The following is a 66,506-nucleotide window of genomic DNA, read 5'->3' as shown; positions in this document are numbered from 1 at the left end:
CCGTGTTCCTGGGAAGTCAGGGCCTGCTCCAGCATATGGAAAAGAGCCCACGAAACCACTTGGATTTTGAGGGACAGGCTGCATGCAGAATTCCTGTGAAGTTTGCTGGGGGAGAATGTGTTTGTGTTCATGAATTAATCTCCAGGTCTGAAGTGCTGAATCTCAAGAAGCATTTCTTTCTGTATCACCAATGCAGTTCTTGTTCTCTTTGTTCCCCACAACCACTCTTTCAGAGGAGTCACAAAACTTGGGATGAAAGAACCCTAGATGTAGTTAAGGCTCCAAGCCACCAGATTGAAGGAATCTTTGAAATCTATAAAAAATCAGGAAGGCAGAGGACACCAGGAAGTTGCAGCCTTGCATGGCCTCGATGGGAAAGTAGGAGGGGGCTGAGTGGCAGGAGTTCCTTCAGTGAGGTCTTGTCAAGGTTGTCCCCTTGAAGAGCAGTTGCCGCCTTTCTGTCTTTGCCTTTATTATTCTTCTGAATTGAACCTCTACCCAGGGCAGCAGGTAGAATTCCTCTTTCCTTGTTTGTGCTTTTCAAACTTGATATCTTTAATGCTTTGTTCAGAATCTTTAAAAGTCCTTGCCAAGCAGAGCAAGCATTAGCTGCTGCTGCTCACTGCATTAATAGGTAAATACTTCTCTTTGGCTCATCCTATTGTCTTCACCAGGCAGTGAGGTGCTGTGAACTTGGATGTGGGTATAATCTGAACACACTCTAGTGGGGGAAATGTCTATTATTGAATACAGCAGGCATTTGAGGAGGAGGGAAGTGAGGACTTGGAGCACCACTTCCAGTTCCCTTTCTGGGATCCATGGTCTCTGTTGTATTTTCTGTATTGTGTTCAGCATTTCCCAAGCGCCCACAGTGTTCCCTGATCTGTACAGAACAGGGAGAAAGACAGTCTCTGCTTTTTAAAAGCTCACATCACTCCTCCCTCCCACTGAATCTCTTTATTTTTCCCTGAATGTACTTGTCATTTTTAGAAGTTTAATCTCATATTCCAAACCTGTAACTCCTCAGTAGCCTTGATCTCATCATCCTAATTTGTATCATCTGTCAGACCCTAAATTCGGTTTCTCTGCCTGATTGCAGAGATTCCCTAAGAGCCACAGGTCTACCTTGCTTAGCCTTACTCCTCCCTTCATACCACATAGGGGTCAAGCTGACCTTGAAAGCTGGTCACAGTCTAGACTCAAGAAATCATCCCCTTGTGGGGCACCCAAGCTTCACCCCCATTCATGCCTTATCAGCCCTTGATGGCTGTCCTTTGGGCATGATGACAAACACCTTGTATGTTTTGTTTTTCCTGCAAGGCAGACAGACTTGACTTTATACAGGTCACTTTTTTTTATTTCTTGACATTAGTGCTTTCCACTTCAAATCTTGACTTTGACTCTCAGTTTAAACCCAAAAGCATTTAATGTGAGGCTCCTTTTCCTTCAAGTTTCATTATTGAGATGATTTTCTGATTGGGGATATTTATTGATCTTAATGGGTTAGGTCTCACCAGAAATAGTTCTCTATTCTCAGAAGAACTGGGGATCTTTATTAGCTCATCAGTCTTAAATTTGTCAGGGACCCACCTTGTTTTACTGATTGTCCATTTTTCCAGTGATCAAGGACTCAAGTTTGAAAAGGATCATATTTTTGCAGGGCAGAAGGACTGTACGTCGAACTTAAGTCTTTTCTCCAGGTCCAGTATTCTTTCCACTATATGAACTTCTTTGGGCAATGCATCAGTTTTCTTGTATTCAAAATGACTAGCTCCCTTTCTTGGCCTTACCTTCTAGGGAAAAAAAAGTTGGAACTACTTCCTTTCCTGGTTGAACTTTTGGGTTTATATTATCCAGGGGGTCTCCCTGCCAGACATCTCTGCCCCATTAACTAAGTTCCTTGTGTTTTATAACATAATGATCTATATAATACTTCTGACCTTACTCCAGGTAACAATCAACCTGTTCCTTTATAACTCAAAAGGTTGACCTTTGTTTTGTAAGCTTGGTATGTTATTTATTTCCAGAACCTCCTAGATTCATAGTCAGATCCCCACTTTTGCCAGAGCAAAAACCAAAACTATCAGAAGCACTTTTATCTCAATATCCTGATCTTCCATGGTCTCTCTAAAGCTGACATTGAATTTCATTTTCTTCTGCTCCAGCCCCCGTCCTTTTAGAAGCTTTACAGAAATTCCTTTTTTGTGGATCTTTGATTCATATTCACTTACATAAAATTATTCCATGAATGATAGTGATGGGAGAGCCTTGGTTTAGAGACTGTTTCATAGAAAGTAAACTTTCAGTCCTACCTATCTTCCTTACAGGGGCCCGCAGCAAGTTGAAATAGCTGTCCCGATAGGCTAACATCTCTTCTAATTCACCTTTATACCTTCTGGAGATTTTGCCAAGTGAAAAAATCATGCAAAAGATAGAAAATAATATTCTTCATCTCTTCCCCCCCTTCCTATTTTCTCAGTGGGAGGAAATAGATCACCAAACCCTAGTTCCTTCCATTAACATATATATATTTTTAGCAAAATTGTTTTTTCACAATTTTTTCTACTGCTTTAAGACTTCAGAAAAGAAATGTGGAAGGAAAAAACTGTATTAGTCCTTCCTTCTCCAGCATCCTTCTCTTCAGTAAGACTGCTGAATTAATCTAATTGTTAAAACAGTTTATTTCTTATGGTGACCTAACTCCTTCTTCCTGTAACTTGTTGCACCCATCTTGCCCTCCAGAACTAATACACAAGGAATGGGTTCTTGTTTAAATGCAGCCTGGGCTCTCCTTGCTGAAAACTAATGGGGCTCACTGTTTTTTGGCATTCTTGAGAATGTTGTAATTGCCCCAGACTTTAGTTCACCTTCTTTTTTTAGAGGAAGGGGTAAAAGAGTGGAGTGCAGCTCCTAAGCAGCCTTGATAGAAATCTCACCTAATTAACTCCTTGAATAGATGCTGAAATTCTCCCTCTTTGCTTTGTCTCTTATCTCATTTTTTTTTTTAGTTTTTTCGAGGTTAAGTGGCTTGCCCAAGGCCACACAGCTAGGCACAATTACCCCGTTTATCTCCTCATTTTTGCTCTTGGCCTTTATGATCCCTTTTTATAAAATTTTAACTACTCTATTTGATTAATTTATGAAATATTTCCTCCCACAACCATTTGTGGGCAGTTAGAATATTAGTCCTGGAGTTCAAAGAGTTATCCTGTTGAGTTCAAATCTGGCTTCAGACATTAGCTGTGTGACCCTGGGCAAGTCCTATAACCCTGATTCCCTCGATTTCCTCATCTATAAAATGAGCTGGAAAAGGAAATGGCAAACAAGGCCTGTGGTCCAAATGGAGTAACAGAGTCAGATGTGATTGAACAACACCACAATAGCTATCCTGAAATTCTCACCATTCTACAGATGGGAAAAACAGTTTTAGTAGGTTTTTCTTAGCTTCTGATCAACCAACTTTGGAACCTATAGATACATGTCTGTCTTTCTCACATTAGAGATATTTTAATATTTGCTTGTACTTTCTTGATAAAATTGACCAGTACTCTGGGAGCTTGTTAAGTGATAACACTGAGTCTAGAACCTGGTCTTCTGATTTCCAGCCCCATGATATCTCCCCATTAATCTCTTCTCTTATTCCACTCCCCTACTCAAAAAGTAATGCCTTAGCCACCAGGCTTCATAGCCCTCTGATCTGGACTCCGCCCATTTACTTTCAGATCATCCAGCCATTTTCACCTTATTGCTTGTACATTGAGGCTGTTGCCTCAGCTAATTTTGTCAAGTCTTTATGTTCATCCAATTGTGGGGTGTTCTCTAACCCCTAGTTAAGTCTTCCTTGGATCCCTCTTCCTTTCGTGATCTTTGCCACTTGGCAAGCTGGCCTTCATCTGCATAATGGGCATAAATGTAGCTCTGAAGTATGGAAGAGTAGCATTATGCAAAAACAAGTTCAAAACTTGATTTTATCACTTAATTATCTGTGAGCTGGCTGGGCACCAGCTGCTTGCTTCTCAGAAAAATCTGGATTTCCTCTATCTAAAATGAGGAAGGGGCTTAGACCAGGTGTGTGTTTTCTAACTCTTAAATCCTATGATTAGGGCAATTGGTACATTTTGAGGTTCTCTTTACTCCAGGCTTCCCAAGTTGCCTGCAATTTCAGAATCAGTTTAGATATTTCTAGTTAAAGTGGAGCCATTTTTGCAAAGGATGACATTCAGGCACTGTCATCCATCAACTTTGTTGACCTCACAATCACATTCTTGGTGGTAAGTTTTGACTGAGAGAAAGGTGTGGTAGGCCCAGGATGAATAGTGGGTGGAGAAAAAAGCACCTTCCTTTTTCTTTTCCTATACCTGACTCTGGCAGTCTTAGATCTCTCAGTCTTGATAATAGTCTAACTGTTCTTTTTGCATCGTGCTCTCCTTTGTTTAAAGTATGTCTTTGTCTGCTTGATGAGGTCAAGCCAATAGGTATTGATTACCTAATCTCATTTGTACGGCATTAGGTATTCTGAATCCTGTCCTCCAAGTTCAGTACTCAATGACTTTGACCCAGAATGGTTTGGCCCTGTGGGATATAGGTGTCCTTAGCCACCAAGACAAACAGGTGAACTTCACCTCCCTCAAGTCAAGACAAAAAAATCCCATCAGGTCTGTGGTCCATGCCTATCTGTGAGGGCAGGTACTAGACACTGGGACTCTTTCCTCATTGAATTTGTGATTCACTTGGAAGGGCGTGCCTGACCTTATCACTATTCCAGATACTTCCATCAAATAGATTAAAGTCCTCCATCATCTGATTCTTAACATACCACGCATGCTTAATTACCTGTTGTTCCTCTTCACAGCTTGGTCCCTATTCCTGATCTCCTTTCCCATTCTGCTCAAATGCCACTACTTATAAGAATTTTTTCCAGATTATCCCCAGTTTAGTGCCTTTCCACCCTAAAATATCGTATCTATCTTCTGTTTATAACTTTTTATGTATTTACTGTTTTTGCCACAATGGAATGTAAGTTTTGGGGGGTAGGGATTCTTTGTTTCACTGACTAACTCCTCACTTTTCACATGCTAGAAACTCAAATGCTTATCCATAAGTATTTGTTGTTTTGAGGGAGTGAAATAAGTGCCAAGATCCAGGGATGGCATAATGAAGTCACTTCAATTGGAGGAAAGGCAGGAGATGAATAATCACAAGTCTTTGGACTCCACTCTTTCCCAGGAGTCATCCTAGATTGATTCCTCATTCTCTCACACCACCCCCATATCCATGCTGTTGCCACAGCCTTCTCATCATTCTTGTATATGCCCCCTTCTCTAGGACCCTGCCACCACACTGGGGCAGATCCTCATCACCTCATGCTTGGATAATCGCCAAAGTCAGTTAGTGGCTTTGACCGCCCCACAACTCTTCCCCAATCCAATCCATCCTCTATTCAGCCATCAAGTGGTTTTGCTAAAAGGTAGGTCCACCCATGTCACCACCCCACTCCTCCCATTTAAAAACTAGTTATTAAACCCTTTCTCATCCAGGATCAAACACAAAATGCTCTGGTTGACATTCCAAGCTCTTCATAACCTCTCCCTCTCTTACCTTCCAGTTGTACTCCTTTATCCAGGGTCACCCTCCTGGCAGTGCCACAGAGAACACTCCATCTCTCCCCCTCTGGGCATTGTCTCTAGCTCTTTCCCAAGCCTGGAATGTTCTCCCTCTAAATCCACCTACTGCCTTCTCTAGCTTTCTTTAAGTCCCAACAGTAAAATCTCATCTTTGACAGGAAGCCTTTCCCAACCCTCTTAATTCTAGTGCCTTCCCTTTACTAATGATTTCCTATTTATCCTGTATATAGCTTGTTTGTATATACTTGTTTGCATATTGTCTTCCCCTATTAGATTGTGAGCTCCTGGAGGGCAGAGACTGTCTTTTGCCTTTTTGTATCTCCGGGACCTGGCACTATAATAAATGGTTATTGATTGATTGTTTGGAAGAGATTGCATATGAATTAGCCAGAAGGAAAGAAAGGGCTTCTATGGAGGGGCTAGAGTAAGCTAAATACAAGTGATACAGAGTTGTTTGTCAAGAATTCAATCCTATAAAACATTAAGCGCTTAATTGAAATGCTGGTGGGAAAAGATAGCCCTACTGGCAAGGAGCAAAACTGAGCAGTGTGATGTGTGAGTGTGTATAGTGCTTTAAAGTCTACAAAGACTTTACGGAATGCATCAGTCCTCTCATTTAAGCCTCATAACATTGAGGTAGCTACTTTGCTGGTGTGAGAATTATTTAGGGCAAAGTCAAATTAAATTTTGACCTTTAATCATAACAAATTTTACATCTTTTTAAAAAGCTTAATATGCAATATGTCCTTTTGCTCCAATCACTTGTTTTACATTATTTGGCATTGAGTTCATAAGATATTGGAAACTACATTTGCCGTGTTGGATATCATGAACCTTTCTTTGAACAGTCCTTTTGAGGGTTTTTTTTTGGAAATCTAACTTTGATCATAGCTCAAAAGTTTTCTTTTTTTGTTTTTTTGCAAGGCAGTGGGGTTAAGTGACTTGCCCAAGGTCACACAGCTAGGTGTCTGAGGTTACATGTGAACTCATGTCCTCCTGACTCAGGCTGGTGCCCTATCCACTGCGCCACCTAGCTGCCCCTAGCTTATAGGTTTTCGATGAGATTTAAATCAATTGGGTTCTCTCAAGCTACAATGCATGGTCTTGGAAAAATGTCTTAATATTTGGTGATGTGTAGCATGGAACAATGCCATGTTACAGTATTCCATCTTCATTTGGGAATTTCTGTAATTTCAGAACAATTATGCTCCTCACTATCACAGTTTGTTGAATTTTACTAATCCCTCAATGAAGTTAAGATTTCTAGGTTAATTGTAAGTTTAAAAAAAATCATTTTTTGGAAGGTAGATATCTTACTTACTATCTTACTCTTCTTAACTAAACTTCCCATCTTTTCACATATATCCCTTTAACAGGAACTCATCAGGATTGCCAAATATGATTATTTTTGCAAAAGCTCTCTTCATATCCAATTCAGTTTTCTGGATATGTACATATCCATATGTGTATATATACATATATATTATTAATATATACATATATTTGTATTTTTATCTTGTTTGTACATTTTGCATGTTGTCTCCCTGCAATTAGATTGTGAGCTCCTGGAGGGCAGCAAATGTTTTTTGCCTTTATACCCCTAGTGCTTAGCAAAGTGCCTGTCAAATAATAGGCACTTAATAAATGCTTGTTGATTTGTAGGTGACCCTGAACTATAATTCTGTCATTGGTTTTGGTATAGCCTTGAATGAAAAAAAAAAGGTTAAAAATTACCTTTTTTCTTTCTAGTTTTTTTAATGGGACTTATCAATTTTCCATAAACTTAAGCCTATGATATACTAGCAGAGGCATCAGTTAACAACCCCACCAGCTGCCAGATCCCTCTGAAGATCTTGGCTTATTTTCTGAGGATGACTTTGGACCATTTTGAAGCAATATAGTTTGTCAGTTTGTGGCGTGGTTTTTTCCATCTTTGACCACTCTTTCTGTTTCACTTTGATACAATTTCTCCAATCACAGTAAACCTGAATGATCTTTAAATACTTGACTTTGTGGAAGCTAGTTAATGAAAATGTCAAAGCCCTATTGATCCCTGCTGCATCTGAGATCAGGTTAGACACCTAGCAGTCTGCAATTCTTTTCCTTTTTGTAAATCTTCTACATATGTGAAAATTTTCCTAGATAGATCAAGATGAGTTAATTAAGGTAATAAAATTTCATAAATTCAATAGAAAAAACCTCAACTTTGCCAAACCAATAGGCATTACAATATCTCTAAGAGTCATTGAAGTATGCTCTTTAAAAGCTATGACTTTTGTTTGTCTTTTTGCAGTAACGTCCATTTTTTTAAACCACAATTAAAAATACAACAACAAAATAGCAATGAAAGCTGTATGATGCTAACCCAGATCATACAACTAAGGAAAGGTAGGAAAATCAGATTAATCCCATTTCTTCTGGTCACGGTCAGAGCTCATACCAAATAATCCTCATTGTTGGGAAAATGTCTTGCCTAGTTTCCAACTAGTGTTAATGATAGAATCCAGCCTAAGTCTCTGATTCCAGTCCATCTCTCTACAACAACATACTGCAATCTTTTTAAGACTATGGAAAAGAGAGATGGTAGAATATATTATTAGTAGGTGTGCAGACTCAAGGCTGTCTATCAAGGACTCTAGGTATTGCAGGAAAATTTGGGAGACGAGAATACTGGAGAATGTTTCATGAAGGTGCTAGCACTTCAACTGAGAGGAGAAGGATTTTAGGAGGCAAAGAAGAAATACTTTCCAAATATGAAGGACAAACCTATACGTATACCACAAAGATGTGAAAAAATAAGTCAAGTTGATTATAAGAATGGGAATAATCATTTTATTAATATTTACTATTTGTGGGGCACAATGAAGAGTACTGGACTTAGAATCAGGAACCCCTGATTTCAAATCCAGCCCCTTAGATACTTAATTGTGTGATCCTGGGCAAGTAAATCACTTTACTTTTTCTGCCTCAGTTTCCTCAACTGTAAAAATGGAGATAATAACATTTGCCTTGCAGAGTTATTTGTAAAAAGCACTTCTCACAGGGACACATAAATGTGTATTTCTTTTCCTCCCTCAGGGCAGTGGAGATACAAAAATGAAATTATAAAAACCTCAAGAACATAGGGTTAAAACAAACATAACAAAAATAAAACTTGGATGTGAAGTTTTATTCTCTGGGATTTATCAGACAAAACCTTTGGTAAATGGAGACCATGGTCACCAAGAAACTTGATAAATGGGAAAAATCATTAACCTCCTTACTGGTCTGTACATAGGAATTTGCACAATACCTCTAATTAAAACATCCTCAAAGATCGCTTCCAAAATTCTTGTCTCTTCCTGGGAGGGTGGTTTCCTTACATCCTGAGCATTGTTCTCCTGGATTTATAATTAACATAGAAGTTTGGGGCTGCTAGGTGGCACAGTGGATAGAGCGCCAGCCCTGGAGTCAGGAGTACCTGAGTTCAAATCCAGCCTCAGACACTTAATAATTACCTAGCTGTGTGGCCTTGGGCAAGCCACTTAACCCCATTGCCTTGCAAAAACTGAAAAAAAAAACATAGAAGTTTAATTTCTAAATAGTGAGAAAAGGAGATGTGATACAGGCTTAGTATACTCTAAAGGGAATTAATCTGTCACAACATGGTTGTGAGAAATTGTTTTCACACTATCCCCCATTTTGATCACAGCTAATATGTCAGCTATAGATCAAATAAAGAGATGTAGACCTAGGGTAGCTATAAGACTGGGCTGGTGGGCAGCTAGGTGATGCAGTAGATACAGCACCCTCCCTGGAGTCAGGAGGACCTGAGTTCAAATCCAGCCTCAGACACTTAATAATTGCCCAGCTGTGTGGCCACTTAACCCCATTGCCTTGCAAAAAAACAAAAAAATGGGCAGGCAACAATATAAGGCTAATCTACAAAGGGGGGGGAATAAGGATTGAATGACACAAAAGAGAAAGATTGCAGAGATCAAAAGAAAAATTATATAACCCTTATATTATTTGTAAGGGTTATATAATTATATAATTATATAACCCTTACAAATAATATAAAAGGAAAGAAAAATAGCAAACAATAACAAATTTCTGATCCATTTCTTCTGGAGACGTCTAATGCAGTTCTTTTGGATCTCTAGAGTCTGTCAATGAACAGACTTCTCCAAGTACAATCAATTTACTTATTGGAAAAAAACTCTGGAACTTCATAGATCATGACAACTTGCATTCAGTTACAAATAGAAATCAACCTAGTTTTGTTTTTGACATTATCTTCTTAGTTTTAAGTCATTTATATTAAATCTTCCCATTTAGAGGATACTATTTCCACCTAAATTTTCTCTTTAAAAGATTTTAAAATAGGGGTGGCTAGGTGGCACAGTGAATAGAGCACTGGCCTTGGACTCAGGAGTACCTGGGTTCAAATCCAACCTCAGACACTTAATAATTACCTAGCCTTGTGGCCTTGGGCAAGCCACTTAACCCCATTGCCTTGAAAAATCTTAAAAAAAAAATATTTTAAAATAGAGCACAGAAACACATGGCTGACAACAGATACCAAATTCTATAATAACCTAGCTGGCTATTAGAACATAGATAAATGTAGACCAAATGATGTAATTTCAATACTTAATTTTAATATTAATCTTGATTTATGGCAATTTACCATAAAGACCAGGGACTTCAGAAAAGGAAAATTTATTTATTTGGATGTCCATTACCAAGAAGAGGTCTTGTAGGTAGCTAAATGCCTTAAACCAGATTTCAAAATCTGCTAGGTGAGACATTTTTCAAATGTCACATTTGAGAAATCAAATCAGAAAGATTCCAACCTCACATCACACTGAAAAGCCACCCTTTCAACTCTTTTCCAACGAACCTGTCACCTGCAATGTCCAACCCCCATTGGGTTTTCTGGCTTCTGTAGAAGCCCACCTATGTTTGATACCTGGATTTCAGAATCAATTTTCAGTCCCATGAAGTCTTTAATAGCAGTTTCCTATAATCAGACAGAGAGCTAGCTCTAAACTTTATAATCCAAAACAAGGCTGTCCAATCTTTTAAAAGCTTTTATTGAAACAATAGATTATATATATTTTGATTTGCCATTTTAGAGAGAGCTTTAAGGCTTCCTTTTCTAAAGTAAAACCATAGGCAGGCCGCATACAATCACACTGGGCCACATTTTGGACATCCCTGATCTAATAAAATATCAGAAAATGCCACATACTGATTATAATCTTATAGTGGTAACAATAAGAAAAAAAACATAAAATTTTGTCCATGTTGCACAAATACTTTTACAAGAGATTTGTAATGTAAAAATACAATGATCTCAAACTACATATTTCATAAAAACATTTTCTCTCAGTATGTTCACTTATTGTCCATGTTCAAATAAACACAAACAATAAACCATTGCTTCCAGAGTCCTTTTTAAAACATCTTCAACTGATTCTTAAACAATTTGCATATATTTCTACAGATGTTCTGAATTTCAAATGCAATAATGTTATATACAATAGTAATATTTAGGTATCATTACAGAAATGAAGAGAGAAAATGAGTAAGTAAAAATTTTTTAAGTATAGTGACTAATATATTAATAGGTTAAAGATATTGTTTATGTTTGATTAATACAGAAATACTACTACCATATTTTAAAACACAAAACTACTGTTACAGAGTCATACCAAAAATCATAGTAAACCATATACCAAATAATATATCAGATGATAATCCTTCAAGGAGTTTAAGTATAAAATGAAACTAGAAAAGTCTATGGGGGAAGAACTGGGAGGAGAGTTGATTAGGACCCAATCACAGAGGAACTAAGACAACAGGTCATCCCTCAAGTTTTAAAGCAAGGGTTTTAATGTAAACAGATCTGAGCCCTAAAGAAATTTACTCTTGGCAACAGCCAAAAGGATAAACTCATGCTGGAAGAGACTGAATACAGGAATTGAAGCCTAAAACCATCTCCATGGTTCTGCTGAGAGTTAGTGAGCTGAAATTAATGGACTAAAAGATAAGTTATTGATCAGCATAAGAAAAGGTTGAAAAGGTAAATTGGAGCTGGTTTACAGAGAGCCTTGAATGCCAGCATCAAGAACTTCTATTTATTTGTGTGACAGACAGACTGCAGAAAAGAAAGACTGGTCAGAAGACCAATTAGGATGTTAGAATAGTAATAACCATGAGAAGATGAGATACCCTGAACTGGTTGGTGGTAGTTAGGAGTGGAGTGGAGTGGAGAACATAGAGGTGAGAGATATCCAAAGATGAAAAATGATCCAGTCCCTGCCCTCAGTTAGCTTGCAAACGAATACTAAATGAGTGGGAGACCCTAAAAAGGGTAGCAAGAAGGTTGTGTAGTTTTGGTTTGAGTGGCTAAGGCTAAACTCAGTATTCTTGATTTAAAACCTTCTCTTTCCCTCATGTCCCAACCAATCTACACATCTACTCTGTCCTCTTCATTCTCTCCCTTCTCTACCTGGAGAAGGAGAGAAGGATGCAGCCTTCCAAGAATGCTCTTTGGAGGCTGGAACCAGGTTGATCAATGGGTGAACAGCACCCTCTGGTGTATTCAGTGAAAACTACAGCTCTGGGGAGGCAAAGGGGTGCTGAGGAAAGATAGTCAAGTTTGAGGAATACCCCCCACCCCATGTTCTGGGTATTCTCAAGAAGAGAATTCTACAACCTCTGGAAGAGGGATGATCCTAAACTGCAGGTTTCTCTGTTGTGGGAGTCCCCACAGGTCCTGACCCCAGTGGTCAGTCACACAAGACCTAGCCACTTGGGCTCTTCTCCGCTTCAATTTTAGAGCTGAAAAGAATGTATTACCTAATTCATGGGTTCTTGATCTTTTGGGCATGTCATAGACCCCTTTGGTAGTCTTGTTGAAGCTGTTGGATCCCTTGTCCAAATAATGTTTTTAAATGTATAGAATAAAATGCATTTTGTCAAAATATGAATTTAATCAAGTTCACGGGCCCTACATTAACTAGTCCAACCCACACATTTTACAGATAAGAAAACTAAATCCTAGGGGCGGCTAGGTGGTGCAGTGGATAGAGCACCGGCCCTGGAGTCAGGAGTACCTGGGTTCAAATCCAACCTCAGACATTTAATAATTACCTAGCTGTGTGACCTTGGGCAAGCCACTTAATCCCCACTGCCTTGCAAAAACTAAAAAAAAAAACAAACAAAAAAAAAAACACCCTAAATCCTAGAATGGTTACATAATTCATAATTAGCAGAGGGAGGATTTGAACCAGACTTTTAGAATAGATTTTGTTTTTTTCCTCTACAACAGTTGTGGTAGGGGAGGGTTGAATGGGAACCCCAGGGAACCCACACTCCCATGGGGCTGTCACAGCTGAGGGTGGAGAGCAGGAAGCCGTTCTCACCTTGGGCGGAAGGAGGAACAGGTGGTGAAGGGTCAGGGGAAGACGGGGCTTCCTGTACTACTACTCACTTGCTCTGTTGCTAGCTGGCACTCTTCCTGGCTCTGCTCATCCCAAGTTTATCCCCCACAAATGGCCCAGCCCCCTGAGGGCATCTCCTATGAACTGCAAGGTGAGTTCTTCCTTTTCCCCACAGGCTAGACCCCTAGCAGGATGACCTCAGAGATCAGGGGGAAGACCATGTGCCAAGTCTTCCCAGATACCCCTTCCCCACATCCCTTCTCATTACAAGTTCCTTCACTGGCTAGGGGCAGACCTTGGGAAATCGGCTCAAGATACCCTGAATTGTCTCCCCTTCAGACTCTTTGATCCTCCTGCTTGTCCTTCCCCAATCCAAAGGATCCTCAAGCTCAGTCTCCAGCCCCTTTAGAGACCCCAGAACCAGGAAGCCCTGGTGCTTTTCCCTCCCAGCAACTCCTGCCCCTGTCTGGGTAGAACCCAGACTGCAGTGACCTCCAGAGGCCTGGGCTAGGGTGACCTGTAGTGACCTCAGTGGGAGGCCAAGAGGACACCAGACATCTACGGCTGGTCCCACAGATGAGATCACCAGGTTTCTGTGGCCAAAGGAAATCAAACTACTGCTGATTATCCAGATGTATGAGAGAGAAGGTGCTGAAGAGCGAGACCGAGAGCGAGTGCTGGTAGGGTTTGCTAGAAAGGTTGGAGGGTTGGGGGGGGTGGCTTTGCAAGGACGGGAGAAGTGGGGGTCAAGGGGTGCAGTAGATTGGGCCAAGTGAGGGAAAGGGATAAGGGCAGTGAATGAATGAAGCAGCTATGACTGGGGTCTGGGGTGCTATGGTCACATGAGGTCCGCACTTCTAGGAGACTGCTGACAAATTTGGTCCCTCTCTTTCTACCCCACCCTCTCAGGCACTGCTACCCTGGAGAGCCTACTTACTTCACACCTCTCTCCCCCTTCGGGTGAGTCCCTACCCTTCTTCACCAACCCCAACCTCCAAATTCTAGCTTCTGTCCCCTAGGCTCTAGGCTGGCCAGGGTAAGAGGGGATTTCCGTAAACAAATATTCTCTGAACGACTGACAAGATGACTGATTCTTTGCTGCTGTTGTGGTCTGTGTACTGAACTTGGTCATGGGCACAGGGATGGTGAGCCTAAGTTTGTGTTTTATCGGAGGAGGCAGTGGCCAAGAGACAGGAGGAAACTGCAGCTAGTGCTGGGAAGTGGTTGACTCAGTTCTTGAGCCATCACTGTTGGCACCTTCAGTGTGCTCAGCCTAGCCAGGAAACCCCTGGAGAGACAGAGGGACCAAGCTGAGCTGAGCCAATATTCCCCACCCCCCACCCCCCATAGGTGGACTGCACATTCAGTTACCTAGAAGTGAAGGAGATGATTCTTCAGGAGATTCCCCCCCAGGTGAGACTCTGCTTCCAGAACACCCCAACCACAATTCCCTGATTAGGCTGCTGCTCTTAACTCCCCATCCTTTTTTTAAAAAATTTCCAATTAACAGAAATTTCCCTTTTTTCTCCCTCCTCCCCTCCCCCCAAAAGAAAAAATGTAAAAAAGTATATGTAAAAAAAAAATCTATAGTTGAAACAAATCCCCACATTTTCCCCAATCAGAATTCTAAGACTCATTCTGCACCCTGATTCCATCTCTATCTGGAGGCATCATTCCTGGTCCTCTGAAATCCTGCTTAGTTATTGTATTGATCATGGTTCCTAAGTCTTTTAAGAATGTTTCTCTTTATTCTGTTGTTAATGTTTAAGCTGTTCTCCTGGTGCTGCTCACGTCCCTCTCTATAAGCTTGTCGGTCTGTCCTTCTCAAGTTCTCTGAACAGAATGTTTCATCATTCTTACCGTATGTAACTTCGGCTTTTCGGGCTTGTCCATTTCTAACATGGAGCTACCCATGAGGGACCTTTTGATTCTTCGCCTCTCACTGATTCCATTAGCAGAGTTTTCATTCTGGGAAAAAAAATAGTTCAGGATGGTAGAAAAGAGCAACAGAGTGATTGGCATAGCCTCTCCTATTTTAAAGATGCAGGCAGTCAATTAAAGGAGACTTCCCTCACGCAAGTAGTAGAGGATGTAGTGGGCTCCATGTTGGGCAAATGGCATGCTCAAAGAATCCTTCCATGGTAGAACTGGGCTTGTTCAGGAAACTCGAGTTGCACATTATAATAATATTCTATTACATCCATATGGCATAATTTGTTCAGCCATTCCACGACTGATGAACTACCTTCCTCCCCTTCGATTCTAGTTCATTGCCACCATGGAATGGGCTACTTTAAATATTTTTGTATATAAGGTTCATTTCTCTTTTCTTGACATGGTTGGAGTATTGACCTGACTGGATTAAAGGACGCTCTCAATTTAGTAATTTATGGGGCATCCGCTATAAATCGATTTCCAGAATGACTGGACCAGTTGATTGATTCAATGCGTATGTCAACCCACCTGTTTCCCCCAGCTCCTCCAACAATGGTCATTTCCCCAGCTTTGCTAGCTTTGTCAATCTGATCATTGAGGTAGAATTTCAGAATTTGCTTTTTTGTACTTCTCGAAATGATAAGTGATTTTGATCATTTTTTTTTAATCTGGCTATTGATAGTCTGGGTTATCTTTTTTCTGCCTATTCCTCTCCTTTGACCCTTTAATCAGAGTGGGGAGGGCATCAGCTTTTCTGAACCTCAGGTGATGATCGAGCTGGAGTTGCTACCCAAGCTGACAATGAAACTTCCTGCTCTTGGGGCCCTGGAACAGTTGGCCTTACACATGGCCATGTCTATCCGGAAGGTGTTCCCAGACACTTCACCCAGGTGAGGGCATTCTGGGAGCAGGGCCCTCTCCTTTCCCTCCCCCACCCCTACCCACCTAGAACTGGGCACCCCCAATGGGCACCCCCTTAGGCAGGGACTTCCCTCTCTAAGCCAGAGGTGGTGGTCTGTTTCTCCCTTCCTTCTCCCACCCTCAGAAAACTATTCCGGAAGTCTCCCTCAGCCCTGTTGGCCCGACTGGAGAAGCGAAGTAGCTCCCTGGAAGAGGTGACACTCGGCAGCCTTGGTCCCTGTGGTGAGGAGGTTGGGGAGGGATGGGGGGCTGGACTGACTTTTTGGATCTCAATATCCCATCAGTTCTCCATTGCTTCCAAGTTGACAAGGCACTTTCCTCACTTTCAAAGGGCAACTAAGCTGTGCAGTTGATTGAGAGCTTGGAATCAGGAAGATTCATCTTCCTGAGTTCATATCTGACCTTGGACATTTATTCTAGCTGTGTGACCCTGGACAAGTCACTTTACCCTGTTTGCTTCAGTTTCTTCATCTGTAAAATGAGCTGGAGAAGGAAATGCAAATTATTCCAGTTTCTCTATCAAGAAAACCCCAAATGGGGTCTCTAAGAGTCAGACCCAACCGAACAACAAAATTCCTCACAATTGTATGAAGTTAGATGGAACAAATATTACCCTCATTTTAAAATGGGGAACTAAGACACAGAGCTGCCCAGGGAAGTGATTTGCCCAGAGTTATACAGCTATCAAGTGGCAGAGTTGGAATATAAATTCAAATCTTGGGACCTCTCTTCTCTCTTTCCTTCCCTTCTCTCCTTTTCTTTTCCCCATGATGCCTTGGGAGGGAAAAGGGAATTGGAGTCTCCAAACTTGAGCCTTCAACAAACATTTATAAGGTGCTTTTCAACCTATTAAATCATCAGCTATGTAAAAGCAAAAAAACCCTGCCCTTTTTATTTTTTAATATTCCTGACAAGGACAAAATTTTCAACATAATTAGGGTCTTAATAAATCCTTAAATTTGTTAAATTGAATAAGTGCATTAAATGAGAGGTAGAAGTAGAATGAACCAAATGTAGAGGCTTTTGTCCCAAATTTGTCCCTCCTTCCTTGTCTCTCTCTGGTGCTTGCCTCCCTCTGAATCCTCACAATGTGGACATTTTCCTTGACTCTAGGAGGATTCTCTGAGACCTATGCTGCTCTGTGTGACTATAATGGGTTCCCATTCCGAGAGGAGATCCAGTGGGTGAGACTAGGACCCAGCAAACATTTATTAAGAGCCTACTGTGTACAGATGCCTGGGCTAGGCACAATTTATAGCTAAGAGACTGTCCCTGTTTATGGGCTTTGGAGTCTAGTAATTTCTAAATGGGTCTTGGGGGGCAAGGATGAGGGTGGAGAAGGGGTATAATGATTTATGAGAAGTTTGGTATCAGGGGCAAGGATGACATTCAATCCCCATGAGTCAGTGAAAGTTGGGGAGGGAGGTACCCCAGGAAGGGTACCCTGAAGGTGACCCTGTGTACTTAATGAGCCCAGGATGTGGACAACATTTACCATAGCCAGGACTGTCGGAATTTCAGCCTAAGAGATTTCAGCCATCTACACAGCCGGTAAGAGCCAGGCACAGACTTAAAAGGGGGGAAGCTGAAAAGAAGCAAAAAGAATAGGAGGAACCCACTTCCACTAGCCTTCTTAATATCATGGGATTAGGGACGGCTAGGTGGCATAGTGGACAAAGCACCGGCCCTGGAGTCAGGAGTACCTGGGTTCAAATCCGGTCTCAGACACTTAATAATTACCTAGCTGTGTGGCCTTGGGCAAGCCACTTCACCCCGTTTGCCTTACAAAAAACAAAACTTAATATCATGGGATTTAGATCTAGATGGATCTTAGAGATTATCCAGTCCTCCTTCTACAGATGAGGAAAATGACCTAGAGAAGGAACATGACTTTGCCCAAGGTTCTTCAGGTCATAAGTAGTAAAGTGAAATTTGAATGCAGGTCTTCTGGCTCCAAGAGCAGCTTGATGCAATGGATAGGAAAAGGGGGAGGGGAATGGTGTAATCAGGAAGACTCATCTTGAGTGCAAATCTAGCCTTATTCACTTACCAGATGTGTGATCTTGAGTAAGTCATTTTACCCTATTTGCCTCAGTTTCCTCATCTGTAAAATGAACTGGAGAAGAAAATGGCAAGGTGTTCTGTCTTTGCAATGAAAACCCCAAATGGGGTCATTAAGAGTCAGACAGAACTGAACAACACTTCTGGCTCCAAATCCATACTTGCTCTTTTGGCACCCCCCCTCATCTTTGGGGCTATTTCCCATTGGGAATGGTAGTTAGGAAATCTGGGTGGGATGACCTGGACTTTCCCTGCCATTTGTGACTTGCAGGGTGGAGGGAGTTCAGGTTTTGTCCCATCTCAGAACTTGGTACTGACTGGACACCCCCCCCACCTCCCCAGGGATGTTGCCCTAAGCGTAGCTGCCTTGTCATACAACCTCTGGTTCAGCTGCCTCTCCTGCTCTGACCTCAAGCTGGTGAGGAGGGACCTGGGAGTGGAGGGAGGGAAACAGGACCAGGAGAGAATAATCATTTATGAAGCTCCTCCTGTGTGCAGTGGAAGTGTGTGTGTTGGGGGGGGGGGTATGTAGAGAAGCGGGTGGCAGAATGCAGGGTCTATCAGTGGGCCTCTGAACTCACCACCTTTTGCCCTATTTGCCCACTCTCGCTCTCCCCAGAGCCTAGAGGTGTCTGAGCAGATCCTCTATATGCTGAGCAAGTCGTCTCGCCTGGAGGAGCTGGTACTGGACCACTGTGGTCTGAAGGGGTGAGGAGGGGGGGAAAGGGAGGCGAGGGATGGAAGGAGGGGTTGCGTGCCCCCTCCCGAGGCTGGAAGTCCCAGCGTGCCCTCTCTCTTGCCCACCCAGGGACTTTGCACAGCGCTTGGCTCAGTCCCTGGCGGAGCATCCCCGTTCGGCCCTCGCTGCGCTTAGCCTGGCCGGGAACCCTCTGGAGGACCGAGGTACCAGCGGGAAGCCTGGCCCTTACCCTTTCACTCCTGTGCCCACCCTTACCCGATCTCAGCTCCACGCTCTAGTGGGCCTGGAGCCTGACTGCACCCCAAGCCTGGCTGGGGTCCTCCCCCTTCCCCAGCCCCTCCTTTGACCCCTCCTGCCCTGCCTCACTGGGGGAGCCTGACCCTTAGGGGTTGAGTGCGAAGGTCCAGGCTGATGCCAGCTGGCTAGGGGGCCCTGCGACCTCCCCCATTGCTCGAGCCTAGGTTTCTTCTGGATCTAACTGGTTATCTCGGCATATTCTCTCTCATTGTTGCCTTTGTATCCCCCAACGCTAGTTCCTAGCTTATTGTAAGCGTTTAATAAATGCTCATGGATTGACCTCTGACCCACTATGCTAGGCGTTGGGGGAGGCAGAGTTTGGGTAAGATCACCATAGTTCCTGACCCTTAGGGAGTTCTGGCGAGCCTTGGGAGAAGATGGGTCGATCTTAACCTGAATGATGTCCTGGGCTGGGGCTCCAGCAGCTCCAAGATGCCTGTAGAGACCTGGGTGGGTACTTAAACTGATGCTCATGCCCTCACCACCACCACTAAGGAGCCACAGTCTTTCCTCCCTCCTTCCAATTCCCAGGAGTGACAGCACTCAGCCGCCACCTGGAAAAGCGTCCCAAGGCTCTGAAAAGGCTCAATCTCTCCCGGACAGGGTTGACCGCCAGAGGTGGAGGTGTGACCCGAGTTGAGGGGGGCAGGGTTGGGTAAGGGGGCAGAGCCGGGAAGCAGGGGGAAGGGAGAGGGGGGAATACAGCCCAGAGTCTCTCTGAGTGGAGAGGCAGTAGGGCTGGAGGTAAATCCCGCCTCCTGATCTCCCTCCCGACCCTCCTGCTTGGCTCTTCTCTTCCAGGGATGAGTGCCCTGGGGCAGGCCCTCCTCAGCAATTCTGCCTTTGCTTCCTCCCTAACTCACTTGGATTTGTCTGGGAATCCTGGGGCTCTAGGGATCACAGAGGATGAAGGAGTGAGTAACCCTGACCTCTAACCCTAGGAGTCCCTGAGTCCGGACCCCACAGAAGCATTGACAGTGGGGTCAGTCTATAGCATAGATCTTATAGAAACTTGAAGGAAACTTTTACCTTCTCCCATTTTTACAGATGAAGAAACTGAGTCCTGGAGAGGGAAAGTGACTTGACCAAAGGCAGGACTAGAACTAGAGTTAAGGTTTCTTCAGGGTCTTTGCTTCTGGATTAGACTATCAGAGCCTAGTAGGGGGGGTCAGAATGGTGGTCTGGGGATGGTTCCTGCTGAACAATTGTGTCCTCCCAGGGCCTCTACAGCTTCCTGAGTCATCCCAATGCTGTGACACATCTAAACCTCTCAGGGACTGACTGTGCCCTGGACACTGTAAGGAAAAAAACCCCACTGTTTGGGGCTGGGGGACAACACGGGGCTGGAAGGAAGTGTGGGGGAGGGTGAAGGAAGTGTGCCCTAAGATGCTGCTGGAAGAACCCTGGACGAGAGTGTAGGTGGACCGTGGTAAAGGGAGCTCTGGACACCATCCGGGCAGCTCTGGACAGCAGGCCCTCAGAACAGAGGGACTGAGGAAACTAGATTCTGCTCATGCCATCAGATGGAGGCCTCTGTTGGCTCTCAATCACCCTGGTCTCCTTTCCTCCCTCCCCAGTTGTTCCGGGCACTGAATCGAGGTTGCTGTGCCAACCTTGTTCATCTCGATGCTTCCAACAACATCTTCTCCCACGTGTAAGAGGAGTCCTCCTATACTAACTGGGTTCCCCGCAGGACCCCAGGAAGGACAGGGTCCATTTTAATTTGTGGATGAAGAGGGAGGGGGCTGTTTGACTTCTCAGCTTAGTTAGGCTCCCCTGAACCAGGCAGTTCAGGAAGAGAGGGAGGACTGTTCCTGGGTCAGGCAAAGGATAAGATAGAACAAGTTAGTATCCACAGCTTAGGCGAAGGGCCATCCCTGATCCCCACCTTCCCTCTTCCCCAGAAGGAGCCGGGCAGTGTCATCCTCACTACAATCTTTCTTCAGCCGGGCAAAGTCACTTCACCATGTGGGTTTGGCAGGAACCAAGCTACCTTCAGAGGCTCTAAGGTGAGTAATGCTCTCCTCTTTTCACCTCCTTGTCCTGGAGCAAAGGGCAAGCATCCATCCCTCCAAGGAAAGCGTCGGTCTATTGTCCATGAGGGACAGACATGGTGGATGGCTCCTGATGAGTATGACTAGGGCCAAAGGGATCCAAGAATCATGGATTTATATTTAAAAGGGACCTGAGAGATCATCTGATCCCACTCACCTACCCCCATTTTACAGATGAGGAAATCAAGCCCATGTAGGGGAAGGGATTTTGCCTAAGGTCATGCAAGTAATAAGTGACAAATACATATTCGAACTCAGGTCCTCTGGCTTCTATTTGCCATGTGATAAAAGAGTAGACTTGAGATCATCTGTCCTGGGATCAAATCCTTTATGCAACACATAATATAGAAGTCATTCCCCTCATGTGAGCCTCAGTTTCTTCATCTGTAAAATGGGAAGTTGTATTTAGAACTGCTTCCCTACTTTCATAGGAGTCTTCTTCAAGGCCTGGCCCTCAATACTCAACTCACCGATATCCACTTGGACCTCAACACATGTGAGGTGAGACCCCTGGCCCTAAACCCCATGTAGTGTCCCTGTGCTTCTAGCCCAGAGAGCATGAAACTGAGAGGTGAGGATGCTGTGGTTGTCTATTATGGGGCTGCCAGGGCCATAACTAGCTAAAACTGCCTGGGGGAAATTAGACCCAAATGAATTTGGCCCAGAGGATGTTCTCACTTTAGGGGATACAGAATGTCTGGAGAGAACAAGCTATACCCCCAGAGTTATCAGTTCTGTGCCTGAGGGGATTAGGGGAAATGATAGGTCCCAGGAGAGAAGTTTCATGTCAACAGGACTTCGATGATGGCAGCTGGCAGTGGTTGCACTGACACCTCCAAAAGGTATCTAGATAGAGGGTATATACAGGAAAGAAGCCCCCCCCAACACCATATTAAAGTGGGCAAAGCCCCATTCATTTCATGCTAGCTACAACTTTGCTTGTTAGGTCACTAGGGAGGTGAGGTATGGGTAAGGGAAATTCTCGACATCTTCAAGGTGGCTTGAGCAAGTCTAAGGGATGGAAAAGAGACCCTGACAGTGCTCTATATGCCTCCCTCCCAAAAAAACAGCTTCGTTCAGCTGGTGCTCAAGTGATTCAAGACCTCATCTTTGACATCAATTCAGTGAGGGCCCTGGATTTGTCAGACAATGGTGAGAATTACAGAAATGGGGACAGGAAGAATTCCCTTTACCACAAGACCTAGGAAATTTGCCCTCTGGCCAACTGCTGAATCTCCATTCCAGGCCAAGCTGTTGACCCATAACTGCCCCCAGGCTTTGTGCCCAGAACTTCCTAAATCCTTCTCCCTACCCACTTCACCCTGTCCACTGAGAGAGAGAGAGAGAGACCGAACCTTGTCTCAGGGTGGAGGAGTGGAGGGGTGAGAGGGTGGAGGGAAATGTTGAAACAGCTGCCTTCTAACTGCTCCAGGGAAAGAGTCTGCTCAGCTCTGGAACTCAGAATTGCATTAGCATGGGAGAAAAGAACAGCACATGGCTCCCCTCCTCCCCTCTCCCCAGGCCTTGTCAGCTGAGCTGTGATTGTCTGTTCCCCAGGTTTTGACACAGACATGGTAACCTTGGTGTTGGCCATCGGGAGGAGCAAGTCCATCCGACATGTGGCTCTGGGGAAGAACTTCAACATTAAGTCAAAGTAAGGTGCACCCCCTCAATCCCACACCCTTATAAAGGATTGTGTTGACCCTTAAGCCTCATTGACTTCCCAGTTTTGTCATTTCATGCCAATATTCAGAGCTTTCTCTATTTTAAAAAATTTCCTGAGGATGGCGTCCCAAACTGGAATCCCAAGTTCTTCCTAGACTTTCTCAATGGCCTAGTGTTTAAGGGTCCGATTCAACGGTTTTCCCTGTCCCTCTCCTGCCAAACCAAGATTTCCTGACTCCTTTCCTCCGCCACTATCACTTTATCTGGGTGTCTTTCCCTGTTCTCTCTGTCTTACCCCTCTGTGTCTTTTGTAGTTTGGAGGATGTAGACCCAGAAGATAAAAAAGGTAGTGCGGTTTATTTATAAGAGAAAAGAGATTATAAAGTCAGAAAAAAATACAGAAAGCTTAGATTGTTTGACATGTTGAAAAAAAAGGAGTCTATCCAGTCCCAGATTTAATAGAGCCTAAGCTTTCTAATCTAAGATATAACCACAGTTGTCCAGACCTAGCTTGAGTTGTGATGTGGTCTCTGGATCCTTCTGAAATCCAGAATAGCATCCCACACAACAGTCTTGAGTCCAAAGGATTCAGGTTGTTCTGTTCTCCAGTTCAGGCTCACTCTCAGCCAATCAGGAAGCCTTCTCTCCTAATAGCACAGTAGGTTGCGGGTACTCTGCCCATATGAGCAAAATCACTTCCCTCCCCCTTCAAGAATAAAGACTGGATTCATTGAGTCTATTTAAAAAAAAAGACTCCCATCTGATAGTTTTCAATTTTTATACTTCCACAGTTTGATATCAACCCACCATCATTTCCTTCTGTTGTTTCCTTTCATAAGCCTCAGTGGTTTCTTTCTCACATGATCGGGTTCAATTAATGAGCTGTAACCCCAGCTCCACAACAGACATACATGAACCCCACACCGACAGCATGTCCCCTAGATCTGAAGCCCCTCATGTTCCCAGGGTTTACTCTGGTGACCTTAGGGCCTCCCCCCACCACTCTCTTTTCCCTTCACAGGGAGTCCCTCGGGGATGTGCTACACCGAATTGTCCAACTCACCCAGGATGATGACTGTGTGCGTATGAAGGGAAGGGGCAGAAGTAATTAAGTGGTATATTGTCCTACCAGAACATGAAGCCCCTGCCATTGGCATCATTTTGGAGATACCCCCAACCTCTGTCAATAACTCCCCCCCCCCATTCCCACAAACCCAGCCCCTACAGTCTCTCTCTGTGGCCGAGTCAAAGCTGAAACTGGGCACCAGTGTTCTGCTGAATGCTCTGGGTAGCAACCCTAGCCTGACATCATTGGACATCAGCGGCAACGCTATGGGGGACACAGGTGCCAAGATGCTGGCTAAGGCCCTGCAGATCAACACCCAGCTCAGGTGAGGGGGGCAGGAGGGGAAGATGGGCATAGGCAAGGTGGCAAGAGGGCTGGAAACAAGAAGTTAGAGCAGGGGGTGCAGGGGGGAGCTGGGCTGAGGCCAGTGGAGATGTCTCTGTATTGCCCTTGCTACCCTGAACCCTAGGACTGTGATCTGGGACCGAAACAACACCACAGCTCAGGGGTTCCTGGATGTGGCTCATGCCTTAGAGGGGAACCACACACTGAAGAACATGCCCCTGCCTCTGAATGACCTGACCCAAGCCTACCGCAGCAACCCAGAGCGCACCTCGGATGCAATCCACCAGGTCTGGAGTGGGGTGGGAAGGAGATGGGATTGTGCGAAGATGGCATGGGAGAGGCAGGGCCCTCAGGCCCTCTGTGATGACCCTACCACCTTCCCCCAGATCCAGGCTTGCCTCTTGAGGAATAATCACACACACAGGACCCTGCCCGACCATGCTTTCCGCTTGCAGCAGGGAATTGTCACCCGATCTTCTGAACAGGTCTAACCCAACATCCTGTAGCCCTTTTCCCTTCCCTGGTGGCTCTCCTGTACCATGGGGAAGGGACTCAACTGAGCTAGGCTGGTCTTGGAATGAATAGATCAGTCCAGACCTTGGTGTCTTGAGGCAGGGAGAACAGAGAGACCCCTGACCCTCCTGCCTATTGCCTCCAAACTTCCTGTCCCAGACCCTCCTTTATCTTGTTTTCCTGTTCCTGGAGCCCCCTTCTCTTGATTCTCAGCAACAACAGGGCACCCAGGGTCAGGACACCAAGGTCCTTGGGGGTAAGTGAAGATTTGGGGGGGCTTAGGGAGCAGGTGTCAGAGACGCATCTTCCCCCACTCCCAGATGGTGAACGAAATGTGCCTGACAGTACAAGAGCACATGGAGCTGCTGGGCTGTTGGCCCAGCCCTCGGGGTGAGGCTGCCCTGCGCCAGGCTGAGGAAGCTATCCGTGATGCTAATTTCTCCATCAGTGTGAGTTCACCCACGCCAGTCCCTCTGGTATCCAATCCATGCTTTAAGCTATTGATGGTCTACTTAGCCTGGCAGCAGCCTCTCTCTTACATAATAATAACAATGACAATAATAATCATAGTAATCGTATTGATGCATCGGTTTAAGGTTTGCAGAGAACTTCATGTATATTAACATATTTGACCCTCAAAACAATACTATGAGGTAGGTGCTAGCAGTGAGACTGAGAGAGCTTTTTTTTTTGGTGGGGGGGGTTGAAAGGCAACAGGGTTTAGTGGCTTGCCCAAGGTCACACAGCTAAGTATTAAATGTCTGAGACCGGATCTGAACTCAGGTCCTCCTGACTCCAGGGTTGGGGCTCTATCTACTGTGCCACCTAACTTCCCCTTGAGAGAGCTTTTAATGAGCTGCCTAGTCAAACAGCTAGTATGTGTCCAGTGTAAGATTTAAATTCGTGCCTTCTTGGCCTTAAGTCCAGCTACTCTAATCACTGTGCCATCTCCCTGTCTGCCTGCCTGTCTGCCAATCCCCCATCTTATTGCAACTATATCACTAAAGGTATCAGCTGAAAGCACTTCCCACCCAAGCCAGAGTGTCAGAGTCTAGGGCCATCCTGGGCTGGAGTCAGCCTTCCTCCACAGACCCTGGATCCTCCATTTCACCTTCACTCCAGATCCTGCCTGTTCTATATGAGTCTGGAAACTCCCCATACCACAACAGCCAGCTGCAGCAGAAACTTGAGATCCTCCTGGAGGAGGTGGGCCAGGCCTGTCACCAGGAAATCCAGGTGACCTTACCTTTCCCCTTTGCCAACCATTCTCCAAAGACTGAATGCATAGGGCTTCCCTCCCTCCAGAGCTCATTCATAACCCTACCTGGACATAGGTCTTCCAAGGGTATTGCCTGGGGTCTCATCTTATCTCTATCTGACTTACCACAAAAGCATGGGAGGTGAAAGTCACTGACTTTCACCATAGGCTGCTGAATCCTAAGAGAATGAAGTAAGTAATGAGGGATGTCCTTATTTTAAGACTAGAGTTGGGTCAGGAAAGTGTCCTTTATTGCTCCCTCTCTGAAGTTCAGTGTCTAAGGTTTCCCTCTGCCCTCTGAAAATGCCTCATGCCTTCAAAAACCAACCGGTTTCTCCATTTTTTCATATCCTCTGACCCTAATGCCCCTTTTTCATGTAACTTCTAACCTCTCTACTTGTCCTCAGTCTTTTGTGCAAACCACACTGGACACAGTTCAGAGCCTATGCCCGAGGGTGATGCAGAAGGCTGGTCGACGGGAGCAGCTGAGTAGTGCCATCTCAGGCCAGGTCAGCCGGCAGGACCACCTGGGCCTCAGCCTACTCTTGGAGCAGCTTCTCAATGATGCCTTCAGCAAACTCAAGTAGTATTTTCCCCCATGGGATTCTGGGAAGGGAAGAAAAGGGAATGGGACAGGAGGAAGGGAATAATGCAGCAGTGGAAGTCTGGACCTCAGATCCATTTCCCACCTTTGCCAGTGAGATCCGACTGTCTATCACCGCAGCTGCTGCAGAGAGAATCATTGCCCAGGTAGTGGAAGACCTCAGTGCTGCCCAGAATCGACTGGTAAGCCTAGGGGAGGGAGAAGAAGCCTTGGTAAGAGAAGGAACTGGCAGTGAGGCACCTAACCAAGAAAGAGAGGACTCAGGGTTAGAGGGGAGGATCTGATGTTCTGTCTACAGAACATCCCTTTCATCCCTATGATCAAATTGATTGTTTGAGGTCACCAGGTGAGATCTACATGGAGTCAAAGACCTCTACTTCTTCCTCTTTCCTGGTCCTCCTTTCCATTGAGTAGTGCCTCCTTGAAGAGTAGATATTTTCAGAACACAACCACCCACCAGAACCTAAGAATTGATAACTGCTTCCGTGGACTTGGGGCAACACTTCAGAGCAGCACTGTCTTCCTGATTTTAGGTGGAAAGCTTGTCCCAGCACACACCAGAAGCACCCCCTTCCCCACTTCTTGCAGACGGTGCTGAAGCAGGGGCCAGGAAGAGTGGGACACTACTACAAAGGGGAGATAGAAGCCCTGGAGAGGGGGAGACCGAAGGCCTCTCTACTCTGGGGGAGGTAAGTGGCTTCTCACACTAGCTCCCCTTCCCCACTGATGATAGGAGCCCCGAGGGTCTGGATTCTCTAAGGAGAGGAGTACATGCTTCATATCTCACCTCTCAGTTCACCTCATTTGAACAGTAATCTGGAATCACAAGACTAGGACCTAGTGCCTCAAATTCCCACTGGTGAATTCTTAAATTATCCAAATTCTCAAGACAGTCTGACCTCCGAGTCACTGGGCTTCAAAACTAACAAGGTCCTACTTTGGCACTTACTCCTTTTGTCCCCTGGGCCTCCTGGACCCAGGAGGATAGCCAGGCCAGCCAACAGGATGTCCAAAGTGACTCCACCTTTTTAACTCTTTGTCCACGCCCCCGCTTTCCACCCACTTCTACAAGATTTTGAGCCCAGAGTTCCCCTATCTCCAGAGCACAGTGACTGCCCTGAAAATAGCATCTACTTTCTGACTTTATTTGCCCTATCTGTCAAATGAGGCATTGGATCAGATCTGGGAGTCTTAACTCTTCTTGTGCCAGTGACCCCCTGTTTTTAAATGAGCAAAAGAAGAATCAGAAAATTGCAAAGAAAACCAATTCTATTGAAGTTCAGCTATCAAAAATATTCTTTAAAACAAATACAGAGTGCATGTTAAGGGTCCCCAGACAGGAGGCCATCTGGGGTGTCTTCCTTTTCTAAGTGTCTATCAGCCCCTGACTGAACTGCGAATTCCAAATTCCCAGAGTTCTCCTCTTAGAGTTGCTCCATTCTTCAGGGAGGCATGACCTGAGCCTCTAGACCTTCTGCCCACTTCCTCCCCTGGAGACCTTCTGTGCTGAGGCAGATGGACTGAGGCCCGGTCCTGTCCTTCTTCCCCACCCCCAGGACAAGGTGGCCCAGTGGAGAAGAAATAAACACAATCAGAGCATCCGGCCCACCCCTGCTGTCCGAAGTAAGACCTGGGCCCCGACCCTCTGGCCCTCGGGGACTTTGGAGGGGAATGGAGTACGAAGGAGTTTTTCCAGGGCATCATCCTCAGGGCAAACCTGGCAGAAAGAGTTTTGTGCCTGGGGCCGAAGGGGCACTGCTCAGACCCAGACTCTCAGTCCCTGGGGGCCTTGGCCCCTACAACCCCTGAGTCATGAGCGAGCCAGCCACGGGGGAGAGCCAGGGGCTACCAGGGCCGTTCCAGGGCCCCTCTCCCCACCCTGCTCAGACCCCGGCGCCGGGACTGACTGGCCTGGAAGGTGAAGGGCGGCATCCGGTCGGGAGGGCCCAAGCTCAGCCTCCTCCGCCGCTCCCAACCTCGCCCGGCGGGGAAGCCGGGCCGGGGGCTGCTGGTCGGGCCTGGCTCCGGGGGGCTGCTGGTCGGGCCTGGCTCCGGGGGGCTGCTGGTCGGGCCTGGCTCCGGGGGGCTGCTGGTCCGGCCTGGCTCCGGGGGGCTGCTGGTCGGGCCTGGCTCCGGGGGGCTGCTGGTCGGGCCTGGCTCGGGGGGCTGCTGGTAGGGCCTGGCTCCGGGGGCTGCTGGTCGGGCCTGGCTCCGGGGGGCTGCTGGTCGGGCCTGGCTCCGGGGGGCTGCTGGTCCGGCCTGGCTCCGGGGGGCCCAGGCCCGAGCCGCTTCAGCACCCGGGCCAGCGCCCGGGCCCGCCCGGGAGGAGGGGGCCGGGGGCGGGGCTCCCCTGCGCCCGGGGCGGGGCTCCCCTCCCCCGCCCGCTCCCTGCCCGCCCTCAGTCTCTCCCCCTCCCCGCAGGTCCCTCGGAGGAGCCGGAGTCGGAGCCGGAGCCCGAGCTGGCGGCGCAGGGCGAGGATGCGGAGCCGGGCGGGCCGCGGGCGGGGCCGGCCCCCAGCCCCGGCGCCCCCGGCCCGGCCCCGCCGCCCCCGGCCCCGCCGCCCCCGGCCCCGCAGCCCCGCATGGACCTGCCGCTGGCCGGCCAGCCGCTGGACCACCCCACCCGGGCCCGGCCCAGGCCCCGCCGCCGCCACCGCCAGCCGCCCGCCAAGGTCCAGGTGAGCCGGGCCCTGCGGCCCGGGGATGCGGCCGGGAGGGGGGGGCCGCCGCTCGCCCCGGCCAGCCGGGGGGTCTCAGGGTGCTGCGGGGCCCGGAATCAGCTGGGGGTGGGGGGAGGGGCCGGGGTCTGCGGGCACCTCCCCGGGCATGTCACCTCGGCTGTGGCCCCGGGCGGACGCGTGCTGAGGCTGTGCGGGGCCCCTGGACGTGCGGCCGGGCCTGTGTCCGAGGCAGGGGGGCCGGGGCCGGGACCCACGTCCTCCAGCCTGGCTGCTCCCGCTTCAGTGTGTGTCAGGGTGGGGGTGTGGGGGTGACTGGGGGGGTGGAGGGTAGAGGGTTCCCTTGTATCTGGCTGTCTTCTCTGTGTTCCCGGCAGGAGACGTGTGTGCGCATGTATGTGGAGATGCGGGGGGGAAAGGGTGGAGATGGGAGATGAGTGAAGGCTCTAAGAAAGGTCTCGGTTGGGGGGTCCAAAGTTTCCTCATCCCGCCTCTGACGTCCCCTCCGGCCTCCCCTAGCCTCCTTGCAAAGCTGAGCCACCTGGACTAAGATCCCCAATCTGGCGCTTCCCTGGCCCAGCCCCCTCCAGCTTCTCTGGGGCTCCACATCTAGCCTCCCCCTCATCTTCCCACAGTGGCACAGCTCAAGGCCAGGCAGGTAGGGGGAACAAGAAGGCAGGAGCTACAGCACATGGGTTGACTTAGCGCCTGTATGCAAGGAGGAGGGCCTAGGGAGCAAGAAAGGAATTCTGGTAACTGAGGAAGTGTTCCTGGAGACGGTGAGATGTGTGCATGGAGGCATCTGGCCACACTTGGAAGACCTGGCAGCTTACCCTAGGCCGGGAGGGAGAAGGCAGGCAGGCAGGAAGCTCAACACACAAAACAAATGATGTGGCCGCCTGGAGACGCTAGAGGATCTGCCTATCTGCTGGGATTCTGGACCTGGACAGTAAAAGAAAGGACAGAGAACCTGGGAGCCAGAGCTCTGAAATCTAGCCAGTCAGCCTCCCTCATCCCCCCAAAAGGTCACTGCGTGGGTGGGAGTTTGAGGTGGGAAGGAGGAAAAGGAGCCAGCCTTGGGCCTACTTGCTTCCATGAAACTGCCTCTAGGGTCCCGAGGTTCCTATCCAAGACCCCTTTCTCTTCTAACTCCCTGCCTCCACCCAAACACTGCTAGAAACCATTCCTCCCGTGACCCCAAAGCACCAGTGGCCCCGCTGTAGTCTCCACTTTTTGGACTACATAGGAGTTCAGACAGAGATGAAGGGTGAGGTTGGTTCCTCGCCCCCAGCTAGACTGCTAGCCCGGCCCGTGGCACTGACAAGGACAGGGCCCCCTCATCTTTCTCTCCAAGGTTCCCATGCCCTGGACTTCTTGCCCTCTGTGCCTGCCTTTTCCCTCCCTCCCCCCCTGCCTGGCCTGGAGCTCTGCGAAGTTGAGGGGGAGGCTTGCTACTGGGGCCAAGAAGAATCGAAGAGGTGGGGAGGAGACTGAGGCTGCCGAGGAACTGGGGGATCTTCCTCCACCACGTGGGTCAGCCATGTCATGATGCCAAGTAGGGGGGTTCTGCAGCAAGCAGAAGGAAGGGGAAAGTGGTAGGAAAGAGAAGGCTCCCTGGCCAGTCTGACGCAGCAGGAGAAGAGAAGAGGGAGTGGGGGGGAGGGGGCTGAAGGATAGAGGGGAAGGAACGCTGCAGGGAGCTAGCTGCTCAGAGCAAAGGCTAGCGCTCCAACTGGGTGCTGGGGAGGTAGGAATGGTGGGTGACTGTGTGAGCATGAATGTACCTTTGGTTGTGTTTCATTTTCTGCGGGTTTATGTGAATGGTGATGCGAATGTGACCATCTATGGGAATATATGACTAGGGCTAACTTTATGTGACTCTGTGTGTGTGTGTGTGTGTGTGTGTCTGTGAAGAGCTATGTGTGACAATGTTCTCGTGCCTGTATGTACCTGGTTCCATTTGTTCGACTGTGTTTATGATTGTTTGTGATGTAGGCAAACATGGACATCTCTCATAGTCCCTCTCTTAACCATCCATCATCCTACCCCACCCCACCCCCTTGGGATGCGTGCCTAGCCTTGTCCTACCCGAGACTAGGCAAGAGGAGATTGAACCAGGAACCAGGACTCCTGGGTGCTCAGGAGGTGGGAAAGGTGGGCACTAGTCATGTCAGTCCCTGCCAGGGGCTCTCCCTGCTTCTGCTCCAGCTTTCCTGGCCCAGGAATTTGGCCTGGGAAGGAAAGAGCCTTAGTTCCTGAGGTGTCCTATGCCCCCAGGTTCCTCCCGTTGTGCCTGAGGAGGAGAATGGGCTCAACGCCCGAGTGGATGAAGGTGTTGAGGAATTCTTCTCCAAGAGACTGATTCACCAAGAGAGACTGTAAGTGACCTAGGAAGGGGAGTGGCCAGGGCTGCCAGGGGAGTCAGGAATGCCTGGCTAGAAGGGACCGTGACTATGAGGAGCCAGCTTGAGTGTCCAAGGCTAAAAAAACTTGAAGCTGAATGTGTTTAGGGCAGGGAGTACGGGGGGCGGGGGGTTGCCTTTACTCAGGAGTGAGTGGGGCTTGGAGGGTTTAGGCCTGGACAGTGATTAACTCCAGAACTGACCTTGGTTAGTCACCCCCAGATCTTGGATTTGAACAACAGACTCTAATCACATTGAACAAGTCTGACCATGTCACGCCCCACTCAGTCAACTCCAGAGGCTCCCCGTTGCCTGCAGAACCATTCTCCTGTACAGTTTCTTAAAGCCTTTCACAACCTGCCTCCTTTGCAGACTTCTTACTCCTTTCAGCCTACTACCTCTCCCCTAGTCCCTGATGCAGTAACACTAGCCTCCTTGTTTCTTAATCTTTCTTTGAATCTCCATCTTTTAGCATAATAGCTCATACGGTAGGAGACTAATAAATGCTTATTTTCCAGAGGCCAGGATTAATGGGGATTGCAAGTGGCTATTTCTGGGAGTAGCCGGGAATGTCAGTCTGTCAGTCAATAACTCATTCCCACTATAGTTGGAAGTTTCTATAGCTAGAAATGGTCATGATTAAGAGGAAATAGCCGAGTTAATTAGCATTGGGAAAGGCCTATGTCTGGGAATGAGGGGCACCAGAAGTAGCCAAGTAGGAATGTCCGGGCAGGCATGGGAGCAACCAAGCCAAGAGTAGCCAGACTGGAGTAACGAGTCAAGTGGACAGTCTCGTAGTCAGGGGTAGGAGTGGCCAGAGGGTAAGGACCCTGGGAACGCTCTTCTGTGATCCCACTCCATTCTTCTTGACTTTTGGCCCCATAGGTGGCCCCCTCAGGATGCAGTCCCAGAACCTGGGACCCCGGTCAGCTCCCGAACACTCCGGAAAAAACTGGGCACCCTTTTTGCCTTCAAGAAGCCCCGGTCTACCCGAGGTTCTAGGGCTGAACCTGACACCAGTCCTGGAGCTCTTCCCCGACCCCGAAAAGCTGCATTCACTGACCTTCTCCGCCCACCCAGCCGGCCCGGCCGAACAGAAGAACCTGGAGTTGAAGGGGGTTTGGAGGGAATACCCAGTTCCTCCCCAGATCCTGCCCGTAGGAGCCGCCCTCGTTATGCCAGAGAAGGCAAAGCTCACTCTATGATCCTATTTTCTGCAGATGAGGAAGAGGCCCTAGGTGGGCGCCAGGAGAAGGTGAAAGCCCCCCCCCCCTTTCTCATTTCTCCAACCCCAGAGCTGGATGCATGGTTTCTGTTTTCACCATCTGGGTGAAGCATCCTTGTGCCCCACGCGGAGGCCCTGGGTGAGGGATGGGGGCTGCGCTGGAGCTGTACCCCTTCTAAAGCTACCCTGACTCTCCCAACTTCCACAGCGTCGACCCTTGGAGCGAGGAGACACAGAGGTGCCTCCATCCTTTGAACAACGAGTACATGTCATGCTTCAGCGAATCGGGGTGGGGAGGGGAGGTGGAGGAGGCGACAGTAAAAGGAAGCAGGTGAGATGGAAGAGACGGTGGGATGGCCAACACCGACGAGGGTGGGAAGGGGCAAATACCCCAATCTACATGATCAGAGGAAGTGGTCTGTGGGTGACCGGGCAGCCTGGGGAGTATCCTGTGGGGGTAAACGTGGCCCTTGGAGTGAGTGGGAGGAGGGCAGGAGAGGGGACCTCTTCGATTCACTATCCCCATTCTCCCCCAGAGCAAAGATGGGGAGATAAAGAAAGCCGGCTCAGATGGTGAGTGGGGATCTCTGCTTGGAGTAGGAGGGCCTGGGAGTCAAAGCCCCTCTTCCCAGCTGGGCCAGCAGTCTTCCCTCCTCACCCCTACCCCCACCCCAAGTGCAGGGTGGCAGAATTGGGGTGGAGCCCTGGGACACAGGTAGGGAGACAAAAGACCGTAGAGCTGCCCAACCCTCATTTTCCAGGAGACATCATGGACAGCTCGGCTGAGTCGCCACCCCTCTCCCTCAAGTCCCGAACACACTCAGTGTCGGCAGGTAAGTGGTGAGCAGTGGACCTCTCTGGAGAATGTGCAGGCCTCTTTCTCTGTCCCTCTCCAAACCATCTTCCCTGGAACCTCAGATGAATACAAAGCCCTGCCCCACTCAAGACCAGAGGTCAGGGGGGTGCTCTCTGTCTTTCTGGAAAAGTTGGAAGCCATAATTGGCTGAGAATTGAGGCCATTCCTGACTTCTGCACCTCGCTCCCCCCCACTCTCCCTACTCAGACTCAACATGCCGTCCAGGACCAGGAAACCGGGGGCCAGAGCCGGTGGCCTGGAAGGCCCTGGGCCGGCAGCTGAATGCAGAGCTCAGAGGGAAGGGCTGGGACCGGCCAGGACCCCGAACCCCTTCCCCTAACCTGCTTCAACCTGAGCCCAGCTTCTCAAGCCCCTGTCCCAGTCCCATCCCGTCTCCTGGGCTGTCTCCCCGAAGAGCCAGCAATGCTGGGAATGGCCAGCTCACCCAGGACCCTGCCCTGGGAACCAGGAGCGAAGGTATGGCTCAAAAGCTCTTTTCACAATAGCCAGGCAGACTAGGAAGCCAAGGTCAGAAAAGGTTCTCTGCCCTCAAGGTCGCAGTTGAGATGGAAAGTCAGTTGTTGGATATTTAATAATATATTTAGAGAATGGCACATGGCAGGATGGGTTCTGTCAGTTCGACCCCAGAACAGACCAAATATGGAGACCACAGAAACAAAGCAGACCTCTGAGAGGCAACCTTGAACTTGGGCACCTTTCAGCATCGGGGTTTTGGGGGTTTTGGGGTCTTGACTGCCTACACTTTTGTGTATGACTGGAGGAGTGGTCAAGGGGATGGACTCTGGGGACAACTGCAAAATGGGGAGAAATAATAGAGCCTCTGGTGGAGCCATGGTTGGTACAATACCTTGTTCTAGAGATGACTTGTCATGGACAAGTCTGTCATAGACAGACGAACGGGAACTGGGCAGCTGGAGACTCCAGAGAGGAGCCAGGACAGCTAGAAATAGGGCTCGTGGCTGGAGACAGTGGTGGGACCGACTTGGAGTCTCCATCCTGGAAGGCTTTGTACTCTCCTGGGGATCTGGGCATGGGGGGGGGGTGATTGTGGGCAGTGGAGAGCCACTGACAACTGAGAAGATCAATCCTGAAAATGAGCCATGAAGTGCCGGACTAGGGCGGGGAGACACCAGCGATGCAATCTGGTCAAGATGCGAGCCTGGAGTGGCCAGGGCCATGGGAGAGGCCAGGGTAGAGAAACAGCTTGGGGTGTCCTAGAGCGTGGTGGTGGTGACAACAGCAGGGAGGCAGCACCTGAAGGCAGAGCCTTTGGGGTGTCTCATTTGATCCTCCCCACAACCTCCAGACAATCATCTGAAGCCCCGAGCTGTCTTGGCCACCAGGAGAGCTGTATCTGTGCACGAAGAACAACTCCAGGCCCCGGCAGGTAAGGGAAGGGATGCTTCAAGTAAGGTACTAGGGACTGAGGAGGGCGGGCCTGGGAAGAGCCTGGGACCACCTCCCAACACCAAGAGCTCCCCACCTCCCTCCTTCATCCCAGCAGCTACATCTCCCATCAGAGATCTGCCCCTGAGGCTACACCGCTCTCCAGTCCTCAAACGTCGTCCCCGGGTTGAAGACCCCTCATTATCACCAAGCCTGGGTAAAGAGGCAGGGACTGGGGAGGTGGGCAAGAAGCCTCAAATGGAAGATTAGAGATGGGGCATGGGGTGGGGGGTCAACAGAGCTGGGGTTAGGCATGATGTGTGCCTCCATCTACAGGGTCAGCCATGAGCACAGAGCCCCGGCTGCTGCTACCAGAGGATAAGCTGCCCCCAGAGGTGCCTGCCGGCCTGGAGTCCATCCCTTTGACCACCCCTCCCCTAGCCACAGACCAAAGAGTGGGCAGCCAAGCCCCTGATACCCCCAGTCCCTGACCTAATCCTTCACCCTCACCCCTTTGGCCGCATGAGATTATTTTATTAAAAAACTCAAACCTCACTCTACTTATGGCCTCACTAGGGTGGGGGGGGGGAATGGACCACCTTCCCCTATCCCAAGGTCCTTCTCTGCACCAAAAGGAGACAAAGACTATAGTTCTGCTTTTTTTTTTTTAATTAATGTGGGCCTTCCCAAGGTAATAGGGAGGGGGGAGAGGGGGAGAGGAGTGTTGGCAGCAGCTCTGAGCTCACGCCTCCATTATGTCGGTCTCTGTCAGTACTTGTCTGGCCCAGTCCAGGAGTGATGGGCCGAGTCTGTGAGGGATGGGGACAAAGGCAGGGTTAGGGGTGACAGGCTTTGAAGAGGATCCCCTCCATGGAAGCCTGGTGGACACTGACCTGGTGGCTACAACCTGGGAACAGAGGCGGACACAGGGTTCTGGGTAGTTGTACTGGAAGGGGGTGTCATCCAGGTGTCTCTTTGGAGGGACCTAGGAGAAAAGGAAGGAGGTGGGAGGAAGGGCCCCCTTCAGTCCTTCTCCCACTGGCTCCAATACAGAAGGTCTCTCTTCCCCCTCCTCTTACCCTGACCAAGGCTGGGCCTCTTCCTGGGTTGGACTCTGGAACCTGGGCCACACCCTTGACCCTCTTGGTCACAAATTCCAGGACAGGCTTCCTGCTTCCTGGGCGGTCCTTATTTCCCCTAGCCCTAGTCCTAGGCAGACCCCCAAGGGGCTGCTGGTGGCCACTCATCCCAGGCCTTTCCCTTTTGTCCCCTGAGATACTGAATGCTGCCTGGGGGGGAGAGGGAAGAGATGGAAGATGCTGCTCCTGTGGTGGCTCCTGGGGGAACGCGGTCTGGATGCAAGGGGAGGGCAGTGGTGAAAGGTCCATGGGCTCCCTGTACTCAGAAGAGGAGGGGGATTCCTGGCTGTTGGTGAAGTTATCCTTTGGCTGACGTGGGATTTCCTCAGTCGGGAAAGGCAAACAGTCCAGGGCTTCTGGCAGTGGGAAAGAGGGAAGGGAACCAGAGATGTCACTAAACTCTGGGAGGAGGTAAAGGCAGAGTCTTTCAGGCCAAGCAGTGCTGACCCTGCCCCTACCCCTGCCCCCTGGGACCCTTCCCACCCTACCCCTGCTTCTTATCTACCGACATAGGAAGAAGAGGAAGAGGAAGAAGAACGTTCCAAGGACAGGGCTGGGAGTAAATGCCAGGGGTCTGTCGGGGTCCTCTCCAAATTCGGAAGCTCAGGGCTGTTTTCAGAAACTGGGTCGGGGGAGACAAGGAAAGAAAAAATGACACAGGGTGAGTGACCCTTGTCTCCGTCCACAGAGCCAAGTGCACAGCCCCGCTTCTCTACAGGGGCTCCGGACCTGCCCTCAGGTTCCGAAGGATGTCCTCTTCTTCTGCGCTAATCTGCAGCCTCAGGCCTGGGACAGTGAACACTTCTCCCTGGGTGGGCGGAAAAGGAGCCTGAGACTTGGGTCTGGACCTTGGAGCCCTGACTTCCTTCCTCTATAAGGGTACTGGTTGGAGCTGGTCTCCGCGGTCCCTTCCAACATCCCGTCTTGGGGACAAGAGATCCCTTTACCACAGCCTCTCGCTGGGCCAGGGTCCCCCATCATGCAGACGCAGACACGCATACACCCACACTAGACTGACCTGGGCCTTGCTTCGAGAGGCTTCCCATCGAGTGGGGGGCAGAGAGCCCCTCAGAGGACTGTCCAGCTGCAGGCAGCTCTGGGCCTGGCAGCTCAGCAGGCTCCGGCGGTCTTCGCACATCTCTTCCAGCAGCTGCGACAAGGAGGAGCTCTGATCTGGGGGAGGAGGGGGCCTGAGCCGGGCTGGGAGGGGTCTTCTCCCTTCGGCCTGTCCAGCCCCCGCGGGGCTCCCTGGGGTACCTTGGTTAAGGGGGGCCCTCTTGCCTTCCTGGTGCCTGTAAGGATGGTCCTGTGGGTTAGGCCGAGCCCCTCCCGCCCCGCCCCCCGCCCCTGCCCCCCTGCCCCCTTGCCCCCCGCCCCTGCCCCCCGCCACATACTTGCGGTACTCCTGCAGTTTTCTCACGACAGCGGGGTCCCGGTTACTGAAGCACAACCATAGGGTTACTAGGGGGGAGCGGGCAGAGGGGGGGAGGAGGGGAGGGCAAGGCGCTGGGGGCACACGGGAGGGGAGGGGGCGCCAACCCGAAAGTGTCTCCAACAGAGGCCGGACTGGGGTGGAAAGACCGGCCGGGGGGCGGGGCGGGGGCCGGGTGGGGGCGGGGGTCTCACCAGCTGGTCACCCCCTCTCTGGGGAGCTCGGTGGGCAGCAGGACGAAGCGCTGCACCCAGAAGCAGAACTCCTCGCGGCCCCGGGCAGGCTGCGGAGAGAGTGGGCAGGGGTGAAGCCGCCCCTTCCCGGGGGGCCCCGCCCAGGACCCCCGCCCTCGCCCGGGCCCCCCTCACCTCCGGGGACCCCGCCGCCGCCTCTTGGACCGCCACCCTGAAGTCCTGCAGCAGGAGCAGCCGGCCCGTGGCCCTGCGGAACCCAAAGGGCCTCTCGTCCCTGGGGAGGTGGGCTGCGTGAGACCCCGGCCCGGCCCCGCCCCGCCCCGGACCACGCCCCCGCCCCCGCCCCGCCCCCCGCACCAGGCGGCCGCTCGCAGGGCCTCGGGGGCCACCAGGCAGCGCACGCTGTGGCTCCCGTCCGTCACCAGCAGGACCGCGGCCGCCTCCCCCGGCGCCGGCCGCCCCCCGGGCTCAGCCTCCTGGATCACCTGCGGGGCGCCGCGGTCACCGGGGCCCGCCCAGCCCCGCCCCGGCCCCGCCCCCAGCCCCGCCCGCCCAATGGCGCTCCTCCCTCCCGCCCCGGCCCGCCCCCAGCCCCGCCCGCCCAATGGCGCTCCTCCCTCCCGGCGCGCCCCGCCCCGGCCCCACCACGCCTTCTGCCCTCCCTCCCCCGGGCGCCCCCTCCTTACTTCCAGCAGCTGCCCGAGCCCCGCGCCCTTCCCCTCCGCTCCCGAGCCCTCCCCGGGGTCCAGCGCGAGGAGCAGGTCCCGGATCCAGGGCTGCAGCACCGGCTTCCACGACGTCGCCATGGCGGCCGGCTCGGGCAGCCCGCGCCCGGGGGAGGGGGAGGGACGCGCGCTATTTCCCGCCGCCCGGACTGACCCCTGTCCCCGGAAGAGGAAGCCCTGGGTGGAGTCGAGAAGTGCCCCCCCTTAGAGGAGGTCCGGGCTCGGGCCCCGCCCCCTGAGGCTGGCACGAGGCCGTGTGCGCGTGCGCGGCGCCGCGCCTGCGATTGGTTCTTAGTGTCCGGGTCCAGACGCCTTCTCCCCGCGGCCCCTCCCCCCCGCAGCTCCCGCGCCCCCCAAAACTCTGGGGGATCCGGCCCCTGCCGGGGCCCTCCTGCACCCGGGAGACTTCCTTCCCTGCCCTCCCTCGCCCCCGTGAATACATGTTTCCTGACTCCTTCCCGAACGGCTTATTCTTAGTTTCCTTCTTTCAATGACAAGTAAGAACAATTAACATTTCTAACACTCTGAGCTGCAGACCCCCCGCCCCCGCCCCTTGCGAAGACCAGTGAGAGCGGACAGGGGTGCGCGCCCTGTGCCCAGCAGGCCGTGACGGCAGCTTGGCCCGCTCAGAGCGCCGCAGGTCTGTGGGGAGGCGGGGCCCGGGCCCGGCAGCCGCCGCGGCCCTGCGCCCCCGCGCCCCGCGCCCCGCGCCCCCGCGCCCTGCGCCCCGCGGCCCTGTAGCCGCTGCCCGCGCCCTGCGCCCCGCGCCCTGCGGCCCGCGCCCCGCGCCCTGCGGCCTGCGCCCTGCGCCCCGCGCCCCGCGCCCCGCGGCCCTGCGCCCCGCGCCCTGCGCCCCGCGGCCCTGTAGCCGCTGCCCGCGCCCTGCGCCCCGCGCCCCGCGCCCCCGCGCCCCGCGCCCCGCGGCCCTGTAGCCGCTGCCCGCGCCCTGCGCCCCGCGGCCCTGTAGCCGCTGCCCGCGCCCTGCGCCCCGCGCCCCGCGCCCCGCGCCCCGCGCCCTGCGGCCCTGTAGCCGCTGCCCGCGCCCTGCGCCCCGCGCCCCGCGCCCTGCGCCCCGCGGCCCTGTAGCCGCTGCCCGCGCCCTGCGCCCCGCGCCCCGCGCCCCGCGCCCCGCGCCCCGCGCCCTGCGGCCCTGTAGCCGCTGCCCGCGCCCTGCGCCCCGCGCCCCGCGCCCTGCGCCCCGCGGCCCTGTAGCCGCTGCCCGCGCCCTGCGCCCCGCGCCCCGCGGCCCGCGCCCTGCGCCCCGCGGCCCCGCGCCCCGCGCCCCGCGGCCCTGCGCCCCGCGCCCCGCGGCCCTGCGCCCCGTGCCCCGCGGCACCTTGTAGCACGCGTGTGGCTTCATCACAAGCTCATGCCACAGCGGGCCCAGCCGTGCCCCGGCCGGGCGCGTCCCCTCACTTTGCACTTCATTTCCACCACAAATAGAACTTATATTTTTGTACAAATGAGTGCTGTTTCCCTTTTCTTTGATCTCAGCAGGACAGAGGCCACTAGAGGGTAAAGTGGAGTGTGGGGGCCCGAAGACAGTCCCCAGGCCAGCCACCAAGTCCTGTTTGCCTCCATTTCCTCCTCTGTAAAACGGGCCGGAGAAGGAAATGGCAAACCAGCATCTTTGCCAAGAACATGCCAAATGGGATCACAAAGAGTTGCGTGTGACCGACCCACCCCTGTGGGCTGCAGTTCTGTATTTTTTTCAGGCCAATGCTCCCCTCCCATCAAACCTGTGCTAGTATCATTGCATTGTCCTCATTCTGTAAATGAACAAAGTGACTCACACAAAGTCCCAATAGAAGCATTATATAGATACATCTGCACCAAGCAGGCAGCGTGCATGCTAGGATCTGGGGACACAAAGAAAAATGAATATTTGTAGCATATATACATATATATATACATACATACATATATACATACATAGACTCACAGAATAGAATCAGCTCCAGAGTTCTAATCCAAGTGTCTCTCCAAAAAATGAAAAATGGTTGTCTCCATTTTTGTCTGGGGGGGGGGGGGTTCCTGAGTGTTGGTATACTTTACTTCCTTTCCCTCCTTATGGAGAAAGTGGCAGGAAAGGGCTCTTGGACCTGGGTATATAAGGTTAAAGGGGTTTGGGAGATGTAGGACACACCTGGCTTCAGCAGAGAACTGAGATGACCTGGAGGAAGAAGCATCCCTGCCCACTAGGGCCAGATTCACTCTGTGATCCAAGATGAGGGAGAACTCACATAGTTCTTTCTTCCCTTTGTAACTTCCCACCACCACTAAACAGTAAACTACTAAAGAAATGCTCTTCATATGAAACAAATGAGACTATATAAAGTGCTTGGAAAAACAAAGCTATATAAATGCTGGCTATTATTAATATTATTAACTGAACTCCTTAAATGTGACTAATTTTTGGGTTTTTTTTAAAGCAGCAAGGCAGCTAGATGGCACAGTGGACAGGGCACCAGCCCTGGAGTCAGGAGTACCTGAGTTCAAATCCAACCTCAGACACTTAATAATTACCTAGCTGTGTGGCCTTGGGCAAACCACTTAATCCCATGGCTTTGCAAAAAAAAAACCTAAAAAAACCCCAGCACCAGTAAAGTCATCACCAACCTGGAAATTAGAAGAACTGGGATGAGGTGGTCAATTAAGGGGAGCCTTAATAAATGCGTTGAGTTGTATCAGTTTAGGATTATTTCCAAAAATTAAGACTACATTCAAAATTCAATTTGCCGCTGCTGAAGATGAAGTGACCAAGGCTCCAAAGGATGGTACAAAAAAGAATTTTGCAATATCAGTGGCATCTGGAAGATGGGGGTAATCAATGCCCTCAGCCCTCTCCCCATGTAGTGTACTGAAGGAACCTTTCCTTTGCATCTAGGTGGTGCCATAGTATCTTAAGTTCAAACGAGACCTCATACATTTGGTAATGATCAGGTTAGTGATATATGTAGCTTATACAATATCAGATCTGAAGTCAGGAAGTCAGAGTTCAAATCTGACCTCGGACACTTGCTGTGTAACCCTGGGAAAGTCACTTAAGCTTTTCCTACACTTTCCTCATCTGTAAAATGAGCTGGAGAAGGAAATGGCAGAACCACTCCAGTATCTCTGTTGGACACAACTGAAAAGATTGATCACCACATAAACTTTAAGACCCTGGGCAAATCACTTAACCTCCCTCTGTCTCAGGTTCCTCATCTATAAAATGCAGATAATAGCTCCTCTTTCCCAGACTTGTGAGGATCAAATGAGATAATTGAAAAGCATCTGGCAATTACTGATAATAATTTGGAATCAAAAGGCTCCAGCTGTGCAACCCTGCAACTTCTTCTCTCCAATTTCCCCATCTATCATAAGAAGGAATTTCTCAGAGATCTCTTCCAGCTCTAAATCTTATTTCCCAAATGCTTTGAAGGGAACAGCCCTAGATATAGAATTGCTATTTTCCTTCCTAAAACTTTTATTGTGAATAAAATGGACCATTTTTCTAGGTGAGGCAGGTCCAATATTTCCCCCTTCTACTCTTCCTCCTCCTCACCCTACTGCAAAAAATATTTCTGTTTGATGAGAGTAGATGATTGTTCCATTGGTGCTGGTAGCCAGATTCCAAACCGATGGCACTGTCACAGAGTGATGGCAACAGGATCACAAACCAAGAGCTGTACCTAGCCATATTGCTAAAAGATCTATAAGACTCAGAAACAAAGAGCAGAAATACTGTTTAAAAACAAAAAAGCTCTTGTCTCATGACTTAAAGCCGCATTTTCCCAAACTCCTCTAACCTTTTTTTCCCCCATGACATCTGACACAGGCCATAAATGAGGGGCTGCTAAGGAGATATGGAGTGCTCTGGGAAAGTTGTGGAGCAAAGTAAAACCTGTTTTTATCTCCCTTAACAATAAGCATCTTAATACATGCATAATTTAATAATGTTGAAGAGAAATATTGCTAGCATCAAAAATGTACCACAAGACCCCTGTTTGCATGGAGCAGCTTCTAAGAGAAGCGAGTGGTTTTAATCATCGTTTGGAAAGACCAGCCCAGGGAGTGGACTTGGCATGATACAAAAGTGTAAGGCCTGGTCCCTGCCTACCTGAATAACCGAGAGCTTCACTGTCCTCCCTGCTAGCAACTCTGGCTACAGAAGTGCCCGGCAGCCTAATCTGTAGAGGGCTGAAAAGCCACCCTGCTTTGAGGAAAAGATTGGCTATCAATGGAGAGAGGATGCAACCCTGTTTGTTTAGAAGACAGCTGACCCATCCTGGAGTCAGGAGGACCTGAGTTCTGATGTGTTCTCAGAGGCTTGACACTTACTGTGTGACCCTAGGCAAGTGACCTTGATTCAGTGTCTCCTCGGATGACTCCAGTGAAGCTGGTGACTTAGCACAGCGCCCCTCCCTCAAATTCAACTTCTTGTAAAGGCATCTCCTCCCTGATATCATAGCCTTTTTATTTTTATTTAAGACAATGGGGTCAAGTGGCTTGCCCAAGGCCACACGGCTAGGTCATTATTAAGTGTCCGGGCCAGATTTGAACCCAGGTGCTCCTGACTCCAGGGCCAGGGCTCTATCCACTGCCCCACCCAGCTGCCCGTCATGGCCTTCTTCAAGAACAAAGGCCAAACATCTCGGAAGCGGAATAGACTGCAGATGTCCTCTGTTCACCCGTCCATGCCCCTGCACCCACCGGGGCACTTATCTAAAGGAACAGAATATCACAGAATAGGAAGCAGCGCCCCCTCCTCTCTCCAGCCATTCAGCCTAAAGCTCCCCCCACTCCCGGCGGCATAAGCCTCTCTGCTCTGGCTTCCCTAGTTAGGGGATCTCTCTGGCAGCTCTTTCCGTCCCGGGTGGCCTCGCGCTCCTCCCTCTGCGGGCCCGGGGGCTCTGTCCGCCTGTCGCGTTGTCTGTCTGGACGGACCCAAGGCGGGGGCCGGGATGCTGCGGGAGCCGGGGCGGTGCCGCCCCCTAGCCCCCGTGACCTTCCCCGCCCCCCGCCCCTGGATGATGATGATGATGATGATGATGATGATGATGATGATGATGATGATGACAGGGACGCGGGGGGCCGGGCGGGGGCGGAGCGCTCGGCCGCACCCCCACGCGGCGGCAGCCCGCCCCCGGTTACCTAGGGAACGTTGTCTGCACGCTCCCCCCGCGCCGGTGACGTCAGGGCCGGCCCCCGCCCCGCCCCCAGGCCCCGGGCCGGCCATCCTCGGACCGAGGGAGAGAGGGAGGGGGCGGCGGGGGGCGGGGCGGCCAGTGCTGCAGGGCGGGCGGGGGGAGCCGGGGCGGGGCCGGGCTGTGCACCTGCGCCGCTCCGGCCTCAGCCCCGGCCCGGCCTCAGCCCCGGCCCGGCCCGGCCCGGCCCCGCCATGGCCAGGCCGCAGCGGACCCCGGCGCGGAGCCCCGACAGCATCATCGAGGTGAAGAGCAAAGTAAGGGCCCCGCCCCGGCCCCGGCCCCGGCCCCGGCCCGGCCCCCGCCCCGCGCCCCCCGCGTCCCCCCGCGCCCGCCGGCCGGCCCGGGCCGCTCCGCCAGGGTGGGGGAGGGAAGGGAGCGGGGCTTCCCGGGGGGCGCGGGGGGCCCCGGGCCCCGGCCCGCGCGCCCCCAACCCCGCGCCCCCTCCCCGCAGTTCGACGCCGAGTTCCGGCGCTTCGCCCTCCCGCGGGCTGCCGTGGGGGGCTTCCACGAGTTCTCGCGGCTGCTGCGCGCCGTGCACCAGATCCCGGGGCTGGACGTGCTGCTGGGCTACACCGACGTGCACGGCGACCTGCTGCCGCTCTCCAACGACGACCACCTGCACCGCGCGCTGGCCTGCCCGCAGCCGCCCCTGCGCCTGCTGGTGCAGAAGCGGGGTGAGCCGGGGGGCTGCGGCCGAGCTGTGCTGGGGCCGGGGGCTGCGGCCCCGGGGGGCGGGGGGACCCGCGGTGGAGCCGTGGTGGGAGCCCGAGGGGCTGCGGCCCCGGGGGGCGGAGATGTGCTGGGGGCCAGGGGGCTGCGGCCCCGGGGTCGGAGCCGTGCTGGGGCCGGGGGGGGGGGGGCAGAGATGTGCTGGGGGCCGGGGGCTGCGGCCCCGGGGGGCTGCCCGAGCCGCTGCTGAGCTCTGCCCCTCCCCAGCAGAAGCGGACCCCAACCCCGCGGCCGCGGCCTTCGCCTCCAACTCTCTGCAGCGCCGCAAGAAGGGGCTGCTCCTCCGCCCCGCCGCCCCTCACCGACTGCGACCCCCGCTTCTCATCGGCCTCCCCCAGGACTTCCGCCAGATCTCGTCCGTCATCGACGTGGACCTGCTGCCCGAGAGCCACCGGCGGGTGAAGCTGCACAAGCACGGCTCCGACCGGCCCCTGGGCTTCTACATCCGAGACGGCGTGAGCGTGCGGGTGGCGCCCCAAGGCCTGGAGAAGGTGCCGGGCATCTTCATCTCCCGCCTGGTGCGGGGAGGCCTGGCGGAGAGCACCGGGCTCCTGGCCGTCAGTGACGAGATCCTGGAGGTCAACGGCATCGACGTGGCCGGCAAATCGCTGGACCAGGTGACGGACATGATGGTGGCCAACAGCCACAACCTCATCGTCACGGTCAAGCCTGCCAACCAACGCAACAACGTGGTGCGGGCCGGGGCCCCCCGACCTCCTGGAGGGCAGCCTCCCGCCCCCCTGGCTCCTTCAGAAGCTCCTGAGCCCGACAGCGATGAGGACGGTGACCTGGTCATCGAGAGCCACGGGCTGCCCGGCTACCTCCCTCCTTGCCCCAACGGGATGCCTCTGGTCCCTTCCCGCCGGGACTTGCGCCCCAGTCGCTCCCTGCCCGGCTCCAGAGGATCCCTACAGTCACTGGACAGTCAGGATGGGGCCAGCCCTGCCCGGGCAGGCAGTCTGAGGGAAGAAGGCAGTGGCATCACCCTATAGTCTGGGATTTCACCAGCTGGACTCTGGGTGCTCAGGCCTTCCTTTCCTACAACTCTCGCCCCGCCTGGGCTAATGGACACCGGAACCACAGTGGGATGTGGGGGAACAACAGTTCCTGACCTTGGTCCCGCCAAGGTGCCCCTACTGTCGTCTCCTTCCTGGAGAGAGCGTCTTGCCCACCCCACTCCTTTGCCCCACACCTCTCTCCCTCTCAGTGGGCAGCTGGCTGGGGAGCTGCTTTTCATGAGCTTAGGCAGCGCCTTTGCTCACCCGCCCCTCTCCATCCATGAAATATTAAAGTTTTTCTAGAAAACACTGGCCCTTTTCTTTACCATGGGAAGCACTCTGGTGGTGGTGGTGGGGGGGGGCTGGATCACTTCCCTGAGTAAGCATTACTCTGAGAGGGCTGGGCCCTCAGGGGCCTTACAGCCTGCCTCAACTGTGGATATTCCTGCCAGCTCCTGCTTCTGGCCCCAGCCACTGAGGAAACCAAAACCTCTAGGCCTTGGGCCTCCATGAGGGGCTCACCTAAGACTTGAGTGTTAAGACCCAAAAGGGACTCCCTTAGGTGATTCCTTTTAAGCATGGGTCCCTGCAGCTGGCAAGGGTCTTGAGCTGCTCACTCCCCCACAAAGCTGGCTGATTTGACTGGCAGAGCCCCATCTCCTTGCCTCCAGCCCACAACACTTGGCAATTCTAAAGCAACATGAGAAAGAGGAGAGCCATAGCTTGGGAAGGGGTCAGGAGTAAGGAGATTGGGGTCATTGCTCATGTAAAAAAAGGTTTAATTTAAAAACAGAAAAAAAGATTTTTAACAGCAGTTCTCTGGGCCTGTTTCTTCAGGGCAGGGAGCTTCCCACTGTACCTTGGGCCAGGAACTTCCCTTCCAGGACCCAGGCAGCTCCTGCCCTGGAGGCCTTGAGGTGCTGCTCCACTCTGAAGGAGCAGAGGGGTCTCCAAGGGCCTTGCTGTGGGTCTGAGAAAGGCCTCAGGAATCCATCTTGACAAAGACTTTGGATCGGGAGAAGATCTTGAGGGCCTCCTCCAGCTGAGAGAGCTTCTTCTCTAGCTCAGCCTTGTGGTGACGGGCTCGAAGGGAGTCTGCTCCAGAAGGCATCAGCACCAGCTCTCGGAGCAGTTCTTTTTGGCCTGAGGAAGGAAAGGCCTAGGGCACAAGGGTCCAGCTCCCTTCCTTGGGAGCTAGGAGCCCAGGATCCAATATAACTGCAAACATTTCTCAGGCACCAACTCTTTGTCTGACACTGCATGGTTATTGGTGAGCAAGACTGCAATCAGCAAGGAGTCATGCTGTCTGTCGAGAATGGAGGATACTTGAGGGGGAAGATAATTGGCTCCCATCTGTTTCCTCACTCCCCACTTCTCCCCTCCCCCTCCTCCCCTCCCCCTGGGCCCAGCCTAGTCCCCCAGACCCTGATTGGTCTGGACACTCACTCTGGAGAAGGGAGTTCAAGGTATCCAGGCGCTGGCTCTCAGGCATCCTGATATGACCTGGGGGTAGTTCAGGGTCAGGCTGGTTCCGCTGGCGCTCCTCAGCTTCCCGGCGCCACAGATCTTTACGTTCCACCAGGCTACCCAAGGTTACAGTGAATGACTCCTCTGTCCCAAATGCCCAGACCAGCCCCATCAGCCTCCCCCAAGCCATTCATGAAGGCAGAGCAGAGGACAGGCTCAGCCTCCCCAGAGTGGACGCGGGATCTGCTCTCTGCCCTCCTTTCTGATGAAAACCTCAGGTCCCAGAGAAGACAAGTGAGGACCTACTAGTGGGGCACATGGCCCTTCTGCCTGGTGTTGTACTCCTCCTGGGCCCGCCGCCGCTGTTCCTGGACCTCTGCCAGACACTGTAGGGAGCGAGACCGCCGTTGAGGAGCGACTTTGGCCGTAAGAGCATTGTGGGTGATGAAGTCCACGACGTGGGCCTTCCCCTATGGGAGAGAGGAGCAGGATGGACAGCAGGTTTCTTAGGGTTGCAGCAAGAAATACCCTTGGGAGCCATGAGGCCTATGCTGGGCCACCCTGCTGTTTCCTTCTTCCCACCCCAGCCTCCCATGCAGATGTGTCACCTTGGCGTCAGGGCCTGGCAGTTGGGACCCGTCAGTACTGGGCAAAGCCAGGCCTGCGGAAGACACACGACGGGGTTGCACCCCAGGTCCACAGCGAGAATACGCCCGCAGGAACGTCGGCAGCTCTGGTCCAGAGGCAGGGGATGGCTCCTGGGAGAAGCAGAGGTGCTGGGTCAGGCCCGCAGCCTCGGCCCTCAGGTTCAGCTGGTCTGGAAGGGAAGGTCAGAAGACCAGGCGGTGTCTGGGGGCTCGAGGTACCTGCAGCTGGACTTTCAGCCGCGACTCTATTTTGTCATATTTGGGCGACCGCCACAGGGCCTTGAGAGGCTTCGGCCGGCTGGGGTCTCGTCCCCTCTCCTGCTCCTGACGCCGCTTCTGGATCTCCCGGATCCGCCTCACGTTCTCTTTCTCGTGGTCTTTCTGGTCTTTCTCTGGGGATCGGGGAGATACTGCCAGGCCTGCTCCATGGGTTCAGAGGCCTGAACTCTGACCCCCGGCAAGCTCATCAGTTCCCATAGGCCGCTGAGGCTGGAAGGAAGGCTGGACATCATCCGGTCCAAGCCCCTCTCCCTTCACACAAGAGAAAGCTGAGGCACTCCCTTGGGTGCCCTCAAATGGGTAGCGACGGAAGAAGCCCCTGTGCTGTGCCTCCACAGGCGCCTCTGCCCCATCTGTGGCTGGTGGCTGGGGTGGGGGCAGCGGGGCGGGGCTGCCCTCTCCGCACTTACTTTTGGACGAGGGCTCCCTGCCCAGGGAGACGTCCTGGAGCTGCTGCAGAATGCCCACCAGGCTCTGCTGGCATCCGGGGCGGCGCAGGGGCGCGGGCGGGTCCGGGGGGGCGCCTTGGCCGGGGAGGCCCTGGGCTGGAAGAGAGGGGCGGGGCTGAGGCCGCTGGGGGCTCCCAGGCGCGGGAGCGGGGCGTCCGGGGCGCCCCGCATCCGCTTGACCCGTGGGAACTCATTTTTCTCCAGTCACACGGAAAAGGCAATTCTCCCAACCGTTACACTCTGCGGTGGGGGGGCCGGGGTCCCTCCCTCCCCTCCCCCTCTGCCAGGAGGCGGGGCATCCCGGGCTTCGCCCGAAGCGGCGTCTGGGCCCTTCGGCCCCCCGGGCCCCGGGCCCCCCGCAGCCACTCACGCGTGCGGGGGCGCTTGTAGAACTCGGGGAACAGGGTGGGGTCGGGGGGGATGGGGCTCGAGATCCTGGAGGGCCCCTCGCACATGGCGCGCGCTCGGCCGCTGGAACAGAGCGGGGTCGGGGTCGGCGCCAGGGACGGGGGGCCTCGGCCGGGCCCCGCCCTCCCCCGCGGCTCCGCCCGCACCCACAAGCCCGGGTCCGGGTCCGGGTCCGGGTCCGGGTCCGGGTCCGAGGCCCGGCCCTGGCCGCGCCGCCCGGCGGGGAGTCGGCGTCGCTTAGCACCACCAGCTTCCTGTTTGGGCGGAAGGGGACGGGGGGGGGAAACTCCCTGAGAGCGGGGCCTTCTGGGACTTGTAGTTCCGAGGAGCCGGAGCGCTTCCGGCCCCTCCCCCCACCGTGGGTAGCGAACAGCCGCGAGCCCCCGACCACGGCCCTGCAAGGTGGCCGCCCTTGTTACCCTCCCCACTCTACGGGGGGAAGCTGAGGAAAACGCCCATCCTCAAGGCCGCCCAGCTACTTGGTGCCCAAGACTGCACTTGAACTCAGACCCTGCCACACACTTCTTGGTTAATTTTCAGCGCCTCTTTTTAAAAGTTTTATTGATTAAGTATTATTAATTATTTTTTTAAGGTTTTTGCTAGGCAGTGGGGTTAAGTGGCTTGCCCAAGGCCACACAGCTAGGTCATTATTAAGTGTCTGAGCCCGGATTTGAACCCAGGTCCTCCTGACTCCAGGGCCGGTGCTCTATCCACTGCACCACCTAGCCACCCCCATTATTAATTATTAATACATGGATTCCACTTAAAACCAAAGCCCTTGCATCCCCCACCCTTGCATTGGCTTTTCCCCATTCAGTTGTAGTAGTCATACTTCCCTCTTCCCCGTCCCCATCCCCATCGCCTCTGCCTCTGCTTCACTCCTGTCTTCACACATGCACACATACATGTACACACAGACACACACATATATTTGCGTATAAGCCAAGGCAAGCTTAAAGAAGGAGCCCGGCAAGTTTGGCAATGGCAGCAGAACCCTCATTTCCCCCTCGCTAGCTTATGGGTCTCTAGTCCCACCAAGGGCTTAGAGAATGGTCAGGCGCAGGTGGGAGGCTGAGGCCGGGCCGGGCCCAGACTGGGGAAGGGGCATCTCTGGCTTCCAGCCCGTCCAGGGATATCTTGGCAGTTTGGGTCTTGTGGGGTCTGCGGCTACACAGCTGAGGCCGTCTCGGTGGTCCTGCTCTTCACATGTGTTCTGGCTTCTTCTCTTGGGCCCACCTCCACCCTGACCACGGAGGTCAGCTCAGCTCCTGTCTGCTGAGGGATGGAAGCCGGAAGCTCCCTGAGAAAAGTGGGCTGACCGCTCTTGAATTCCACCTTCTCCTCTCCCAGAGGGGTCAGATGAGCCTGGAGAGGGCCCGCTAAGCACTAAGTTAAGAAAAGACTGTGTGGGCTACAGGGCAAAGGGTGCAAAGCTGAGCGGGTCAGCTAGAGGGTCTCAAAGAAACGAGAAGGAAGCCGGAGCTGAGTGGATGGATTGGGAAGTGAAGTAGAATGGCTGCAAGTTTCAAAGTGACAAAGATGCAAACACGTGTGCATCTGTGTGTGTGTGTGTGTGTGTGTGTGTGTGTGTGTGTGTGTGTGTATGTATGAAGACAGAAGGAGTGAAGCCGAGCAGAGGTGACGGGACAGGGTGAGAGAAAGCAGAGCTGCTTTGTATACCATGCTTTGTTAAGCCCTTTACACATGATTTCATTTGATCCTCATAACTTTACAGCTCCCTAATGTACTCACTATCCCATTTAGCACAGTTCCAAACCTTGTCATCCCTCTTTAATCTTCCATGGCTCTTTCCCCACATGTCTCTCAGTCTCTTGACTTGCCTCATATCCTCATATTTTGCTGAAAAAAAGAGGCCATTTTCAGTTTTGTTTTAAATTTTTCAAAAATTTTATTTAAGGCAATGGGGGTTAAGTGACTTGCCCAAGGTCACACAGCTGGGCAGTTATTAAGTGTTTGAGGTCAAATTTGAACTCAGGTTCTCCTAACTCCAGGGCCAGTAGGCTATCCATTGCACCACCTAGCTGCCCCATGAGGGCATTTTCTTTTTTTTTCTTTTTTTTTTTAGGTTTTTTTTTTCAAGGCAAACAGGGTTAAGTGGCTTGCCCAAGGCCACACAGCTAGGTAATTATTAAGTGTCTGAGACCGGATTTGAACCCAGGTACTCTTGACTCCAGGGCCGGTGCTTTATCCACTGCGCCACCTAGCCGCCCCTTTTTTTTTTTTTATTAAAGATTTTATTTGAGTTTTACAATTTTCCCCCCAATCTTACTTCCCCCCGCCATGGAAAGCAACGTCAGTCTTTACATTGTTTCCATGTTATACATTGATCCAAATTGAGTGTGATGAGAGAGAAATCATATCCCCAAGGAAGAAACAGTCTAAGAGATAACAAGATCAGACAATAAGATATCTAGTTTTTTTCCTAAATTAAGGGGAATAGTCCTTGAACTTTGTTCAAACTCCACAATTCTTTCTCTGGATACAGATGGCGCTCTCCATTGCAGACAGCCCCAAATTGTCCCTGATTGTTGTACTGATGGTATGAGCAAGTCCATCAAGGTTGATCATCACCCCCATGTTGCTGTAGGGTGTACAGTGTTTTTCTGGTTCTGCTCATCCATGAGGGCATTTTCTGAAAGCCCTTTCTTCTTCTCTCCTTCCCCCATATACTCATATGCCTTCTTCCATTATCTCCTCCTTCATCCCTGTGGCCTTTGCTCCGTTTGCCAAGGTGAACCCTCTCCATGCCCAAGGGATCCCATTCATCTCACCTTCTCCAACAGATCATCTCCTCTGTCATCACCATTTTCTTGCTTATCCTCAGTCTCCCCCTATCTGGTGACTTCTTGTCTCCCACATCCACAAAAAATCTCACTTGCTCCATCTCCACCTTCTATCATCCCATTCCTCTCTTCCTTTTTGTTATTTTCCCCACTTTACAGATGAGGAAACTGAGACACAGGTGAAGTGACTTGCTCAGGGTCACACAACTAGTGAGAGTCTGAGGTTAGAGTCAGGCCTTCTTAACTCCAGACCCTGTGCTCTAATCCCTGTGGTGCCATATAACTAAGAGAGGAATTTCAGGATTCTGGATCAGGAAGGTCCACCAATTGTGGGTATGATGATCTGGGGGGTGACTGTGTTTGTGACTGAGGTGAAGTGAAGGTGTGGTCCTGGGAGCTGAGGAGGAGGCCTTTGTTTAGATTTAGAAGGAGATTACAGCTCTCTGTTCCAGGCAACTATCTCACTTAGAGCTAGACGTTCCCCAAATCCTTTTCAGTTCAGCATGAAAGTGAATTTGAACCAGAACAAAAGGTAAGCTTGAGGAAATATGACCATTTTTCTCTACTCACAAAGTGTGCATTTGGCTTTTATTGTGTCAATTTTAAAAAATGGTAGCAAAACTCTCATTATTTTAGTGTTGTATTTTTTTACCAGGATAAAATCTGTCTCTGAACTGTTAAGAGCTGTTAAGGGGTCCCCTGAACTTGTCTTTTTGAATAGCCATAATTTCCAGAATCCTGGGACCCAGAGCATGCAAGGGGCTCTGATTATGTTAAGGACTAAGTCCCCCCAGTTGACATAAATTGATAGTTGTACCCCAAGCTGGATCTCCATCAGCCAATCTGGGCCAAGCTGGGAAAAATGCTTGCAGATAAGAAGACCCGACCCCCCCCCACCATCTTCAGCTGGTTCCCAAGAGGAAAGAATGCAGCTTTTACCCCTTGGGGGGGCTTATTCTTTTTTCCATCTATGCCTCACTTTTCCCCTGCAGTACCCCACCCCCTTCCTGTTTTCTCCACTTTTTTGTTATACCATCGACAATATGCAAACTTCTATAAAGACTGAGAATACTAGGGGCTCCACATGCATGTTCATTCACCTGTAATCAACCTGGTCTTCACCTAAGTCTTGTGATGTTGAGATTGCAGGTTGACAATCCATGTGTTTTAGACTTCCTCTCCATCCCTGAATTGGTCTTGTAATGAAACAAAAACATTTAAACAAAATCAAACAACCAACCAAATTGTACCAAACTGTATCAAATGTCCATAATCTCTCTGCCTTTCTGAAGAAGAAACCAAGATTGGTCACTATAATTAGCCTAAATCTGGCTGCCATTTAGTTTTTGTTCATATAATTAGAGTGATTGTACAGATTGTTTTCCCAGTTATATTTATTTCCATCTGAACCAGTTGTAAAATGAGCAAGTTGGAATAGATGGTCTCTGAAGTCTCATCCAGCTCTGGGTCTATGGCCCTATTATTCAATCAGGTCATTCATTCAGTCTTCCCAGGTTTTTCTGAACACCTTCTATTTATCATTTCTCATAACAATAGTATTCTACTACATTTAGTTTTTGCTTTTTTTTTTAGATTTTTCAAAGCAATGGGGTTAAGTGGCTTGCCCAAGGCCACACAGCTAGGTAATCATTAAGTGTCTGAGGTTGGATTTGAACTCGGGTACTCCTGACTTCAGGGCCAGTGCTCTATCCACTGCACCACCTAGCTGCCCCTCTACTACATTTAAAAGGCTACAATTTGTAAGATTGTTTCCTTAATTAATGGTCACCCATGGATTTCTAATTTTTTTTTTGTTAACACAAAAACCAAACTCTCCTAAATTTTTTTTTTTTATACTTGAGGATTTTCTTTTTTGGTTCCTGTGATCCTGGGCTACCAGGATCAAAGCATCTGAACAATTTCGAGACATTTCTCACATAGTTCCATTTCCACCCCCCCCCAAAAAAATATATTCAAACTAATTTAAGTTCCTTCAAGAATATATTGGTGGCTAGGTAGTAGAGTGGATAGAGCAGTGGTCCTGAATTCAGGAAGAACTGAGTTCAAATCCAGATTCTTTCTCTGCCTTCCGTTAGTCAACCCTATTCTTCATCCATGCTGTGGATTACCCTAGTTCTCTCTCAGTCTGTCCCCTATGAATTAACTACACTGCCTCCTTTTTGTCCCATCTTGACCACATGAGTGAACTAGTTCAACTCGATAATGTCCTCTTCTCTGAGTCTCTTGCCTTCTTCCTCACATCAATGATTGTGATGCCCTGCCAACCCTTGGTCCCATCATCTGCTGCCTTTGCCTCACATGCTGCTAAATAAGATGGAGAGAATCATGTAACTGGTCTAATGAGATCCACTATAAATATATGTTATTACCCCCCCCCCCAGCTGCTAGGCGATCTTTTATACTTCCCTTATCAACCCACTAATCTTTTCATTCCTCTTTAAATCTCCCATGGTTCCCTTTCAGCTGAGAACCTCATATTTTGCTGAAAAAAGAGAGGTCATTTGCTATGAGCTCCCTCATACTAGCGCATTCTGACATTCTCTCCTCGCCCTGTCTCCCCTGAGGTGGCCCTCTTCTTGTCAGGTCAATCCCTTTGCCTGCCCAAGTGATCTCCCAGTCCTGTCTCTTCCTCTTTATCTTTTTGTTCTCTCACTAATCTTCAGTCTCTACCTCCCACTGACTGCTTCCCTGTTGCTTTCATGTCTATCCATGTCTCTCCCATCATCAAAAACCCCTCCCTTGATCCTTCCATCCCCAGTGACATCCCAAATCTCTTCTGCCTTCTGTAGCCCTAACGCCTTAAGAAAGCCACCCAAACTTCTCAGTTACTGTGGAGGGTGCCACCATCTTCCTTGTCCCTCAGCCTTGAAATTTAAGTGTCTTTCTGATTCCTCAGTCTTTTACCTCACAACAGGATGCCAAGGCCTGTTGTTTCATCTTTTTATACAATATTCACCCTGTTCTCTTCTGATATTTCCAACATTTTTTTTAGGGTTTTTTTTTGGCAAGGCAAATGGGGTTAAGTGGCTTGCCCAAGGCCACACAGCTAGGTAATTATTAAGTGTCTGAGACCGGATTTGAACCCAGGTACTCCTGACTCCAGGGCCGGTGCTTTATCCACTATGCCATCTAGCCGCCCCATATTTCCAACATTTTCATACAAGCCTTCATTGCCTCTTGCCTGGACAATTGCAGTAGCCTACCGGAGGGTCTGCCTGCCTCAAACCTCTCTGCATTCCAGCCCATCTTCCGTTCAACTTTTCTAAGTTGAGAATCTAACTCCCTTACCCAATAAGCTCTGATAGCTCCCTATCACTTCCAGGATCTAATACAAAAATCCAGTTGGCATTCAAAGCCTTTCATAACTCCCTTTCTCTAACTCTTCCACTTTTTTTTTATATCTCTTCCATCTATGACATTGTTTCTGTTCCTTAGAGGAGACGCTCAATCTCTCAGCAACATGAATTTTAGTTGTGTCTATCCTCCATATCTGGAATGCTCTCCTTCCTTGTCCCCACTTCCTGGCCTCCCTGCTTCAAGTCCCAGTGCAAAACTTCCCTTCTATAGGAAGTCTTTGCCAGACTCCCCAAATTCTTGTGCCTCCCTCTGTTGAGGCCATTTGTCCTTTCTATATCTTATTTGTATAGCTATTTATACACTGTGAGCTCCTTGGGTACAGGGACTCTTTTTTTGTCTTTATTTGTATTCTTAGCACTTAGCATCCTATCTGCATAAAGGTGCTTCACAGATGTTTAGTGATTAAATATTATTCTTTGCATTATTATTTCATTTGATCCTTACAACAATCATGCCAACAATCTCTATATAAATGTGACTTATTTTTTCTTATCTATAAAAATGGAATTTTTCGAAGTCTCTCAGAGCAGGTAGGGGTCCCTCAGATTTACAGGTTTACAGATAAGGAAACAGAGGCTCACAGAGGTTAAGTGACTTGCTCAAAGTAACCCAACTAGTTCCAGGGAGAGTGGGGATTCAACCAGGGCCAGGGCCTCCTGATTCCATATTGTGTTTTTACTTTGATTGTACTGCCTCCTTCATACCCTTTCCAAATTAATCTTAATAATAATCTGTGAATAATCTTAATAATCTGTTCTCATCATATTACCCACCCAAAGCCTTTGGAAACTACTCATTGCATGAAGGATAGACTCCAGACTTGTTAGCCTGGTATTCATTAGCTCCACAATCATGTGGAGACCTGAACCACCCCCCCAATGGAATGGGCTTAATAGAGACTCTTTGCTCTAACCCAACCCTCTCATTTTACAGATAAGGAAGCTAAGGGACAAAAAAGAGGAGTCACTTGCTCAAGGTCACATGAGGATTGGACCTTCAATAAGCATTTATTAAATGCCTCCTTAGAGTCAGTGTGTGTGGCTGAGTGGACAGAGAGCTGGCCTCAGCCAGAAAGCCCTGGGATCAACCCCTGCTGTTGACCTCGCACTGGCTGGGGAACTCTGGCCGAGTCACTTAACCTCTCTGGACCAAGCTGACCTGAATGGATAAAGGAGATATCTTTATCTGGAATATCCCTGCATTTATCTCTAGGATGTGGCAAGCACAATTCGAGGGTCTGTGGAGGTGACGCTGGTGCTGGCTGGACACTATGCCTTGGCTGGGGTCTCAGCTAATCGTGAGGAGCTACAGGGGCAATGGCAGCTGCCACCTGTCCTTCGATCCCCCTTGGGCAGCCTGGAAGAGAGCATCACTTTGCCATGAGCCAGCAAGGATATGTAATGTGCGACTTTGCCCACCAGGTGGAGTAGTACCCCTGTCAGCAGCCTGGGGGTCCTGCCAGCCCCTGAGCCATGTGTGAAGATGGTTTCTTTGTGCATGTGCTGGCTGCCAAGCTGGACTGGCCTCAAGAAGTGGACAAGGAGCAACCTTTGCTGAGCTGGGTTCTGAATGCCTTTGGGGCATGACCTGATTGATGCATGGCTAGACCCCACCCCTCCTTTTGGAAATAAACTACTCTCTCATGAGTTTTGCATGGACAGTCAGTTTTTCTGTGACCATGTGATATATTATATGACAGGTGGTGCAGTGGATAGAGCACTGCCTTTGGAGTCAGGAGGATCGATACTTTCTAGCTGTGTGACCTTGGACAAGTCACTTAACCCTGATTGCCTTGCATCCAGGGCCATCTCCAGTTTTCCTAATCCATATCTGGTGACATCCGGGTATCTCTGGAGGGAAAAGTGAGACTGGTGACTTAGTACAACATCCCCTTACTCAAATCCAATTTATGTGCTTGTCATAGCATCACCTCCTTGATGTCATGGTTCTCTTCGAGAATGAAGGACAAACATCAGGATTAGACAATAAAGTTGTCCAGTCTTCAAATCTCTGCCACTTATTTGGAGCCCCAGGGAGCCATCCCAAACCAATTGCAACTTCTTAGGTCATGGGAGGAATTAAGGAAGGACTTGGCGGTCTAGGTCAGGAAAGCAAGGGGGAGAAAGCATTAGGGATTAGGGATAGTGTCCTGGCTTTCTCACTGTCCTAGACCTCCAGTCAGTCTGGACTTGAATTTCCAGTTGGTTGTTTTGCCTTCCCTTCTTAATTCTCGTGCTTTCCCCTTCTTAATTATTTCTAATTTATCCTGTATATGATTTGAACATATTTGCATGTTGCTCTCCCCTCTGCCCCCCCTTTACATTATGAGTTTCTCAAAAGCAGGGACTCAAACCTGCCTTAGCACTTAGCACCCACTAGCTACTTAATATTTAATAAATGACTATCTGGCCCAGCTCCCCTTCTGATGCTTCCAGTTGTTGAAGACAGTGAGTCAGGCCCTAGGAGCTGGGTGCTTCCCAGCCCTCTACCTCCAATGCCCCAACTCTGTTCTTGAATGGTGACTCTCAAAGAAGCCATTTTGGGATTTTAGCCACAGCATTGTGATCCCAACATCAGTAGCTGGGAAATCTATGGCAATCAGCAGTCTGGCTTCAGCTGGCATGTGTCCATACCTCAAATGGCTAATCAATAAACATTCCTTAAGTACATCCTATGTACAAGGTATTGGGCTAAGCAGTAGGGATACTAAAGCAGAAGACAGACCAGTAGTCCTGCCCTCCCAAGAGGTTCCAGTCTAATGTGAGGGAGGGGAGGACCCAAACGACAAGCTCGCAGATATCTCTATGGAGGATATATAGGAAACAATTAATAGGAAGGCAACCAGAAGGGTTGGATAGAGCTTCCAGTGAAAGATGGTATTATAGATGGGACTTAAAGGAAGCTAAAGAGAGCATTCTAGGGCAGCTAGGTGATGCAGTGAATAGAGCACTAGACCTGGAGTCAGAAGGACCTGAGTTCAAATCAGACCTCAGACACTAATTACCTAGCTGTGTGACCTTGGGTAAGTAACTTAATTCCATTGCCTTGCAAAAAAAAATCTTTTTTTTTTAAAAAAAGAGAGCTTTCCAGGCATGGGAGACAGCCAGAGAGAATGCCCAGAGCCAGGAGATGGGGTGACTGGTCCTTAGAACAGTCATGAGACCAGAGCCACTGGATCGAAGAAATGATAAGGACGTTTGAATCTCAAGGGTTAATGGGAAAAGGAGAAAGCCCTTGATGTACAAAGCCACCCTCCTTCACAGCCTCCTGCCTCCTTCACAGCCTCCCTAGAACTTTGGGAGAGGTGGAGAAATCTCACACAATCAGAGAGAGATTTCTGAAAAAGAAGGATGGGGACCATGCTCAGCAGCATGCCATTGGTCTCTCTTCTACCCTCTTCCCCAAATTACCCTCCCTTTGGGCCCTGGGTTAAATTATAATTGGAGAACAGATATGGGATTCTAGCTGGAGAACCATGATTTAGATCTCAGCTAAAAAGACAGAAAAGGAAACAATCCCTTATCTTCAAGGATTTTGTACGCTTTTTTGTTTTTTATGACAAGTACTTAGAAAATTAAATTTTAAATAGATATACAAAGTGTATTCAAAGTAAGTGCCAGAGGGAGAGGGAAGTAAGGTTGGGTTTCTTGTAGGCCATGACATTGAAAATGAGCCTGGAAGGAATCGAGGGATTCTCAGCAGACTAAAGAAGGGAGGGCAAGAGGGGTCAACCATGCTGGCTGGTGGTGTGGCAGCACCCAGGGGGCAAGTGTCCCAACCAGAATTTTCATCAAGGCTCCCTGATTCTTCTTTCCCTTTACCCCCAAGCCCTTCAAAGCCCAACTGAAAGGCTATTTCCTCCAAGCAGCTTTCTCCAGCTCCTCCTGCCAAATCTAGAAACCAGGGCCCTCCCTCCAGGAGGGCATTTACTCATTATATATTTTGTATTATGGTTGTTTATGTATAAAGTCAACAAATACTAAGTAAACTTGGGTCAAGCCCTGGGCTTATAAGAAAGGGAAAAGACAGTCCCTGTTCTTAAGAAACTCCCAGTCTAATGAAGAGACAACTGTACAAACAAGATATATACTGGTTATGGCGGAGATGCTCTCAGGGGCATTGAGAGGGACAAGGAAAGGTTTACTCTTCAATCATAAGTGGCTGGACTTTAGAAAAGCCTGAAATATTTGCATGAACTGCTGCTTAATGAAGTGAGCAGAACCAGGAAAACACTGTATACTTTAACAGGAAAGGCTTCTAGCAAAAATAGCTTAGACTCATTTTAGTTGAGACTGGAAGGAAATCAGGGGAGCCAGAAAGTAGAGATGAGGAGGGAAGTAGTTCTAGGCATGGGCGGGGGGCAGTCAGTGAGATGGAGGGTTTAAAGGAAGGCTTAATTAAAGCTGCCAGGTTCTGAAGGACTTTAAAAGCCAAATGGAGGATTTTATTTTTGATCCTGAAGCCAGTAGGGAACCATTGACGTTTGTTTGGGGGAGGGGAGGGGATGGACACAAAGGATTATACTTTAGGAATTGAAATCTGAATAGAAGATGTTCAGGAGAGGCTGGAGGCTGGGAGACTCACCAGAAGTCTGTCGCAAAGTTCAGATGTGAGCTGAGCAGTGTCAGAGGAGAGAAGAAGACACTATAGGAGAGAAATTGTAAGAGTAAAATTCCCAGGGCACTTGGCAACTGATTGTACATTTGAAGTCTGGTGGCACCCAGTTGGGGGATGGGTTGGGGTGATGAATTCGGTTTGCGACCTGTTGAAGATGGCTGTGAGACATCCAGGTCCAGATGTCCAGTAGGCAGCAGGAAATGTGATACTGGAGGTTAAGGCTGGCTAAGTAGTTTTGAGAGTCCTAAGCACAGAGCTGAGAGATGATGGTAAGTGATGAAGATCACCAAGCCTAGTAGCAAAGATGGCTTTTCTACTCTTGCTCCTAGTGGAACAGTGCTCAGAGTCCTCAGAGACGAGATCTGATCTGATGTTTGGTCCTTTCTTTCTCAAAGAGGACCATGGTATCCTGAGTGAGGGGGGCTGTGCTAAGTCACCCATCTCCCTTTCTTCTCTGGAGCCATCTGGGTCCAGGGGCCAGATATAAATCAGGCCGACCGGAGATGGTGAGGCATTCGGTGTTAAGTGATTGGCTTAAGGTCACACAGTGAGAGTCAAATGCTTGAAGCTGGATTGGAACTCCAAGGACACTGTCCTGACTCCAAGGGCAGTACTCTATCTACTGGACCAGGTAGGCAGTTAGATGACTCAGTGAATAAAACACTGGGTCAGGAGTCAGAAAGACCTGGGTTCACATCTGACCTTGGACATTCAGCGGCTAAAGTGACCCTTGGTGAGGCACTGGACCCCCGCCTGCCTCAGTTTCCCCAATTGAGAGCCCTCCACCTACAGTGGGAAGACCTGACTTCCAGTCTCAGGCTGTGAACCTGGGTAAGGTTCACTTCTCGGCACCCATAAGACCCTTGTGTAGCTCCAGGGTCAGCGGGGAAAAAAGGAGGGTTCGGGCAAGGTGCCAACGCTTCTTTTCTAAATGTCAGCGGCTAGCTAGCCCTCGTGGATGCCTGTTTGTGGGAGGGATGGGTGACTTTGGTCCTTATCTGACGTGGGGGGCTGGGGCTGGGGAGGGTCAGGTGGGGTCCTTCCATTGGCATCGCGTCAATCAGATGGTCAAGAACCCCACTAAGCGGCCCCCATCCCGCGAGCGGAGGCGGGGTTCCGAGGCCCCCCCTGCCCTGCGGTCATGGCCACGGCCGGGCCCGGGAGGCGCCCGGGGGTCCAGGCTGGCTTGGGGGCGCTCGGAGAGGGCCCGGGCGCAGAGGTGACTGCGGGGGCGGGGGGTTCGGGGTGAGCCGCGGGGGTCTCGCCCGGAGCAAGGGTGAGGGCCGGGACCCCCGGGTCCCAGTAACGGCCCGGGGCCACCCGCCCCAGCCCGAGCCTCGTTGCCCCGCAGGGAGAAGAGCGCCAGGCCGGGCCGGGGCTGGAGCCCGAGTCGGAGCCCGAGCCGGAGCCCGAGGAGGAGCTGGCGGAGGACCAGGAGCCGTTGGAAGCGCGGGGCCCCCGTCCCCCGCCGCCCATCCCGCCCCTGAGGGTCAGCCACGGGCTCAAGAGGAAGCCGGCCAAGTGAGGGTCGGGGGGCCCGCAGCCCGGCCCGGCCCCAGGAGGGGCGCCCTGCGGGGGGGCGGGCAGCTCCAAGGCCGGCGGGTTGCGTGGGGAGCGGTGGAGGTGGGCAGGTGGGCCCCGGGGGGCCCTGGCCGGTAAGGAGAAGGAAGGGGGAGCCGTGGGAGGAAGAAAAGGCAAAGGGCAGTGGGTTGTGATGGGGTTAAAGATGGCCTTAGAGGCCCAAATGCTGGAGCAAATGGGGCCTGGAGGGGGTGGAGAGAGGTGGGGGGGACCCCATTTCCTCCATGGTTAGAGGCAGGTGACGGCCTGGCCTCTGGGTGATGGGGGGTATTGGGGGCAATGCTTGGCAGGCAGTCACCCCAAGGAGCCAGCTCTGCAGTATGCCCCCCTTCCTTCTCTCCCCAAGCCCCAGAGTGGAGGCCGAGCTGCACCTGCAGCACACCGATTTGAGAAGGCCTCCCTTGAGAAGGGAAGATTTTGATGGAGCCCAAGGGGAGCCCTCCCTACCAGCTAAACAGCACAAGAAGGCCAAGAAGCGCAAGAGCCTTGGGGTGCTCCCCACTTTGGCTACCGCCACTGTGGTGCCCACCCCTGCAGAAACCCTTGGGCTGGAGAGTGAGTGGCATGTTGTGGTGGGCCTGGAACTTCTGTGGCTCTAAGGACCTGGCCCATCCTCTCACTGTCTGAGCTAGGATTCCCAGAAGCCTTTGCTCTGGGTCTTCTCTCCAAGCATCCCCAGCCCCTTCTCTTTATTCCCCAAGGAGATGGGGGAAAGGTTCCAAGCAGGGTGCTCCCTGTGGCTCAGAGGCAGCACTTATGGTCACCCACAGGGAAAGTTCAGCGTCTGAGGCCATTATATCAATACATCAACTACAGCAACCCTGAGTTGAACCAAGCCGGGGAGGGCGACACTGAGGTGGAAGTGGAACTGGGCTTGGTCCTAGAAGAGCCATCTGGAGGCCCAGAGGAGACTGGGGCAGAGAGGCTGCGGGCCTCACCCCTGGGAGGTCAGTGTTGAGCCCTTGTAGGCTGGGTGCTTCCTGTCTCAGTGGGGCTAGGCACAGGTCCATTTCCCCATTACCTTGATGGCTGTTCCAGCAACAGCCTTGCCTCTGGTCCTGGCCCCAGAGATGGGGTGACCTGTCCGGAGCTGGAGCTGGAGCTGGAGCAGGCCCGGGGGTTGGGGTGAGAGCCGAATCCAGAGCCTCTTCCAGTATTCCCTTTCCTTCCCTCTCTTGGGTTCAAGCTACCCCTGTGGGCCTGGCTCCCTTCACAGAGGAAGGAGGAGAGGAGCCGGTGCCCATCCTGAGCTTTACCCCCAGCAACCTGCTCAAGGCCGAGGTGGACAAGTCGACGCAGGTGGATATTGACAAGATGCTGAGCGTGTGTGCGGCTCACCTCGTCCCCCCGCTCTCCCCCCAGTACAAGTGATAGAGTCTCCGCTGCCGGGCTGGCTTGGTTCAGCTCACTAAGGGCTCTTAAAAGAGGGGGACTTTGCTGCAAACCTCTTATTGACTAGGATGAAAAGGGCTTTATTGTGTCTAACTTAATACTTATGCCACCTTCTCTGCTTGGTGGATGAAAGCTTTCTTATTATAACTTGCAATAAACTGTTATTTTTTTGTTTTGTTTTTTAGCAATTTTTGGCCTTTGGTATGATTGCCTATGGGACTGGTTTCACTAAGTAAAATCAGGGGAACTAGGGAGCTACCTGAGTGTTACATCTTCTCCCTTTGGACTCATTGTACAAAGAAAATTGAAGTTCAAGAGTAAAAGGAATTGTTTAGATTCCCTTTGTGTAGAGTTCCTTTGGACTGAAATATGATAGTTTAAATTTCCCAAGCACTTTATGGGCAAGGTGTATCATAGCAGGAAAGCACATTATAATATATTGGAACTGAGAAACCTGGGTTTGAATTTTGCCTCATATTAGTGAAGCATAGATTGAGTCACTTAAATATTGGGTCTTGGTTTCCTCATCTGTCAAAAGGAGATAAATACTTTCCAGGGTTTCGAGATCAAATGAGAACGTGATTTGTAAACCACATTGTTATTGTTCTACCATGCTGCTCTTGCTCTTTGGGGCTTAGGCCAGCCAATTGAAGAAAACTGGTTGCGTTTCCAGGAATTCTTTCTACTAGATGGTGGTTCCTCCATTCCCCCTTCCTGACCATTTGTCAGGAGAATCCAGATTTTTCCAGGAAGAAACGAGTCTGAAAAGTCAGAACAATATTCTTTTTTCTTTTAGTTTTTTGCAAGGCAAACGGGGTTAAGTGGCTTGCCCAAGGCCACACAGCTAGGTAATTAGTGTCTGAGACCAGATTTGAACCCAGGTACTCGACTCTAGGGCCAATGCTTTATCCACTGTGCCACCTAGCCGCCCCCAGAGCAATATTCTTTTGAGGGGTTTAGCCCTATGATTTCATCATGGGGAACTACTAATTTGGAAACTTCCACTCTTGGTGGAGATTGAATACTCATCCATAATTGAAGAGTGTTGGAGAGTTGTCTGGAGAACTGACAAGTTAATTAATACCCTTCTCATGGTCACACAGCATGTGCTGGTTAGGTCATGAACCCAGGGCTTCTCAATTCCATGGCTGGCCTTCCATCTACTCTGTCATATGAATAATATAATTGTGCTAATTAGGATTTTTGCTTGAAGAGAACTGCTTCTTCATTGAGTTCAGGAGGAGGGAAAGCACTGAACTTGGAACCTGTACCTTAGTGGCCATCTTGCCTAACTCATAAAGAAATGGCATGCCCTACAACAAATCTAATAAATTTTCAGCCTTTTCTTCAAAGACCTCCAAGAAGTGACCTACCACCTCTTCAGGTGGTCCATTTCACTTCTGGACTGCACTAACAGGAAGCTCTGCTTATGTTTCTGATCTAGCCTAAATCAATCATAAATTTCTCAACAAATGACCAAACAGCTTCTTTGCAACTTCCATCCATTGTTCTAGGACTTTAGTCCATTCCTCTTATTCTGATATCTGAAATTCTCTTCCCTATGTTTTCCATTCTGAAGACTAAAGTTCTTCAGTTGATCCTCTTAAGATGTGGATGTCTCCATTTTGCTTTTCTTTCTCTGGATGCTCTCCAACTTATCAAGATCCTTTTTTAAACCATAGGGTCCACAGTTTCTCATAGTTCTAAATTACACCCCAGTTAGACTGGAAAGTGGTTTTTTTGGTACCAAGTATAAAATTTTCCATTTCTCCCTACTGCATTTCTTTGTTTTTCTCTCCCTACTGAATTTCATCTTAATAGATTTGACCAACCATTCTGGGCTACCAAGATCATTTTGGATCCTGATGCTGTCTTCCAATGTGTTTGCTTCACCTCCCAACTTGATATCTGAAAATTCAGTAATTGTGCCCAAAAGGCTTTCATTCTAAAATTGCTGAACAGCTAGGGACAGGAACTCTTCCCTGCATCTTCCCTGTCATCTGCCATGATGACACTGAACCAATAACTCTTCTTGGAATCCAATCAGTTCTGAAATCATCTGACTTGATTATTTGTCTCTTTAGAACAGTAAACCTAGGGTCAAGTCTCAGTTCCACACTTGACTGGCTGTAGAAACTAAAATTGCCTTATGTCCTCAATTGGTCAGTTGGTTAATAAACATTAAGTGCCTACTTTGTGCTAGGCCAGTATGCTTGTCAAGAAAACCCCAAATGGGGTCATGAAGAGTTAGTCATAGCTGAAAAGACTTAACAAGAAAAGTGCCAGGCCCCGTATTTGGTGTCAGAAAAACAAAGGCAAAAGACAGTCTCTGTCCTCAAGGAGTTTACAGTCTAATGGAGACAAACACAAGCAATCATGTCCAAATAAGCAATATGCAGGCTAAATCCAAAACAATTAGCAGTGGGGAGCCACTAGCATTGAGGGAAATTGGAAAAGGTTTCCAGCAAAAGGTGGGATTGGAGCCAGGACATGAAGCCAGGAGACGAATAGGGAGAGCATTCCAGGCATGAGAGCAGTCAGTGAAAATGCCATTGGGAGATGGAGAGTCTTATGCAAAGAACAAGGAGTCTAGTATCTCTGGATCTCAGGGTACGTGGAGAAGCATAAGGTATGAGAAGACTGGGAAAGATGGCAGAGGGGCAGGTATAGAGATGGCCAGTGAGGCTAGCCTCTATCAGGAGGGATCCAGATGTCTGTGGAGGGCAGATGTTGAAAGAAAAAATGTAAGATATAAGCAAGTTTGCTGCCCATGGGGGAAGACGAATTCAAGATAGAACCAAAGAAGGGTGGGTAGCATCAGAGTTTAACATTGGAATTGCCTGGGTTAAAGTGAATGGAAATGAGGGTGGGTGGTGGAGGTGAGCGGAGGGAAGGGTGTTGTATGATGAGGGGATGTAGGATCACTAGGGTGGAGTGGGTATGGCCAGGTGGGAATTTTTTTTTTAGGTTTTTTGCAAGGCAAATGGGGTCAAGTGGCTTGCCCAAGGCCACACAGCTAGGTAATTATTAAGTGTCTGAGACCAGATTTGAACCCAGGTACTCCTGACTCCAAGGCTAGTGCTCTATCCACTGTGCCACCTAGCCACCCCTCAGGTGGGAATTTTTTAATCACTGCTGAAAATATGGGTAGATTACTGCCATCCCTAAGGATATAGTATTGGGGTGGGATCCTCTCTGGATCTTAAGACTTGCTCTTTTTGGCAGAACCAGAGCAAAAGAACCAATAATACAAGTTGCACTTACATTATTTGGTCATTCATCTATTGGGAAATTTATGATCCCTTGTTGAGGCTAGAGCAGGAAAAAAAACAATCCTTTCTATTAATTAGAGCTATCCAGAAGTGAAATGAACTGTCTGGAGATTCCCCCCTTCCCCCATAACCATTTGTTAGGTTTGTTATATGGAATTCCTTTCTCAGAAGACTTAATCCGAAACAAAACAAAAAAAACCCCTCTCAATGAGGAATTTCCTCATTTGTTTGGCCAGTTTCCAGTTGTGTCCAACATTTGACCCCCATTGTGTACCTATTTGGGGTTTTCTTGGCAAAGATATGACAAAGTGGTTTGTCATTTCTTTCTTCAGCTCATTTTATACTTGAAGAAACTGAGGCAAACTGAGTTAAAAGCAAGTTGCCCACAGTCATAGTGCTAGTGTCTGAAGACAGAAGTGAACTAGTGTATTTCTGACATTAGGCTTAGCATTTTGTTTACTATGGGGCCACCTAGCTACCCTTACCTCACATGTTAAATGGACCATGCTTAACATATTCTTTTCTGTCCCAAGAGACTTAGAATTCCATTCCACAGAATTTTTTTAAAAAGAAAAAAAAAACTTGGCTAGGAAGGGACCTTACAAATAATTTAGTATTGTCTTAGACATCACTTTACAAAGGAAAAGACTGAGGTTCAGCAAGGACTAGTAAGTATTCTGGACTCCTTACATTCAGTGGTCTAGTGTCCTTTATCTTATATTCTTCTGGAATAAGCTCCAGCTGGGGAAGAGAAATTGTAGT

The 66,506-nt window shown here is 50.5% G+C and overlaps 6 protein-coding genes and 1 long non-coding RNA gene across 19 annotated transcripts in view; 4 read left to right on the top strand and 3 right to left on the bottom strand.

Moving 5' to 3' along the window:
• The window catches only part of CTCF (CCCTC-binding factor), a 73,294-nt gene extending 64,384 nt beyond the window's left edge, over nt 1-8,910 (top strand). For all 3 annotated transcript variants that reach the window (XM_074202393.1, XM_074202378.1, XM_074202386.1), the window contains one exon: nt 1-8,910. This exon is cut by the window's left edge and continues 1,731 nt beyond it. The gene's annotated coding sequence lies outside the window, so the exon portion shown is untranslated.
• A 4,157-nt stretch (nt 8,911-13,067) lies between these two features.
• Nucleotides 13,068-35,591, top strand: CARMIL2 (capping protein regulator and myosin 1 linker 2). 6 transcript variants are annotated; one of them, XM_074202320.1, is made up of 39 exons: nt 13,068-13,205; nt 13,631-13,734; nt 13,964-14,014; nt 14,405-14,467; nt 15,755-15,879; nt 16,035-16,132; nt 17,024-17,094; nt 17,388-17,461; nt 18,314-18,389; nt 18,591-18,679; nt 18,780-18,874; nt 19,500-19,592; nt 19,770-19,882; nt 20,188-20,265; nt 20,546-20,622; nt 20,876-20,977; nt 21,454-21,523; nt 22,093-22,174; nt 22,580-22,676; nt 23,709-23,766; nt 23,906-24,078; nt 24,223-24,385; nt 24,485-24,583; nt 24,932-25,060; nt 25,734-25,847; nt 26,277-26,452; nt 26,568-26,655; nt 27,007-27,162; nt 28,030-28,096; nt 28,895-29,151; nt 31,429-31,529; nt 32,439-32,808; nt 32,987-33,109; nt 33,315-33,351; nt 33,540-33,611; nt 33,842-34,111; nt 34,962-35,042; nt 35,157-35,258; nt 35,378-35,591. In XM_074202320.1, the coding sequence occupies exons 1-39, from the start codon at nt 13,166-13,168 to the stop codon at nt 35,530-35,532; spliced, it is 4,389 nt and encodes a 1,462-aa protein (XP_074058421.1). In that variant the 5' UTR covers nt 13,068-13,165; the 3' UTR covers nt 35,533-35,591. The 6 variants fall into 6 exon arrangements, with proteins under 6 accessions (XP_074058421.1, XP_074058414.1, XP_074058409.1 ...); XM_074202313.1 differs by having other exon boundaries at nt 20,873-20,977; nt 35,160-35,258; XM_074202308.1 differs by having other exon boundaries at nt 20,873-20,977.
• LOC141499691 (uncharacterized) lies at nt 25,283-27,752 on the bottom strand. The gene is made up of 3 exons (XR_012471728.1): nt 27,423-27,752; nt 26,559-26,661; nt 25,283-26,475 (listed from the first exon to the last, which is right to left on the bottom strand). It is a non-coding gene; the product is annotated as an uncharacterized LOC141499691 (long non-coding RNA).
• Nucleotides 35,592-35,697: 106 nt separating the features above from the next.
• ACD (ACD shelterin complex subunit and telomerase recruitment factor) lies at nt 35,698-38,705 on the bottom strand. 3 transcript variants are annotated; one of them, XM_074223229.1, is made up of 12 exons: nt 38,493-38,704; nt 38,164-38,291; nt 37,981-38,080; nt 37,807-37,895; nt 37,575-37,619; nt 37,438-37,472; nt 37,199-37,353; nt 36,910-36,988; nt 36,686-36,802; nt 36,121-36,536; nt 35,935-36,026; nt 35,698-35,850 (listed from the first exon to the last, which is right to left on the bottom strand). In XM_074223229.1, exons 1-12 carry the CDS (start codon nt 38,610-38,612, stop codon nt 35,784-35,786), a joined length of 1,443 nt encoding a protein of 480 aa, XP_074079330.1. In that variant the 5' UTR covers nt 38,613-38,704; the 3' UTR covers nt 35,698-35,783. The 3 variants fall into 3 exon arrangements, with proteins under 3 accessions (XP_074079330.1, XP_074079347.1, XP_074079339.1); XM_074223246.1 differs by having other exon boundaries at nt 37,199-37,472; XM_074223238.1 differs by lacking the exons at nt 36,910-36,988; nt 37,438-37,472 and having other exon boundaries at nt 38,493-38,705.
• A 5,120-nt stretch (nt 38,706-43,825) lies between these two features.
• Nucleotides 43,826-45,744, top strand: PARD6A (par-6 family cell polarity regulator alpha). The gene is made up of 3 exons (XM_074202296.1): nt 43,826-43,977; nt 44,175-44,397; nt 44,663-45,744. The coding sequence occupies exons 1-3, from the start codon at nt 43,915-43,917 to the stop codon at nt 45,442-45,444; spliced, it is 1,068 nt and encodes a 355-aa protein (XP_074058397.1). The 5' UTR covers nt 43,826-43,914; the 3' UTR covers nt 45,445-45,744.
• A 468-nt stretch (nt 45,745-46,212) lies between these two features.
• On the bottom strand, nt 46,213-48,959 carry ENKD1 (enkurin domain containing 1). Of its 2 annotated transcripts, none has more exons than XM_074202302.1 (7): nt 48,663-48,959; nt 48,254-48,388; nt 47,784-47,956; nt 47,526-47,675; nt 47,224-47,387; nt 46,897-47,033; nt 46,213-46,593 (listed from the first exon to the last, which is right to left on the bottom strand). In XM_074202302.1, exons 1-7 carry the CDS (start codon nt 48,745-48,747, stop codon nt 46,433-46,435), a joined length of 1,005 nt encoding a protein of 334 aa, XP_074058403.1. In that variant the 5' UTR covers nt 48,748-48,959; the 3' UTR covers nt 46,213-46,432. The 2 variants fall into 2 exon arrangements, with proteins under 2 accessions (XP_074058403.1, XP_074058408.1); XM_074202307.1 differs by lacking the exon at nt 46,213-46,593 and adding an exon at nt 46,600-46,756.
• An 11,611-nt stretch (nt 48,960-60,570) lies between these two features.
• Nucleotides 60,571-62,660, top strand: C1H16orf86 (chromosome 1 C16orf86 homolog). 3 transcript variants are annotated; one of them, XM_074202291.1, is made up of 5 exons: nt 60,571-60,718; nt 60,851-61,020; nt 61,427-61,635; nt 61,851-62,027; nt 62,343-62,660. In XM_074202291.1, exons 1-5 carry the CDS (start codon nt 60,641-60,643, stop codon nt 62,399-62,401), a joined length of 693 nt encoding a protein of 230 aa, XP_074058392.1. In that variant the 5' UTR covers nt 60,571-60,640; the 3' UTR covers nt 62,402-62,660. The 3 variants fall into 3 exon arrangements, with proteins under 3 accessions (XP_074058392.1, XP_074058386.1, XP_074058377.1); XM_074202285.1 differs by having other exon boundaries at nt 62,297-62,660; XM_074202276.1 differs by having other exon boundaries at nt 62,267-62,660.
• Nucleotides 62,661-66,506: the final 3,846 nt, after the last annotated feature.

This window comes from Macrotis lagotis, chromosome 1 (assembly GCF_037893015.1).
Source record: "Macrotis lagotis isolate mMagLag1 chromosome 1, bilby.v1.9.chrom.fasta, whole genome shotgun sequence".
NCBI lineage: Eukaryota > Metazoa > Chordata > Mammalia > Peramelemorphia > Peramelidae > Macrotis > Macrotis lagotis.
Note: the sequence above shows the minus strand (reverse complement) of the source record. Positions and strands in the feature narration are given on the sequence as shown.

Excerpts from the sequence above, each read along its gene's own strand:
- CARMIL2 (XM_074202308.1), top strand. The coding sequence starts at position 13,166 with ATGGCCCAGCCCCCTGAGGGCATCTCCTATGAACTGCAAG. Across the intron at positions 17,095-17,387 it reads TCCGAGAGGAGATCCAGTGG|GATGTGGACAACATTTACCA; the intron begins GTGAGACTAGGA and ends TAATGAGCCCAG. Across the intron at positions 21,524-22,092 it reads TGGACCTCAACACATGTGAG|CTTCGTTCAGCTGGTGCTCA; the intron begins GTGAGACCCCTG and ends CCAAAAAAACAG.
- ACD (XM_074223246.1), bottom strand. The coding sequence starts at position 38,612 with ATGGCGACGTCGTGGAAGCCGGTGCTGCAGCCCTGGATCCGGGACCTG. Across the intron at positions 38,292-38,492 it reads GGCTCGGGCAGCTGCTGGAA|GTGATCCAGGAGGCTGAGCC; the intron begins GTAAGGAGGGGG and ends GGCGCCCCGCAG. Across the intron at positions 36,989-37,198 it reads CCTCTCGAAGCAAGGCCCAG|GGAGAAGTGTTCACTGTCCC; the intron begins GTCAGTCTAGTG and ends CCGCCCACCCAG.
- PARD6A (XM_074202296.1), top strand. The coding sequence starts at position 43,915 with ATGGCCAGGCCGCAGCGGACCCCGGCGCGGAGCCCCGACAGCATCATC. Across the intron at positions 43,978-44,174 it reads TCATCGAGGTGAAGAGCAAA|TTCGACGCCGAGTTCCGGCG; the intron begins GTAAGGGCCCCG and ends CCCTCCCCGCAG. Across the intron at positions 44,398-44,662 it reads CCTGCTGGTGCAGAAGCGGG|AAGCGGACCCCAACCCCGCG; the intron begins GTGAGCCGGGGG and ends CCTCCCCAGCAG.
- ENKD1 (XM_074202302.1), bottom strand. The coding sequence starts at position 48,747 with ATGTGCGAGGGGCCCTCCAGGATCTCGAGCCCCATCCCCCCCGACCCC. Across the intron at positions 47,388-47,525 it reads TGCCAGGCCCTGACGCCAAG|GGGAAGGCCCACGTCGTGGA; the intron begins GTGACACATCTG and ends TCTCTCCCATAG. Across the intron at positions 47,034-47,223 it reads AAGGGCCATGTGCCCCACTA|CCTGGTGGAACGTAAAGATC; the intron begins GTAGGTCCTCAC and ends AACCTTGGGTAG.
- C1H16orf86 (XM_074202276.1), top strand. The coding sequence starts at position 60,641 with ATGGCCACGGCCGGGCCCGGGAGGCGCCCGGGGGTCCAGGCTGGCTTG. Across the intron at positions 60,719-60,850 it reads GAGAGGGCCCGGGCGCAGAG|GGAGAAGAGCGCCAGGCCGG; the intron begins GTGACTGCGGGG and ends GTTGCCCCGCAG. Across the intron at positions 62,028-62,266 it reads GCGGGCCTCACCCCTGGGAG|CTACCCCTGTGGGCCTGGCT; the intron begins GTCAGTGTTGAG and ends CTTGGGTTCAAG.